Source organism: Oncorhynchus kisutch, linkage group LG1 (assembly GCF_002021735.2).
Source record: "Oncorhynchus kisutch isolate 150728-3 linkage group LG1, Okis_V2, whole genome shotgun sequence".
Classification (NCBI taxonomy): Eukaryota; Metazoa; Chordata; class Actinopteri; order Salmoniformes; family Salmonidae; genus Oncorhynchus; species Oncorhynchus kisutch.
The window spans coordinates 12,850,493-12,912,397 of NC_034174.2; the positions used below are offsets into that span (position 1 = coordinate 12,850,493).

At 40.0% G+C, this 61,905-nt stretch overlaps 2 protein-coding genes across 8 annotated transcripts; both read left to right on the plus strand.

Moving 5' to 3' along the window:
• The first annotated feature begins 3,484 nt into the window (after nucleotides 1–3,484).
• igfn1.1 (immunoglobulin like and fibronectin type III domain containing 1, tandem duplicate 1) lies at nucleotides 3,485–35,737 on the plus strand. Of its 6 annotated transcripts, none has more exons than XM_020494518.2 (26): nucleotides 3,485–3,637; nucleotides 11,744–11,821; nucleotides 13,609–13,653; nucleotides 15,195–15,314; nucleotides 16,329–16,468; nucleotides 16,838–16,937; nucleotides 17,084–17,174; nucleotides 18,685–18,862; nucleotides 19,016–19,129; nucleotides 20,293–20,461; nucleotides 20,729–21,001; nucleotides 21,148–21,819; nucleotides 25,618–25,704; nucleotides 27,149–27,391; nucleotides 28,998–29,122; nucleotides 29,352–29,493; nucleotides 29,607–29,900; nucleotides 30,409–30,705; nucleotides 30,902–31,081; nucleotides 31,227–31,355; nucleotides 31,453–31,761; nucleotides 31,905–31,990; nucleotides 32,135–32,327; nucleotides 32,437–32,733; nucleotides 33,990–34,316; nucleotides 34,483–35,737. In XM_020494518.2, exons 2-26 carry the CDS (start codon nucleotides 11,770–11,772, stop codon nucleotides 34,485–34,487), a joined length of 4,668 nt encoding a protein of 1,555 aa, XP_020350107.1. In that variant the 5' UTR covers nucleotides 3,485–3,637; nucleotides 11,744–11,769; the 3' UTR covers nucleotides 34,488–35,737. The 6 variants fall into 6 exon arrangements, with proteins under 6 accessions (XP_020350107.1, XP_020350098.1, XP_020350112.1 ...); XM_020494509.2 differs by having other exon boundaries at nucleotides 3,486–3,637; nucleotides 18,682–18,862; XM_020494523.2 differs by lacking the exon at nucleotides 13,609–13,653 and having other exon boundaries at nucleotides 3,486–3,637; nucleotides 18,682–18,862.
• A 123-nt stretch (nucleotides 35,738–35,860) lies between these two features.
• On the plus strand, nucleotides 35,861–53,309 carry igfn1.3 (immunoglobulin like and fibronectin type III domain containing 1, tandem duplicate 3). 2 transcript variants are annotated; one of them, XM_020494572.2, is made up of 24 exons: nucleotides 35,861–36,616; nucleotides 39,909–40,008; nucleotides 40,430–40,552; nucleotides 40,689–40,831; nucleotides 41,233–41,332; nucleotides 41,555–41,596; nucleotides 41,681–41,726; nucleotides 41,836–42,022; nucleotides 42,414–42,527; nucleotides 42,682–42,844; nucleotides 43,053–43,325; nucleotides 43,534–43,944; nucleotides 44,106–44,230; nucleotides 44,505–44,646; nucleotides 44,841–45,134; nucleotides 45,327–45,623; nucleotides 45,742–45,921; nucleotides 46,116–46,244; nucleotides 46,437–46,745; nucleotides 46,931–47,016; nucleotides 47,581–47,773; nucleotides 49,974–50,270; nucleotides 51,525–51,851; nucleotides 51,962–53,309. In XM_020494572.2, the coding sequence occupies exons 2-24, from the start codon at nucleotides 39,957–39,959 to the stop codon at nucleotides 51,964–51,966; spliced, it is 4,038 nt and encodes a 1,345-aa protein (XP_020350161.1). In that variant the 5' UTR covers nucleotides 35,861–36,616; nucleotides 39,909–39,956; the 3' UTR covers nucleotides 51,967–53,309. The 2 variants fall into 2 exon arrangements, with proteins under 2 accessions (XP_020350161.1, XP_020350169.1); XM_020494580.2 differs by having other exon boundaries at nucleotides 39,912–40,008.
• Nucleotides 53,310–61,905: the final 8,596 nt, after the last annotated feature.

The window sequence follows — 61,905 nt, forward strand, 5'->3', positions numbered from 1 at the left end:
CACAACGAGAGAATTAGCAATATGCGAGATGATGTTTTCGAGAGGACGGAAAAGTGAGGTTTATGACACCTCTTGCCTTTAATGGCAAAGTGCAATAGTTTTACTGCAAGGGCAAAGCAGGGTGAGCACAGGAAGATTGTCTTGAAACGATCAGCTCAGGGAAGGAAACAAGCTTGGGCATTTCAAGGTCTGCTCCTCAGGGTCTAATTTTGCTCTCCAATTGCATGATCTGACCAAGCTCTCTGTTGCTAAGTGTGTTGGTAGGTTTCGCCAATGGTAATAAAATATATAAGGTCACTTAATATTACAGCCAATGCAGGTGCGTTCTCTGCAAGTAGGCAGTTATTAATACGAACTCATAAACCAAGTCCATAACATTGGCCACTACTACTAAGCCTTATGGGGCAAGACATTGAATTTGTAAAACCGCAAAATGTGTAAAACGATAAACCTATTTATCAAGTAACTTAGCTTAAAAAGGATAATATAACTTAACTTTTCATTACACATACAGTGTATTGTATAATTGCTTGGAAAGGTATGAAATTTGAGATATAAGTAAATGAATAAATAAATAAAGAGTGTTTGCTTTGGGTGTGGTGTTGTGGTGGTTGTGGTCATGGCATTGATTTGTAATGGGACACGAACAGCTTTATGTCCTGCTTGATACCGACAGGATGAGACCACCTTTCAGACATCTTGCTGTGAATTCCCTATGTCAGGGATCAAGGGCAATAGTTAACTTTTATTTATGTTCTAAATATATAGATACCCTAATAACTTAAACAACTCACAGTTGGCATGAGTGTGAGCCTCTTTTAAAGTACTATGCCAAATGTCAACCAGCGCCTAAATAAACATGTTCTATTCATACTCAGTATAGGCACATGCTGAAATAAACAAAATAAAAATGTACTCATAAGATCATATTTCTTTAAATAATTGTAACAGATGCATTTCACATCCTCCCTCTGAATTATATACTGTACCACTGTGACAAAAAATGGAAAGAATGTTTTTTACAAAGGCTGTGATAAAATGTACATTAATATCCATTATCTTTTCAGGTCCATCTAATGGATAATTTATTGGATACCGGAATAACATGGCCCTTGGAGAAAAGCTTCAGCCGTAAAGTGCTACAGTACATTACCAAACATTTACATTGCATTCATCTTAAGATAGCTAGGTGAGACAGCTACATATCACAGTTGTATTAAAGCCAGATTCAGTAAGTCCCAAATCAAATATAAAATGTTAGTTTCTTGTTTAACATATGTCAAAATGGATAAATGAAAGCTTAAATTGTCCATTTGGCTCACTTCAAAGCCATACAAAATGGATAAATGAAAGCTTAAATTGTCCATTTGGCTCACTTCAAAGCCATACAAAATACAGTTGTACGAGTTATTAAAAGTACAGCAGCTTGGTTTACAAATTGAAGGTCAGATTTCTCAAGGTAATTATGATGCGTAGGCCTATTGACCATTTTGTCACGCGCGTTCTGTTGCTCTGATGTTGCTAGCTTGATTTTCTGAGTAAAACTGGAAACTGAATTGTGGCCGATTTTTATTCAGCAAGGCAGGCATTCCTCACCCATGAGTGCTAGTATCACACTGCTGTGGACAGTGCCAATGATAATCACAATGTAATGAATACTCAGGGAGAAAAAGGTGTAGATTCACACGCAGAGCACAGCAGGTGTTTGTTTTCCCTAGGACTGAAGGCTTTAACAGGTTCTCACAAATGAGCTAGGAAAAGGCTTAGTAGAGTCAAAGAGAACAATACCTCACAAAGGCACAAACAGAAGGAACTGAACTAATAAGGAGCTGTTGAGACCAGGTGAGTAACTAACACAGGTGAAATCAATTAACAAAAATGAAAGACAGGGCTACGTTCATGAACACAAAGAAAGTGCTACGCTCAAGAAACAACGAAACAGAACACAAGGTTGACTAAAAAACAAATTACAGAACCTTACACAGAAAAATCTGAGTTAGTTGTCTTCTGGTAAATGAAACTATATGACATTAGTTACACAGATAGCTAGAGAGCTAATTTAGCTGGCTAGCAAACAGCTGTCAATATATTATTCAATCATTGCTAAATGTGCAAACCGGTGGTGTAGCCTACTATAGTAAAACAAATTTTTTACAGTACTTGCAAACATTTCACGTCTTACGTTCATAGAAAATCCAGCAGGCTACATGTTTGTTGTAACTAGAAGAGGCCTACTGGTTGATCTGGATCAAAGGGTGGTTGGCCCAGCAGCTGCTTGACAACTCTCAGGTAGCCTAGACTCTAGAGCATGTTATGACGTCTTACCTGGGTTTCTTTTGTTGGCCTGACAAAACCAAATACAACATGGAAACAAAATCACGAAACTGACACTTACTGAGTCTGGCTTTAAGTACATTTTCTTAAATAAAGAAGTTATCAGCAAAGGCAGTGCTAGTACAGTAAAAAAAGACAAGTGCACGTTTATTTTCTTTCTTTCTTTATATTTTTTTTAATGGGGGGGTAACATTTTTTAAAAAAGAACATTGACCATTATGGTTACTGTAACCATAGAAATCACAGTGAAATGAATTACAGTAATTGAGACAGTAATCAATACTACCATACCCCTCAGACTTGACAGGAAAATAACAGCCAAGTTACGTTCCACACTAAATTTAATGGGACAAATTCAAGTCTTGTGATTTACGCTTCATAAGAACCTTTCCAACACCACAGAAGAACTTACAAATATTAACCACTGAGTCAAATAGCAATCACTGGTCATTTTCAATAATAAACGTTGGTATTTAAAAATATATACACAATCATGCATTTATTTCCCTTTTTCTTTCTCAGGTGCCCTGACCTGTGTGGTTTACAGTCAACATAAAAGTGCTTCTTATTGCCAAATTGGTTTGAGGATGGCAAGATGTAACTAAGAAGGTAACGAAAGCTTAGGTAGCCTATCGAGTTGTTATTTCTTAATGTCAAACATTAGCAGTCTTTCTGATACAATAATTAATCTTTGAAATTATACAAAAAAACATTAACCACTGTATTTTCATTTACATTTTGTTGACTGATTTATTGAAATGAACAATTTACATCTTACTACAATTTATTCACACACACAATAATACATTTATTAGTCAAAAGCAACTGTAATAAACACAGACCTTATTACTTCTAGTAATGAATGACACTCAAATGTATAATTGAAAATAACCATCATAGGTCTAGACATACTTGCAGTGTTGTATTCACTGGATATACACCATGAAGAACATATCATATTTTTTCTCTTTCAGGATTTTAAGTGAAAGTGTGGTTAAGGGAACCAGTTAATAAACATTACTGTATGAGGAGTGCCACTGTAAAGGAAGTGTTAGTTAGACCCACCCTTAGTGGAGCCCCCCTCTTCATTGCCCACCCAACCAAACGTCTTTGGTGCAACTCCTCAACACAAATACAAAAAAGACAACTCGTTTTGGCAGTCGCTTAGTCTTCAGGCAGAGACACACACGTTGCTCTTTAGGATTTATTACCGAGCACAACTTGGAACAGGCACTCAAATATCAGAGTAGCCACAGTGTTGCTTGAAAGGAGCACAGCTGAGAGCACTGAGGACTGTGAGCAGGTAGGTCGTTCTTCCCTCCTCTCTGGCAGAATGGGGGGGTCGGACGAGATGGACCAGCATGGAGAGAAATACAAACTGGCCTTTTTTAATTGTGCCAGTATTGTTATTCTGTTATGTGACTTGAGGAAAGGACAACATTCCATAATGTACATAAAGTAGTAGTAATAGTGTTTTAGTTGATCTGGGAAACATAGTGATAATGCTATTCTGCATATGAGTATGTAAGCAGATGTTGTATGACCACAGGGATTTTCAGTTGATATCGGAAGATTAGGGTGTAAAATAACTTCAGCAGGGCCGAATACCTTTAAAAGGTACATAAAAGACTTAAGGGTAGAGGGTATTAAATGTCGCAACTGTTTGCTTTCTGGTCTTTAAGTTTTTAATGCCCTCTTATTTCAGTTACTCAAGTTACTGAATACCTCATTAAGTTAGTTACAGACATTCACTTGCTTATGTGTCTGACATACTGTACTGTACATTGGAATGGGATTCCATATGAAGAGGTACAGCTGACTTGGTGGTAATGCATAAAATCTTTTTAGTTGGGCATGTGTGTTCTACAGTTTGAATTTCACTGTTGTGGAATTTGTAGAGCTGGATCATAGACGTGAGGTCATAGCCGTGAGGTCATAGTTGTGAGGTTTGAGGGTGACGGCTAACTATAGATGGAGGTGTCAAATAAAAATGCAGCCCAAACATATATGATATGCCATAGTGGGCTGGTTTTATAGCCAAACCGCAAAAAGCTGTTCTGTATTCAATACAATTTAGACTATACATATATATATTTTATATTTATTTTACTAGGCAAGTCAGTTAAGAACAAATTCTTATTTTCAATGACGGCTTAGGAACAGTGGGTTAACTGCCTGTTCAGGGGCAGAACGACAGATTCGTACCTTGTCAGCTCGGGGATTAGAACTTGCAACCTTTCGGTTACTAGTCCAACGCTCTAACCACTAGGCTACCCTGCCGCCCCATATATATACTTGTCAGGTTCGAAATAACGGTAAAAATGAACAAGAGTAGGGGTGTGGGAAAAAATATATACACTACATACTTCAAACTTATACTCAAGAAAACACTTCCAATCTGCTTTTGTTAAGTGTACTTGTATAATTATTTGCATTCATAAGGGAATTTTAGAGAGGATTTTAACTCATCATGAGGTTTGGTGGCAAAAGAGTTAGCCTATGGATATTTCCTTTGCTAAATAATCTTATAGTATGACGACGATTATGACATTGTTAACAATTATTCCAGTTTAAGGTACAGATTTGATTTACTGGGGGGTAGGGTTGGTCCAAAATAAAGGAGGATTGTCCAACTTTTTTTTGTTGCTTTGGGGAGGGTTGTTTGTTTGCTTCTACTAACAGTATTAGTCATTAGTTCAGAATATAAATCTAAGTATTAATCTACTGTTTCTAATCTAATTTTATATGGCGACATTGTTTACGTTTGGTAGTCTTTCCTTGTCGTGTCTTGTTTGATTTAAGTTGCTTATATCAAAGATGGCAGTAATACCATTCATCCTCTGAATGGCACACATTCATATATATATATATGAATGTGTGCCATTCAGAGGATGAATGGGCAAGATACAATTATGAAGTGCCTTTGAACAGAGTATTATAGTAGGTGCACTGGTTTGTGTCAAGAACTGCAACACTTCTGGGTTTTTCACACTTCCTGTGTGTATCAAGAATGGTCCACCACCCAAAGGACATCCAGCCAACTTGAAACAAATGTGGGAAGTATTGGAGTCAAAATGGGCCAGCATCCCTGCGGAATGCTTTCGAGACCTTGTAGAGTCTATGCCCCGACGAATTGACACTGTTCTGAGGGCAAAAGGGGTGGGGGAGGTGACTACCTAATGAAGCTGGTCGATAGAATGCCACGAGTGTGCAAAGCTGTCATCAAGGCAAAAGGGTGGCTATTTTGATGAATCTCAAATATAAATTATATTTTGGTTTGTTTAACACATGCTCCTGTTTAACACACTTAAATATTTTGGCTTGCCCATTCACCCTCTGAATGGCACACATGCGCAATCCATATCTCAATTGTCTCAGGGCTTTTTACCCGTTTCCTCCCCTTCATCTACACTAATTGAAGTGAATTTAACAAGTGACATCAAAAAGGCATTATAGCTTTCATCTGGATTCACCTAGGCAGTCTATGTCACTCAGTGTGTACTGCATGTGTGTGAGAGTGCAAACATTTTTCTATGTCGGACTAACGATAAGAAGATACTTGTATCTAAATGAACTATTGTTGTGTCATTTTACAGAAGCAGAAACAAAATAGAAGATACATGATTGCATTTGGAAACAATGCAGTAGAACAAAAGGAACATAACATTAACAAAATGTCCTGTGTGTTATAATGGCGAAGCATGTGCAAAAACTACCTTGAGTCTCTATTGTGGTATTTATGCATGAATTTGGCAGCTCCCTTAATTGAAAATAATTCAGAAAACCATTTGGAAATTCAAGTACTACCCTTGAAATACAGCACCCGTCTGTCACCAAAACCCCTTGTCATCAAGGAACTGTTTTTTGTGATTTATACAGCTGTGGTTAGTGTACGTGTGAAAAATCGCCGGGAGGGACACTTGAGAACCTCTCAGATGCCATTTCAAGTGTGAGGTCAACAGTGCAGTCAATGGTGGAAGACAGAGTTACTCAGACTTGTCTAGCACCATTTTAGCAATAAGTACGCGGGTCATTCCACGAAATGGGTGTATTTTAACTAGGCCTTTACAATGATGGTGAAACTTGGAGACATTTTTGGATTAAGCTTTCTGCCCATATCAGATATGTCTATGTCCTTGGAAATATTCAAGTTACTTACAACCTCATGCTAATCACATTATCCTTTTAGCTTAACCGTCCCGTGGGGAGGACACCAATCCTTAAGTATTCTTCATTTTCACCTAAAATGACAAATTATATGTTTAAGTTCATTTCTTAAAAGTGTACATGTCCAAAAGGCACGCATTTTGTGGAATGAGCCACATGTGTTCGTTTGCTGTTCAGCCCTTGATGAGATCATTCTCACGGCTCACTGTAGGTTCAGCACACTGTCAAGCTGGTTGATTCATAGTGTAGCTTTATCCTGCCCCTAAATGAATGGCCTTGCTGCTGTAGTGTTACATAGCAAAAACGCACAGGTCTTTGTCAATCTTCCCTCAGAGGTGAAATTGACACAAGTTTACCTGCACACTATTACAACACTTCATGGTGTTAGGACAGTGTGTGAATGTTTGCTACTAAGTGGATAAAGTTAAACATCACATTTACCAGTTAACAGGACATGTTAAATGGAGTCACGAAGATCATGAGGTTGAGTGCACTCCATCAAACCTGGACACTTTATTTAGAGTGTTGTTAATTAATTCAGTTTCATAACTGCACATTGGAAGTCAGGGCAGGGCTGCATCTGTTTTGTCTATCACTCTGTAATACAACACCTTTATGAGTTCATGTGAAACACCATGTGGAAACACCATTTCAAATATTTGCAAGAGGAAGGAGCTACAAGACAAAATTGCATCACTGATCCAGTATCAACACTATTTTATATAATTTAGTTATCAAGTAGTCTAAGTAAGCACTTGTGTGACAATTCTATAACAAAGTACAAAACTAGTAACAAACATACGCCACAACAGGAGTAATACTGCATGTAAACACATACATAGAAATAGACATACATTATCAAAAAAGAGGACTCTTCTTTCCATCAACTACAGCAACACATTTCAAGACAGCCTGGCACCAGTGTGGTGAATTACTTATGCTGCCAGTCGTGGAATCTTACCCCACATACTGGTTATAAAGCATGCCTCCTATTTCTCACTGCAACATAAGTGTTACCTTTTATACAGCCACGTATCAGAGAAACAAGTGCTTTTTGTGATAGCACACATGAATCCCCGAGCTGACAAGGTAAAAAATATGTTGTTCTGCCCCTGAACAAGGTAGTTAACCCACTGTCCCTAGGTTGTCATTGAAAATAAGATTTTGTTCTTTAACTCACTTGCCTAGTTAAATGAAGGTAAAATAAGCTCTGCAGAAGGATGCATATACTTTGGTGTCATATCAAAGGCGTTGGAGTTCATTTTTATGTCCCCGGCAAGAGTCAAGACCACTGCTGGAGTCCAGCTCTGCTTCGGACAGTCTTATTGGGAGTGTGTAATGAACTAAAAATAAAGCTCTCAATTTGAGTAATGGCACAGCTTGTGTGTTTATTAAGATAGCCTGAGGTTCAGGGATGGAGATGAATCTAGCCCTCGAGCCTGAAGTAACATGTTTCAGACCAGCCTAATAGAAATTGTGCCCAAGTAGCCAAGTAGTAGATTTTGTATCCTGTCTAGTTAAAATTGTTGTCTACTAGCCCGGCTGTTCAGTGCCGAAAATCCTTAAGTTCCATCCCTGCTGAGGCTGCTTGATGACTTAAGGAAAGATTCTATCAAACATGTTCTGCACATTTATTATACAGATAGAACACTTTAAATAAAAAATACATCTGCTCTAGCTTATTATTTACACCTAGAATCTACCTACGAACTAGTAGCTTGTAACAATGGATACAAACTGGAGCTTAATTAGTTACTACAGTGTATTGTACCAAATGGTACACATTGTTCATAATTCAATTAATTCCTACAAAATCAAAAGTACACTACCGTTCAGAAGTTTGAGGTCATTTAGAAAAGCACATTTTTTTACCATTAAAATAACATAAAATTGATCAGAATTACCATGTAGACATTGTTAATGTTGTGAATTACGAATGTAGCTGAAAACGGCAGATTTTTTAAAATGGAATATCTACATAGGCGTACAGAGGCCCATTGTCAGCAACCATCTCTCCTGTGTTCCAATGGCAAGTAGTGTTAGTTAATCCAAGTTTGTAATTTTAAAAGGCTATTTGTAACGGCCGTTGGTAGAAGAAGGTGAGGACCAAGGTGCGGCGTGGTAAGTGTTCATCATTTTAATGGTAAAACTGAACACTATCAAACAAGCAAAAAAAGGACAACCGAAACAGCTCCGTCAGGTGCAAAACACACTAAACAGAAAATAACTACCCACACCCATAGTGGGAAAACAGGCTGCCTAAGTATGGTTCTCAATCAGAGACAATCATTGCCAGCTGCCTCTGATTGGGAACCATACCAGGAAAAACACATAGCAATAGAAAACATAGAACACAAAACATAGAATGCCCACCCCAACTCACTCCCTGACCAAACTAAAATAGAGACATAAAAAAGGAACTAAGGTCAGGACGTGACACTAATTGATCATTAGAAAACCCTTTTGCAATTATGTTAGCACAGTTGAAAATTGTTCTGATTAAAGAAGCAATGAAACTGACCTTCATTTCTTTCAAGTCTATTCTTATTCTGAGAAATGAAGGCTATTCCTTGCGAGGAATTGCCAAGAAACTGAAGATCTGGTACAACGCTCTGTACTACTCCCGTCACAGAACAGCACAAACTGTCTCTAACCAGAATAGAAGGAGGAGTGGGAGGCCCCAGTGCACAACTAAGCAAGATGACAAGTACATTAGAGTGTCTAGTTTGAGAAACAGATGCCTCACAAATCCTCAACTGGTAGATTCATTAAATAATACCCGCAAAACACCAGTCTCAATGTCAACAGTGAAGACGCGACTCCGGGATGCTGGCCTTCTAGGGAAGCTGTTCTCCATATCACCAACAAACTAACATGGTCCAAGCACACAAAGACAGTTGTGAAGAGGGCACGACAAAACCTATCCCCCCTCAGGAGACTGAAAAGATTTGGCATTGGTCCTCAGATCCTCAAAATGTTCTACAGCTGCACAATCGAGAGCACTGGTTGCATCACTGCCTGGTATGGCAGCTGCTCTGCCTCCGACCGCAAGGCACTACAGAGGGTAGTGCGAATGGCCCAGTACATCACTGGGGCCAAGCTTCCTGCCATCCAGGACCTCTAAACCAGGTGGTGTCAGAGGAAGGTCCATAAAATTGTCAAAGACTGTTCTCTCTGCTACCACACAGAAAGCAGTACCGGAGCGCCAAGTCTAGGTCCAAGAGGCTTCTAAAAAGCTTCTACCCCCAAGCCATTTGACTCCTGAACACCAAATCAAATGGCTACCCAGACTACTTGCCCCCCCCCTCTCTTATACACCGCTGCTACTCTGTTGTTATCATCTATGCATAGTTACTTTAATAACTCTACCTTCATGTACACATTACCTCAACTAACAGGTACCCCCGCACATTGACTCTGTACCGGTAGCCCCCTGTATATGGCCTTGCTATTGTTATTTTGCTGCTGCTCTTTAATTACTCGTTACTTTCATTTCTTATACGTATTTTTTTAAACTGCATTGTTGGATATAGGCTCGTAAGTAAGCATTTCACTGTAAGGTCTACACCTGTTGTATTCGGCGCATTTGACTAATACAATTTGATTTGTACAACTAAAACATCCGTTTTTTTTTTTACATTAAACAAATGTCCCCAAAATGAATTATTCACATCTGATCCTTATAGTGTACTGCATACGTGAACACACATACTGTATGCTGCTCTGTGCCTAATATGTTGTTGATGCATTTTAAACATCCAACAGATGGGCGGGATTATGGCATCATTCAAATCATGCGAACACATAATGTTCAGGGTTTCAAATGTAAAACTGAGTCATCTGCACCACATGCTAAATCATATAGAACTTATATAATATCTGAATATAATGATTAAAAAATGCATGCTACCAGTCCTAGTTTAGAAACAAAATATAGTCATTACGTTATTTCAAGGTAATTCAGTTGTAATGCTGTTCTTTCAATAAATAACGTATCTTGTCATACGTTAACTCAAGATATCCTTATGTATCACTTCAATGGTACGGAAATATGAAACCAAATTGTTAATAATTATAAAGGCCTGAAGCGGTAGCACTCACCTTACCGTATTTTCTAAGAATCTATGACGAGATGTAAAAATACGAGTTAACTTACCCTTAATAACTCCCCCCTCTTCAACCCCTAACCAATGAGCATTTTAAGGCTTGATAGGCAGAACAGCCGTTAGGTGAAATTTTACTACTACAACAAAAAAAGGAAGGATATAAAGAGTTGTGTGACCTATTACATTCGTAGACCAATGATACTGCTATGTCTCCAAAAGTGCTGTCAGTCGGTATCTTGAAATCCCTAGCATTTCTGTCTTTACAATCTGTGTCAGAGGACACCTGATGTACATTATAAATCAAATCCTAATTTATATTTGACATTTGACAAGCCAAACAACATATGCTATAAACCCAGGCAGGCAAGGATAGTATTGGGTGATTAAGGTATTGCGTGAACACAATTCAATATTAAATTGTCAACATAAAATTGTTAGAAGCAATTCTCAAAACGTAGGATCAAAACTTAATCCTGTAGAACCATATAGACAAGTGATCTATAATCTGCAGAGAGCAGAGATCTTTGTTAGCTATGTTCCCTATTAACCATCTACAAATACCTCGATAATCTATAGCGCCCTCGGTGCCTCTGTTGCAACCCACCCCCTCCGAATATCCTCCCACAGTTTGGTTTAGTAGAGATTTCAACAACTGCAGGGCTCAATCAAAACATGTCAGCATCACATTCCTAGGATAGACATCGATCCAGTGGTTCGACACAAGTCCAATAGATAGATGTGTGTTGCTTGCTGCCTCTTACTGACTGGGTAGAGTAACAGCACCACTTCCATTGCTAGCAGCTGCTTGATACTGTATCGTCTGGGAGGAGGATACACTACCCCGATGATGTCATTTTAGGGTTTCTTTGATACGCAACCTTATAATGAGATTAGAAATAGTGCAAACTAACACTAAACCCAAGTCTCAAGTGCCACCTGCTGGTTATTAGCTGAAGAGGAGAGAATGTCACTCATGTAAATGATCTCTTTTGAAACCCCTGTTTTTTCTTGTGTCTTTTTTATTTTGTCTCGTAACTAGTAGGCATCTCAATGACTGTAATCAGTGGTAGTGATGTTCCATTCAATTTGACAGTTTTAACTCACATTCCTTTTCTCTGTGTGAATGTCTGTTACAGAGCCTTCTGATCCAAAATATTCCAAGATGAAGGTGATGAAGTCGAAAGTGACAGATCAATCTGCCGAAGGGCAGAAGGGTAAGTGCAATGTGATGGATTTCTCCTCTTAACAGTCGAATCAAGACAGACATCCACCCAATGCAGTCACACACAGGCAAATGGTAAATAACAAAAAAGGCAGGAATCATAGACTGTTATTGATTGCCAAGATACAGTTGCAGGCATAAAAATGTTAGGTTTTGCTGTATTGACAGAACAATTGTTGCAATGCGTGTGCAACACTGTGCTCCAGTGTCTTCTACCGATAGTTTGCCAGTAAATCGAGGTATCTAAAGAGTATCAATTAGACCATCCAATACACAACTAAGTGTAGAGAAGATATGAGATCATTTTCAGTACAGATGACATTTAGATAGTCATAAATGACAAGCTTCGTCAAGAACATCACCTAATAATGTCTTCTGCTCTTGTGCTATCCAGAAGAAGTTGAAGAGATGCTTCAATCCCAAAATTTGTGCACAATCATCTGGGCTTCCAAAATCATACAGGAGCACCCTGATTAAATATTAACAACACCTACTACAGTGTCAATTACACTAGGAATTAAGATGTTGCCGAAAAGGACCATTCTCCAGACAAGCACATGAAGAAATACAAGCTGCTTGCTATTGCTTCAATCAGCTTAAAAGGTGAAGTAGCAGTCAAATCACCATGTCAACACCTCTAGTGAACCAATCATGTCAAACACTTCTCTGTCAACGCCATCATAAGGCAATATCACCAGCCAGTCATTGGGTGACATTGGAAAAAGAATGGGCATGAATATATTTCTGATTCAGCAGAAGAATGAAAAAGAAGATGTTTATCGCGATTATGAAGAGTGAAGAATGAAAAGTGCTGTCAATTGTTTTATTTACTTGCAGTTTACAAAAAATACATCAAAAAACTGTAAGACAACATGCTTATGCTAGAAAAACTAAACTGAAGAACTGATTCAACATCAAGAGAAATCTGTCAAACCTGTGCTGAATGCTTGACAACATATCTACTTTGTCAACAAATCTAAACAGAAGATTAAGTTTGAGATCATATTTGACCAGTAAACTGAAACTTTTAAAGAATTTTCACTGTGGGGTTGATTGAAATGGGAAGACTGGACTCAAAATATGGATGTCTGGCAATAAACTGTTTGGTAGAAGACATAATCGGATATCTCATCTTCCTCAGCTGTTTTCAAAATCAATTTACAGACAACTATTAATATGCACTGTAACTGGCACAGAAAAGGACTCTCAACAGCCCAACCCTATGGACAACCACAACACATTAAATGGGACCTTATTGGATGCCAATGAGGACTGGCATATCTGATATCTGATACACCAAAGTTGGTCAGCAGATTTAGTATAATTTAACACCACTAGTTCTTAGTTAGTATTAATAGGCCATCGTCATAGAAGAAACATACCTTGTATGCTAAATATTCAAATATATAAATAAGACTGAGACAAGCAGCATAATGACTTAGGGAACAATATAATTGCTGTTAACTCCATGATTTGATGTACTCAGAAATTCATAATGGTTACAAATGTATATATACAATTAATCTTTCATAATTTTTCTTTCAAACATTTGTTCCATAAAATAATCTTCTGAAAAACCTTAGGAGGTTGGTTCTCTCCAAGTTGTGTGTGTTGGATGTTTCCTTTGTCCTTGTGTTTAATGTTAATCGTATGTATCTATGTACTGTATGTGTGGATTCATAATCCTGTCGAAGTTCCCAAGACTCTCTCAGGTGCTTTTGTCAGGATTAATGTTTCCTGTGCTATTTCCTTTCTCTTGCTGTCATGTTGCTTGTAAAGTGGAAGGTGCTGGGGGTGCTATGGAAAAGCCCCACCACAAAAAAGGTATGGAAGAGAAAAGGAAACTCCAGCAACTTGAATTTCCATTAATGTGTCTTTCTCTTTGTACAATCTTAGAAAAAAATGAGGGGAAAAAAACAGTGGAAAAAATATATTTAAAAAAAAGTCCACTGTGGAAAGGGTTCTACACTGAACTCAAAAGGCCTCTACATGGAAACCAAAAAGGGTTCTTCTAATGGTTATCCTCTGGGGAAAGCTGAAGAACCCTTTAAGGTTTTAGATAGCATGTTTTTTTCTAAGAGAGTATACCTTGAACTTTTGGTCTGGGTGTTTTACTGTACCAAAGCATGGTGGATGAAAGTAATGACTGTGTTGCATGTAGGCTACTCTATACATCATCATATGGGTGGTGTAATTCGTGTTCGTGTTTGACTCCAATTTTCAGCGTCCCAACAGACGCACTTCATTGTAGAATTCTAAACAAATGACAAATCCATTAATACTGACCAACTATCCTTATTAAAGGGATGATTGCTATGAGGTCCTTATATTGTCTTGCAACCTGTACCTTGTGCAAGAGAATACAAGTTGAGTATGTGGGAGGACAGATTGGGCCCTTCATGACCTAGGTTTTAGGTTATGGGGTTTCGAGAAAATGTTCTTACAGACAATTAACATCTGCATCAAACAATTCTTTGCTCATGATTACTCATCAGTGCTGTGGAATTATATTTATGTTCAGTTACAGTAGTCAAGTAAAACAGAGAAATATGAATGGAAAGAGGATGGATGACCAAACATAATTTGAAACAGTTGGGGTCAGATTGACTAAGTCTCTGCAGCGGTGCTACGTTTGCAGCTGTTATAATAAAAAGAGACATCACATTAAAGCTGAAATCCGTAAAGGGGGCAACAGCACCACTGTTCACCCCAGCACCTTAGTTATTGTTTTCTTTTGTTGATGAAACAGAGGAGGGGAGCATCCAGCATCGTGACATTGTTTGAAGTAACTTATTTGTTGATGCAATATCTCTAACAGGACATGGTAGTTTCACCAACTACAGATTTCAGCTTTAAAAGAAAAATGTACTGTACCATAAATATTAAGAGAACAATGATGCATTGATCTAAAGTGAAAATAATAATCACATCATGTTTTTTGCTTAGTTGGCTTCATTTTGGTATGAAAATGACACGTGCAGACTTTGCATATTGGTGTATTTTCTTGCTAGATGTGGCATGAGATTTAGGGCAGTATTCCCAACCTGATACTACTAGTCTACTCCATGTTTTGGTGTATCAGCCATTGCTTTAACAAGACTGTTATCAGTTGTACTATGACTACTTCTACAGTAATATTAGGTCCGAATATGGCCCTCAATCCCTTCCATTCAAAAAGTCAAATATTACATGATATTGACGCATGTAATAATTCAGTGATTATAACTGTATTAGACATTATGCGTGTTAGATTTGGTCATCCATTAATGCAAATCTCAATTGTTTTAAACAGTAAGTGCTAACAATGTTATCAAATTATTGCGCCATTTTCTAATGATGTATTTTTGGTGTGTGTGTGTGATCAGTCAAGAAATTCAGATCAAAAGTCCCCGGAGTTATGATCACGCAGTATGTGGAGGAAATACCAGAGGGGAAAAGCCACCCTGACTTCACACGCAAGCCCATCGCGTTGACCATTCAGGAGGGTAAGGAACAGTTAATCATGTAATATTCTGCATTAACAGGCATAGCTGTCCTATTATACTGCAATAAATGTTGTGTGTTCTGCTATTGCCTTATAAACAAAGGGGGTGGGGGGGAGCAAATGTATTATTCCAAGCTGCAGCACATAGGAATTGGGTCAACCAAAATGGGAACAGTGACCCACTGCAATGGGTGTGCTGATGGGATTAACACATGTGGTCCTCTGTAAGCTCAGTTGGTAGAGCATGGCACCTGCAATGTCAGGAGAGTAGGATTCATTCCCAGGACCTCCCATAAGTCAAAAAAAAATATATATATAAAATGCACACATGACTGTAAGGTGCTTTGGATCAAGGTGTCTGCTAAATGGCATATATTATATTATGTCCTGACTAAGACAAGCAGCATAAGGACATTTAGGGATAGGCCCGATTGCATTACTTTACATCTCAGTTGAGACATTTATATCATTTGGAGTAGGTTCCACAGGCTTCAGGCCCTGACATGTGACAGTGGTCAAAAGGCATGTGATGTATGGTGAAGTCCACAAAATGCAATCCTTACAGACGGCTCATATGAACTTCATTTGCAACAGAAATGAAATGTAGACTCTACATAATTTATGATTATGATGACCTTCTATGCCCTACCCACTCACATACCAAATCCTTATTTAACCTTGCACACTTAGATTGGTGACACAACCTTTAATAGAGGCAGTCTGTAAAGCTCCTTATTAAAGCATATGCCATAATTAACGCCTAGCTCTTTCATCATTGGGGGTAGTTGTATTACAAATGTTACACATCATATTTGGTGAAAATGCAATGTATTAAATAAAATACCAAACAAATACAGTCCGACCTATCTCACTAATCCTTATATAAAATTGTATCACCAAAAGGATGGACTAATTAGACACCCAAATACGGACAAATATTGGACATCAGAAGAAAAACACAATGGTTCAAATTACTACTATTTACAAGTATTCTATGACTCTAATCACAAATCAGGCAAGTTCGGGGTGTTCAAAGCCATTGTGTATGGTGAACCTACACCCACCGTGACATGGAACCGAGCAAATGGAAAGATAGACGATCCAGTGAAGTTCCAGAGCAAGTATGACGAGGCGTCTGGTGAACACACCCTAGAGGTAAGCATGTTTATCACCATTCAGCACCAACTGGTTCTTATACTCAACAATAAAGGGGACATTTTGTCAATTTCAGTTCCATCAAATGCTGCCCAATCTCTTGACTTCTACATGTCCCCTCCTTTTTACTCCAACCTTTATATTTCAACCCTTTAACATGAAAAAATGTATTATAATAATTATTGGTTAAATTCCTGGATTTTAAAATAAATAAAGCAATTACAGTATGGTAATTGTATATTGAAGTATATTGAAGTATATTGAAGTATATTGAAGTATATTGAAGTATATTTCAATTGATTTGTTTTATGGACCTTAACAGCAGTCAATGGGAAGTAAATAGTTAATACATTATCAGTTTGCTTACAGATCCCCAAAGTATGTGCAGAAGATGCCGACACCTACAAATGCTTTGCAACAAATGAGTATGGAAAGGCTGTTTGCACTATCCAGCTGAATGTCATTGAAGGTAGGACACACAAAAAGAGAATTCTAACACATCTAATCTAAACCTCTCTTAAGCAATATTTATCTTGTCATGCAAGTGCATTCTAATGATTTAAAAAGAATGATCAACAATTTAAGACATAAACATTACGAATCGTTTCTGTCCAGTTGGATTCAAAAAGACGAAGGAATTAGCCAAGTCCAAAGAAGAACAAGAAGCAGTCAAACCTGGGTCTTTTAGAACAATGTTGAAGAAGCGGTAAGAGAATGCATTACATTGTACTCATTGAACAGGTATTTTAGTGGTTGAAATGCAGTTCCCTAACTCCTAAACCTTTCAAACAGAAGACCTAATTCTCTAAAAAGAAGGTAACAATAAGTTAAAGCTCTCTGATTGAAAAGGGTTCAGGTCTGGAAAACACGCCCTAAGTGACAGAGGGAAACACAATGCTGAATAGATTTGTATAACAGGAGACAATTAATTTAAAAAGCAGACTAAATACAGGCTGCAACTCTGCAATAGCAATTCAAATGAATGCATGCATGGTAAATGATCATCCTGTGTGACTAAACACCTCCCTCTGCAATTGGATCCTGGACTTCCTGACGGGCCACCCCCATGTGGTAAGAGTAGGTAACAACACATCCACCACGCTGATCCTTAACACAGGGGCCTCTCAGGGGTGTTTGCTCAGTCCCGTCCTGTACTCCCTGTTCACTCATGACTGCATGGCCAGGCATGACTCCAACACCATCATCAAGTTTGTTGATGATTACCAACAACGATGGTTGTTCCTCTATTGGGAGGTCAGAGACCTGGCCATGTGGTGCCAAGACAACAACCTGTCCCTCAAAGTGATCAAGACAAAGGAGATTATTGTGGACTAGAGTAAAAGGAGGACCAAGTACGCCCCCATTCTCATCGACGGGGCTGCAGTGCAGCAGGTTGAGACCTTCAAGTTCCTTGGTGTCTACATCACCAACAAACTATCATGGTCCAAACACACTAAGACAGCCGTGAAGAGGGCACGACAAAGTCTTTTCCCCCTCAAGTGACTGAAAAAATTTGGCAATGGTCCTCAGTTCCTCAAAAGGTTCTACAGCTGCACCATCGAGAGCATCCTGACTGGTTGCATCACTGCCTGGTATGGCAACTGCTCGGCCTCCGACTGCAAGGCACTACAGAGAGTAGTGCGTACAGCCCAGTACATCACGGGGACCAAGCTTCCTGTCATCCAGGACCTCAATACCAGGTGGTGTCAGAGGAAGGCCCCAAAAATTTTCAAAGACTCCAGAAACCCTAGTCATGGACTGTTCTCTCTGCTACCGCACAGCAAGCAGTACCGGAGAACCAAGTCTAGGTCCAAAAGGCTTCATAACAGCTTCTACCACCAAGCCATAAGACTCCTGAACAGCTAATCAAAGGGCTACCCAGACCCCTCTTTTACGCTGCTGCTACTCTCTGTTTATTATCTACGCATAGTCACTTTTGTACTCTACCTACATGTACATATTACCTCAATACCTCAACTAACATTGACTTTGTACCGTTACCCCCTGTATATAGCCTCGCTATTGTTATTTTACCGCTGCTGTTTAATTATTTGTTACTTTTATTTTATATTTTTTACTTGTTTTTTTACTTGACACTTTTATTTCTTAACTTTTTAAAACATTGTAGGTTATGCACTTTTAATTAAGCATTTCACTGTACACCTGTTGTATTCGGCACATGTGACAAATAACATTTGATTTGATTTGATCAGCAGGGGAGATGTACATGAGCAAAAGCCACTCGAATCTGAAGAGAAAGTTTGGGAGATCCTGATGAGTGCCGACAAGAAAGATTATGAACAAATCTGTGCTGAGTACGGCATCACTAATTTTCGTGGGATGCTGACAAAACTGGCTGAAATGAAAAAGGAGAGAGAGGTTGAACAGGCACAGGTATAGTACTATGGAATATCTTTTTACTGGTGTTATTTTGAAGAAAACGCCAATAAAGTAAACAGGGAAATGTGTCAGTTACCTGTTTGATTTTTCAAAGATCTTATGGTTTCTCAGTCATTTTACCGTACCTTTTATATTTGTCTGTTTCAGTTTATTGAACATATCAGTTCGCTCAAACACATCGAAGTCAATGCTGATGAAAATGCAACGTTTGAAATTGACATGGATCTTAAAGATGCCAGCAGCAGAATTTTCCTCTACAAGGTATGAAAGCTCATACCAAACTGTTCAATAGCTCTCCTGTTTATTTCATTTAAATAAGTATTCAGACCCTTTATTTAGTACTTTTCTTGAAGCACCTTTAACAGCAATTACAGCCTCTAGTATTCTTGGGTATTCTTGGGCTTCAGTCTCGCCACTCTACCATAAAGACGTGATTGGTGTTGACAAGATGGTTGTCCTTCTGGAAGTTTCTCCCCTCCACAGAGCAAGGGGAGCTCTGGAGCTCTGTCAGATTTACCGTCGGGTTCTTGGTCACCTCCCTGACCAAGGCCTTTCTCCCCAGATTGCTCAGTTTGGCCGGGCAGCCAGCTCAAGGAAGAGTCTTGGTGATTCCAAACGTTTTCCATTTAAGAATGATGGAGGCCACTGTGTTTTTGGGGACTTTTATGCTGCAGACATGTTTTGGTACCCTTCCACAGATCTGTTCCTCGACACAATCATGTTCTGGGAACTCTACGGACATTTCCTTCGACCTCATGGCTTGGTTTATGCTCTGACATGCACTGTCAACTGTGGGACTTTATATAGACAGGTGTGTGCCCTTCCAAGTCATGTCCAATCAATTTAATTTACCACAGGTTGACGCCAATCAAGTTGTCGAAACATATCATGGATGATCAATGGAAACATGATGTACCTGAACTAAATTCATAGTCTCATAGCAAAGGGTCCGAATACTTATAAAATACGTTTTAAAAAACTGTTTTTGTTTTGGCATTATGGGGTATTGTCTGCAGATTGATGAGAAAAATGTTTCATTTAATCAATTTTAGAATAAGGCTGTAACAAAATGTGGAAAAAGGCAAGGAGTCTGAATACTTTCCGAATGACCTGTATCTACTTCCCCAGACTCAGATGAACTTTTGGATACTATTTTTATGTCTCTGTGTGCAGTTTAAAGGAAGTTGCCAACTAAATTTAGCGCAAATGCTAAGTAGAGTTAGCGCAGTGACAGGAAGTCTATGGGAACAGCTGTCGACTTCCAGTCACTGTGCTAACGATAGTTAGCATTGGCTCACAAAACTACCTCCAACTTCCTTCATAATGGACGCAGAGATATAAAACCGGTTTCAACGAGTTCATCTGACTCTCGGAAACTGCATAAAAAAAACGATAAAAAAGTAAAAGATATATACACTCTGCAGGATGGTGTTATGGTTCCTTACACCGTTGAGATGGAAGAAGAAATGAAGCACCAACTGAAACGAGTTGGCAAAAAATTCATTTTCACAATCAAAAATCTAGACCCGGAAGATGCTGGTCTCTATTCAGTGGATGTAGAGGGAGTTAACATCTTCTCTACGGATTTCAAAAGTGAGTACAAATGCAAATCGCAGTCTAAATAGAGACTAGAATTTTACAATAATATGATTATTATAAAATAGTTAATGATACTATGTGGAATTAAAGTTAAACAAGAGCAAATACATCACACTATACATTTCGGGAACTACAGCATTCTAGGACTAGAACTGCAGTATTTGTAAAATTGGTGTTTGAAGAATTTGAGAAGCATGACATGATTGTGTGAACTAGATTGGCTTCGTATGTATTATTCCCAACTCTCTATCCATCTTTCAGTTCCACCTGTAAATTTCGCCGTCAAAATTCAGGAGGTGAAGGCAGAAGAAAGACAAGATGCCATCTTTCAGTGTGTCTTAACGGCACCTATGGCTGAGATTAATTGGATGGGCAAGAGTGCCCCGATAGAAAATGATGACAAATTTGAAATCACAGTGTCTGAAGACAAGCTCATCCACAAGTTGTTAGTGAAGGATTGTCAGCCTTTGGACGCTGGTATCTACGCAGCTGTGGCAGGTATCCATTCCTGCAATGCCTGGCTTGTGGTGGAAGGTGAGGTTATTCAATTTTCTCATGGAATGTTTTTGAACAATCTTTCAGCATATCAGTTGCATTCATAACCATATAAATGAACGGTGAATCACACACACATCACTGGCTACCATTATATTAAATAACTCGCAAATTCTCTGATTTAGTTGACAAGAACCCTGCGAACAAAGGCAAGAAGATAGCTCGCAAAACAACCCAGGCTGGAGGAGGTGATTTGGATCTGGAGAAAATAGCAAAGGAGCAGGCGGAAAAACACAAGAAAGACATGGAAGAGAGGTTGGCGGAAGCAAAGATAAAGGCTGCCGAGAGAGGCGTCACTGACGCAGCCACCCAGGCTGAGAAAGAGGCCGCTGATGCAGCCTCAAAAGCCGCCAGAGAGGCAGCAAGGGCTGCGGAAGCTAAGGCTAAGGCTAAGGCAGAGAAAAAAGCTGCTAAATTAAAAGATGCTAAGGAGAAAGCAAAGGCAAAGAAGAAAGCCTCAGGTGGTGGAGCTGCAGGTGGTGGGGCTGCAGGTGCTGGGGCTGCAGGTGCTGGTGCTGCAGGTGCTGGGGCTGCAGGTGTTGGATCTGCAGGTGTTGGGGCTGCAGGTGTTGGGGCTGCAGGTGGTGGGGCTGCAGGTGGTGGTGCTGCAGGTGGTGGGGCTGCAGGTGGTGGTGCTGCAGGTGGTGGGGCTGCAGGTGGTGGGGCTGAGGGAGATGCTGGATCTGGATCGGAATACGATGACATAGTAGTAAGCACAGATGAGTCTGATGAGGAAGATGGAGCCAAAAAAACAAAGCGCGTGAGAAGTGGCCAAGTTGTTCCAGACACGTTCATAGGTAAGAAACTATTTCTTCCACTGATAAGATTTTGAAGTAATTTAAATGGAAGACATTGTGGCCAGTTTCCCGGACACAGATTTCGACAAATAAAACGTTCAATGGAGATTCTCCATTAAGCATGCTTTTTAGTTCTGGGAAACTGACCCATAGAGTGTATCTACTACACTAAATATAGTTCACCCAGATGTCATATTTCTATGACTGGGATGACTGTCTCAAGGTCATTAACATCATATTGTAATTGAAGTCACTGATTGACCATAGACGATTAATTTAGGTAAGGTAACCCCTAAAAGCACTACTTAAATGAATACTTCTGGATTTTGGATATTAGGCACTTGATCTATTTCACCTGAGAGAGGAATTTGTGGATACCACGTTTCTGTCTCTGTGTCCAGTAGGAAGGAAGTTAGAGCTTATGCAAGCCTTTCCCGAGTGGCGCAGCGGTGTAAGGCGCTGCATCTCAGTGCTACAGGGGTCACTACAGTCACCTAGTTCAAATCCAGGCTGTATCAAAACCGGCTGTGATTGGGAGTCCCATAGAAAGGTGCATAATTGGCCCAGCGTTGTCCTGGTTTGCCCGGTGTAGGCTGTCATTGTAAAATAAGAATTTGTTCTTAATTAACTGACTTGCTTAGTTAAATAAAGGTTCAATGTAAAAAAAGAATAATGTTAAAAAAATATCCATTGTGCTAGCGTTAGTTAGCAACTTCCTTCAAACTGCATGCAGAGACATAAAAATGGTATCCAAGAGTTTATCTGCGGAAGTTGATACAGGGCCTCATTGCCAAAATCCCCAAGTATCCCTTTAAGAAGTACCTGCATCCATTTTAAAATAGTTTTTTTGTTATCACTTTTTTTTAATCGCTTTTTCTCTTTTTCTCCCTTCTGTTTTTGCGTAATCATGCTGACAACAACTGACATACATTACCAGTCAGAAGTTTGAACACACCTACTCATTCAAGGGTTTTTCTTTAGTTTTACTATTTTCTACATTGTAGGATTATGCTGAGCATCAAAAAAATGTTAAACAAATCAAAATATATTTTATATTTGAGATTCTTCAAAGTAGCCACCCTTTGCCTTGATGACAGCTTTGCACACTCTTGGCATTCTAACTGGGTATTCCTTGCCTGTGGCGGTCCTTATGAGCGCCAGTTCCATCATAGAGCTTCACCTGGAATGCTTTTCCAACAGTCTTGAAAGAATTCCCACATATGCTGTGCACTTGTTGGCTGCTTTTCCTTCACTCTGTGGTCCAACTCATCCCAAACCATCTCAATTGGGTTGAGGTCAGGTAATTGTGGAGGACAGGTCATCCGATGCAGCCCTCCATCATTCTCCTTCTTGGTAAAATAGCCCTTACACAGCCTGTAAGTGTGTTGGGTCATTGTCCTGTTGAAAAACAAATGATAGTCCCACTAAGCGCAAATCAGATGGGATGGCATATCACTGAAGAATAATGTGGTAGCCATGCTGGTTAAGTGTGCCTTGAATTCAAAATAAATCACAGACAGTGTCACCAGCAAAGCACCCCGAGACCATCAAACCTCCTCCTCCATGCTTCATGGTGGGAAACACACATGCAGAGATCATCCGTTCACCTACTCTGCGTCTCACAAAGACATGGTGGTTGTAATCAAAAATCTTACATTTTGACTAATCAGACAGATTTCCACCGCAGATTTCCACCGCAAGCATGCCCATTGCTTGTGTTTCTTGGTCCAAGCAAGTCTCTTCTTTCTATTGGTGTCCTTTAGTAGTGGTTTCTTTGCAGCAATTTGACCATGAAGGCTTGATTCACGCATTCTCCTCTGAACAGTTGATGTTGAGATGTGTCTGTTACTTGACTCTGTGAAGCATTTATTTGGGCGGCAATTTCTGAGGCTGGGAACTTATCCTCTGCAGCAGAGGTAACTGGGTATTCCTTGCCTGTAGCGGTCCTCATGAGAGCCAGTTTCATCATAGAGCTTGATGGTTTTTGTGACTGTACTTTCAAAGTTCTTGAAATTGTCCAGATTAAGACATAAAGTTCAGTCAAAGTAATGATAGACTGTCGCTTCTCTTTACTTATTTCAGCTGTTCTTGCCATGATATGGACTTTTGCCAAATAGGGCTATCTTCTGTATACCACCCTTACCTTGTCACAACATAACTGATTGGTCAAATGCATTAAGAAGGAAATAAATTCCACAAACAAGGCACACCTGTTAATTGAAATGCATTCCAGGTGACAAACTCATAACGCAGGCTAAGAGAATTCCAAGAGTGTGCAAAGCTGTCATCAAGGCAAATCAAATCAAATCAAATCAAATGTATTTATATAGCCCTTCGTACATCAGCTGATATCTCAAAGTGCTGTACAGAAACCCAGCCTAAAACCCCAAACAGCAAGCAATGCAGGTGTAGAAGCACGGTGGCTAGGAAAAACTACCTAGAAAGGCCAAAACCTAGGAAGAAACCTAGAGAGGAACCAGGCTATGTGGGGTGGCCAGTCCTCTTCTGGCTGTGCCGCGTGGAGATTATAACAGAACATGGCCAAGATGTTCAAATGTTCATAAATGACCAGCATGGTCGTATAATAATAAGGCAGAACAGTTGAAACTGGAGCAGCAGCACGGTCAGATGGACTGGGGACAGCAAGGAGTCATCATGTCAGGTAGTCCTGGGGCATGGTCCTAGGTGCTCAGGTCCTCCGAGAGAGAGAAAAAAAGAGAGAATTAGAGAGAGCATATGTGGGGTGGCCAGTCCTCTTCTGGCTGTGCCTTGGTGGAGATTATAACAGAACATGGCCAAGATGTTCAAATGTTCATAAATGACCAGCATGGTCGTATAATAATAAGGCAGAACAGTTGAAACTGGAGCAGCAGCACAGCCAGATGGACTGGGGACAGCAAGGAGTCATCATGTCAGGTAATCCTGGGGCATGGTCCAAGGGGTCAGGTCCTCCGAGGGAGAGAAAGAAAGAGAGAAGGAGAGAATTAGAGAACGCACACTTAGATTCACACAGGACACCGAATAGGACAGGAGAAGTACTCCAGATATAACAAACTGACCCTAGCCCCCCGACACATAAACTACTGCAGCATAAATACTGGAGGCTGAGACAGCAGGGGTCAGGAGACACTGTGGACCCATCCGAGGACACCCCCGGACAGGGCCAAACAGGAAGGATATAACCCCACCCACTTTGCCAAAGCACAGCCCCCACACCACTAGAGGGATATCTTCAACCACCAACTTACCATCCTGAGACAGGGCCGAGTATAGCCCAAAAAGATCTCCGCCATGGCACAACCCAAGGGGGGGCGCCAACCCAGACAGGATGACCACATCAGTGAATCAACAAAGGGTGGCTACTCTGAATAATATAAAATATAAAATACATTTAATTTGTTTAACTCTTTTTTTGGTTGCTACATGATTCCATAGAGTGTTATTTCACAGTTTTGATGTCTCCACTATTATTCCACAATGTAGAAAATAGTACAAATAAAGAAAAACCCTTGAATGAGTAGGTGTGTCCAAACGTTTAACTGGTATTGTATATTATTGTCAAAGGAGACGCAACATCTAATTATATGATTAGCTTGCACATTTTGCCATTTTGTAGTTTAAATGATTATAAATCAACATCAGTATATGGAACATGGTCTGATTTGATCATATTAATGTGCTAGCAAACCAACTTCATTACAAATACGTTTGCCTTTAAAGTAAATACAAAAATTCACAAGCTAAATACATACAATTGAAATTGTTTGACATCAACTTGAAATTGATGATCACCAATAGATGATGATGAGGAAGCTTCAAGTGAGCAATCGGGGAAACGTGGGAAACGCACAAGGCAAGGCCCACTGCTCAAGGAAGAGATTGTTGGTAAGATGTTGTGAAGGTTGATGAACATGCATGGAAACAGGTTGGTTTAATATCAAAGTCATTTGTCGGAAATGACTTTGGCACGCCGGCCTGATAAATGAAGGAAATCTTTGTTTACTCAAAGAAATCCTAAACCTAATATTTACACTGACATTTAGGACTAATATTAACCCTCAAATGTATGATGCGTTTGTTATTGAAGTTTATATACATTATATCAAGGGAGATGAAAAACAAAACAATTTTACGCCATAACTGTCAACCAAAATAGATCCCACACTCTATGACTTCATATGTAGTCAGAAATAATTGACTAAAACTGTGGCACTGTAGTTAAACATAACATCTGCCACATTATGATGTACTAATTATCATAATTTGAAATACATTTTCATAAATTCATAGGCCTATTTGTTTACTTTAGAGTGGACTGTTCTACAGAATATATTGACAAACTTGATGAAGTGGTTTGAAAAATGCATACACAGGTCACCAACCATGTCAAAATAATGTCCAAACTAACAATTACTGTCCCTAGTAGGAGCATCCATCACTTTGTGTCTGAACCTCAGATAAATACTTAGTAGGGAAAGATTGAATTTCCAACCAAGTCGAGCTCGAGTACCTTTCTCTGGAAGTGCTGAGTTGGTTGTGTTATCTTTTTTCTTTTGATTATTAACTGCCTTCTTATTTTAACAAATAATAACAAGCACAGTTTAACATACCTCTTACTAATCTTTATGTAAAATGCAACATGTACATAATTACCGTTGACTCTTTGAAATACAAATATGACCTAATGTTTGTGTTTTATACGCCACGTGTGTGTGCTTCGATGTTTCATCTGTATGTTATTTGTGTGTTGTGTTGACCAGTTGTGAATGTTTGCTTTTGAAAAAGGGACTCTTTATTTATTTCTCAAACCAACAAACTTGTTCAGGGGCAGAACGACAGGTTTTTACCTTGACAGCTCGGGGATTCGATCTTGCAACCTTTCGATTACTTGTCCAATGCTCTAACCACTAGGCAAGGAGCACTCTTTTCATTACATAGACTGGTGAAGGAATTTGCCAGGTTACTTATTCAAGTACAACAAAAATAAGTTATAGGTAAAAGGATATTGTCTTCATATTTCCTCAAAATGTTTTTTATTTTGAGGAAAATGTCAATTACATCCAGCTACTAACCAGAGTAGTTATGGATACGTAAGGTTTGTCAGTTTCTGGAACTCTATTGGATAAGGAATTGGAACCCAATTCTTCACCACCCCTTCTGTGTTAAAGTTATAGTTTTTGTGCAATTGTTAATGTTGTTATTGTTGCTTTTGTTATCGTGGATGTGGTTGTTACTGCTGTTGTTACTGTTAAAATGCCTTACCCAACAATAGTCGACAAATAATCAAGTGATTCGAGTGATTGACAGTGATTATAATAATCATTACTAGGAAAGACAAATAGTAATGGCACAGCCAAAGATGCCAAAGTCCAAAAAAGAAAGACAAAGAGCGGAGGTGGTGCTGGTGCTGCCGGGCCAGCAAACGGTGGTGCGTCTGCCAACAATGGTGAGGCTGCAAGTGGCGATGAGGCTTCAAGTGCTGATGAGGCCAACGAGCCAGCAGAAGCTGCTAAGCGTGGCAAGCGCACAGGCCGCACAAGGCCAGGCCCAATTCTTCAGGAGACGATCATTGGTAAGATCATGGATACTGCATTGACTACTGCATGGGAGGCACCCTTCAAGGATCAAAGTCATTTGATAAAACAAATGACTTTTCCGGTTTGAGGCTGGGCTTACAGAACACACGTGTGATCATTTAGAATAATGCTGGGTTTTAATCCTTACTTATTACATCCCTGACCCTTTGGGATGATGGTGTTCTTGAATAAGGGTGGCTTTAACAATGGTTAACAATCCATACTTCACATAGACATTGATTATCATACAGCACATTTACATGTATTCTAGATTTTTCATAATTGATAGGAACTTATTAATTATATTAAACCATGTAGTTTACAAGTCATTTCTAGCAGAGCATATTAATGATGGATGACAAAATTGCATCCATGTCGCCGCCTTAGTGTTTGTGTGTGCTACAGTATGTTTAAAAAGCATCTGTGTTCGTAGTTTGTTTGTCTTAACAAACATTCTTGCCTGTGTAACCTAGTACGGAAATAAATCCCAGAAATGTGGTTTCATTACTAAAACACAATCACGTCAGAAGATCACAGAAGACTCAAACCATATTTCAAGAAGATAAAAATTAACATGGAACGTCAGCAACTCATGAAAATATACGAAGATTGAAGTGTGAATACATAAGAATGGAGTTGATGGTTTGGAAGGTGATGTGAACATATAAGAAGAAAATATTTCAATCATTATTTGAATATGTTGGTAACCCATTGTATAAAAGGGATATTGCCCTCGACTTCATCTCAGGCCTAACAGCACACGTACCAATATATCTTCCAAACGCGGGCTTCTCGGACATTATCACTTAAATAAGAAGAGCTCAAGCTTTAGAAAGAGAAATAAAGATATATGAAGACTTCTTGCTTTGGAAGCCACCTGGAAGATAAAACCTAATGTTTTAGAAAGTGATATGAAAAAAACCTGCACCTCTTACACATAACAATTGTCATAGCCAAGAATGAATGGCTTCATTTATTTCACACAGTACACTGAAGATGTGAATATCTCTTGTCAATTATCACCTTGACCAAAGAGCTATGGCAGCAAACAAGAATGAAGGCCAAGAGTGAAGAATAATACTCATGCCATACCCAGGCTAACAGAAAGAGAATATAACGGAAAATAAAAACATATCAACAAATTCCTGAAATAACAATATGGAAAAACTCAATCTTCAACATTTTGCTTAAACAATCAAAGTAGAAGTGACATTTTGCAATCTTCAACTACGCTGAAGTTCAACGTTGTCTGTTTTTAATCCATCACACCTCTTAAATCATTTATGTTTAAACATCACAATTTACATTTGAACATGTATTTTATAGATAAACTGCTTAATAAAATACATGTAATTTAATAAATGTAAACAGTAATGTATGATTCAGGATTCTGAGGACTCGGAGCTTAAGGTAAGTCAGTACACTAAGATGACTGTATTGTGTGCCAGGAATACATGCATGAACTGTATAACAAAGACAGATTGCAACGAATTTAATTATTTTACTTAATATGATTTCCAACACTCACCCTGCAGGTAATTACATAAGGGTGAGCTGCAATTTAAGAACGGCCACTAATTGTAAATCTGGTAAATCCTCCAGACCCTGGCGTTCACTTCAACCTTGGGCTTTCTGACGTCACCGCCATACTGGGAGACCCAGCCGAACTTGTCTGTAAGCTGAGCAAGGAAAATGTCGATGGGGTATGGTACCTGAATGGAGATGAGGTGAGCATCTATGTTGCAGTATAATTTAGCCAATCACCACTTCAATACATATTATTATGCTGGCCATAGAAAAACACCAATACGTTATTATTTGTATTAATATAGTTTAGTCCTTATATAGCGTTTTAGTGTTTGTGTTATGGGCTATTATTAGTTGTTTTAATGGCCTTTGCAAAACAGACGAGATTTAAGAGATATATCAGTCTAAATATTGTGTTTTCCTGTTCAGATTCAACCCGATGATGTTCTTACCATGTCTAAAGATGGATTCTTCCAATCCCTGAAAATCAGCAAAATCTCAGAGGACTATGCTGGAAAATACAAATTTGAGGCAGATGGGCGTAAAACAGAGGCCATGATTGTTGTTGAAGGTCTAAATCTATTTAACTTTTTTAAAATCTTGCATGTAATCTTAGCACAACATTCATTATATTTAATAACATCCTTAAATTCACTCATTATATTATTGTACCTTTCTTTGTAGATCCACCTAGATTCGACACAGAGGAATTGAAAAAGTTTACTGTCCCAATCATTACTAAAAAAGGTCAAAAAGCCACTTTCAAGATACCATTTGTGGGTCGGGATCCAATGAAGATCCAATGGTACCATGACGGCGAGGAGCTATCAGACGACACAAACATCAAGATAGAGCATGGAGAGGGTTATAGTCAACTAACTCTTAACAAGTTACAGCGCAAAGACACTGGAGAAATCAAGTTCAAACTCAAAAATGAGTTTGGAACTGTTGAAGCCTTTGCGAAGATCATTGTAACTGGTACATTTATTTTCTCTGGGTCCAAGCAAGAACTTCTCTTTGATTTGGTGTGAATACCTGATTGTTATAAGTCAGTTAGGCCAATTTTATTTTTCAAACTATGCAAGATAAAATCTAATAAAAAAATAAAATAGTTACAATATTTAAGTGATAAATTAAAGGGATAGTGCAAGATTAAGCCCTTTATCTCCTTACCCAGAGTTAAAAGAGCTCATGGATACCATTTTTACTTCTCTGCATCCAGTAGGAATGAAGTAGGTGGTAGCATGTTAGCTGTTCCGGTAGACTTCCAGTCATTGCGTTAAAGCTAGTTCGTATTGGCTCGCAAAATCTAACTCTTAACTTCATACTGCATGCAGAGACATACACATGGTATCCATCAGTTCATCTGACTCTGGGTAAGTAGATAAATTGCCTCAATATTGCACTGTCCCCTTAAGTTCAGGAAGAAATTGTATGACTCTAAGAGAAATAGCACAGAGTAAAAGCTGCATCTGTTTCTTCACAGACAAGCCCACCCCTCCCTTGGGACCTCTGGAGATTATTGAAGCCTCTCAAAATGCTATTGAGGTGAAGTGGAGGTCCCCAAAGGATGATGGTGGCTGTAAGATACTAAACTACATCCTGGAACGTCAACAGATAGGCCGCAACACCTGGAAGAAGCTGGGTCCGATCGGTCCAGAGGCCCACTACAAGGACAGTGATGTGGACCATGGCAGGAGGTACTGTTACAAAATCAGGGCCGACACTGAGATGGGCAGCAGTGAGTTGATGGAGACAGAGGATGTCCAGGCTGGCACAAAAGGTGGGCGCATAGATATTTGAGGTCCATTTAGGGTGATTCAGGATACTATGTGTTATTTTGTAAATCTCAATGTGCATTGTCTAGTACAGAATAACAATACCACATTGTTTAATGCTGAAATGAAGTGATTTATTTTGTATATATATTAATACCGAACCAGACGACAGTTGTCGCTAAACCATATTTCTGTACTTAGCATACGCTGGACCCCCTTCTGCACCCAAAGTGGTCAGTGCCTTCAAGGACTGTATCACTCTGACATGGAATCCCCCTTCCAACACTGGAGGAACCAACATTCTGGGATATAACATGGAGAAACGCAAGAAGGGAAGCAATCTTTGGAGCCCTGTCAATCCTGCAGATGATAAGATTAAAGGTTTCACCATTTCAACTTCTGTTTTAATGTATTGTTCTTTTCTTGTTCATCTCCAAATACCAGGAAACATGTTTTTCCATACATGAAGTATTAAAGTTTCACCCATAACTTGCGCTATTGTTTTGTATGTATGCTTGTGCCACAGAGAAGGAGTTTGGTGTGAAGGACGTGATAGAGGGTATGGAATACGAATTCCGTGTGGCAGCTATCAACAACTCTGGAGCTGGTGAATTTGGCACTCCGTCTGAGTTTGTGTTTGCCAGGGATCCAAAAAGTAGGTCATACTCAATGGTACTTTGTGTACGTAGATATTCTTTCAAATTAATCCATAGCTTTAAGAGACCTATTACTATGTCATTGTGTAATTTCAGAGCCCCCCGGTAAAGTAATTGACCTGAAGGTGACAGACTCCACCTACACCACCTTGTCCCTGGGTTGGACTAAACCAAAGGAGAAAGCGGGGGTTGAGGATGAAGCCAAGGGATTCTTCGTGGAGATTAGACCAGCAGAAAGTCCAGAGTGGGACCGCTGTAACAATAACCCCAGCACCATGACCTCCTTCACAGTGAAAGGCATGAAGTCAATGGCAATGTACTGGGTGAGAGTGATCGCCACCAATGACGGGGGAGAAGGCAAGCCGCAAGAGCTGGACAACTACATCCTGGCTATGCCTCCCCCTGGTAAGACCTTGAATTTCTAACATCCCTGTTGGCATCAACATATTGAGATGATCCAGTTTGATTGCAAGCACCCCCCCCCCCCCAACTTTGACTGTGTAGTCACAAAAATGTGAATGTTGTTCTTATGCTTTTGCATCATCCAGTCAGGCCTAGATTCACTGATCAAAAAGTCAAGAGTTTCATGGTGGTACAAGCAGGGAATTCTGCACGATTCAACATGAACTTTGAGGTACAGTGTAAATCGTTTTTTTTTATTTCTATGTCTAAAAGAATATCCACTGTCATACAAATGGAGAGAACCCAAATTAATTATTCACCAGTTGTATAAATTTGTTATGTAGATGTAGTGATTACATTCTGTTATTCTTCACAGGCCTCCCCTTGGCCAGATGTTACCTGGATGAAGGATGGCATGCCTGTGTCCAAACGGGTTACCATCAGTAATGCTGAAGGGGCATCCCAACTTTTGATTCCTTCTTCAGAGCGCTCAGATACAGGAATCTATACCATTATGGTCAAGAATATCGTTGGCCAGGAGACATTCAGCATTGAGATCAGAGTTACAGGTGAGATGCTGATAACATGGCTGACTGTGGTTCTGTTAATAACCAAGTTGAAAGCAGTTGAGGTCCAGTGTTAATCATTCATCACATAATTATTTGTGGTCCGATCTAGACGAGCCCAAACCTCCAGGTCCTGTGGAGGTAGATGAGAACGTACCGGGCACAGTTACCATCTCCTGGTCACCATCTCCTGATGAGAAGAGGGATGACAGGCTGCACTACCTGGTGTCGAAACGTGACTCAAGCAAGAGAACGTGGCACACAGTGGCAGACCACATCTTTAACAACAAGTTCACAGCCTGCAACATCATGCCTGGCAGAGAGTACCAGTTTCGTGTCTATGCCAAGAATGACATGGGCTCTTCTCAACCCTCAGAATCACCAAAGTGGGAAATCACAGGCAAAAAAGGTTTGTAAAAGCTGTTGATTTTGGGCCAGTCTTTTTTAGTGTCCATGTGCTTTGAAATGCATCAGAGTGGTTTTACTGCTTAACATACAAAAAGGCTGGACATTTGTGGGGTCACTTGTTGGTAATCCAATACTCTACTCAGCAAACTGGGTGCAGTTTATCACACTGCCATCCGTTTTGTTACTAAAGCACCTTATACCACCCACCACTGCGACCTGTATGCTCTAGTCGGCTGGCCCTCGCTACATGTTCGACATGTTCGTCGCCAGACCCACTGGCTCCAAGTCATCTACAAGTCTATGCTAGGTAAAGCTCCGCCTTATCTCAGTTCACTGGTCACGATGGCAACACCCACCCGTAGCACGTGCTCCAGCAGGTGTATCTCACAGATCATCCCTATAGCCAAAACCTCATTTGGCCGCCTTTCCTTCCAGTTCTCTGCTGCCTGCGACTGGAACAAATTGCAAAAATCTCTGAAGTTGGAGACTTTTATCTCCCTCACCAACTTTAAACATCTGCTATCTGAGCAGCTAACCGATCGCTGCAGCTGTACATAGTCCATCGGTATATAGCCCACTCAATTGACCTACCTCATCCCCATACTGTTTTTATTTTATTTACCTTTCTGCTCTTTTGCACACCACACCACTACCTGCACATGTTCATCTGCTCATTTATCATAAATTGTAATTATTCACTCCTATGGCCTATTTATTGCCTACCTCCTCATGCCTTTTGCGCACAATGTATATAGATTCTCTTTTTTTCTACTATGTTATTGACTTGTTTATTGTTTATTGTTTACTCCATGTGTAACTCTGTGTTGTTGTCTGTTCACACTGCTATGCTTTATCTTGGCCAGGTCGCAGTTGCAAATGAGAACTTGTTCTCAACTAGCCTACCTGGTTAAATAAAGGTGAAATAAAATATTTAAAAAAATTCTAATCCCAATAACTGAGAGCTTGGGACCTGACTGGTCGAGTCTCCCCAGCTTGTCATTTGACCGTTAGATGAAGGGAAGTGTCCGTTCATGGTTTGCTCCTCCCAGAAGGAATCTTTATTCTTTATTCTTTATTTTAACATTATTCTATAATGCTAAAGCTTTATTAAAGATATGTTTTTTTGGTCAGCAACTGGTGAGCGGACATTTACCCTTTATCAGCTTTCATTTCTGTCCATGTGCCAAATTCGGATGTGTGTAATAACTACTATCATCTTCAACAAGGTATGTGTTGTCTCTGTGTTTGTGTTTTCAGAAAGGTTTGTGCTGGACAGGCCAGAGACTAAGACCTGCAACCTAGAGCGTCCTCCCAAGTTCCTTGTCCCATTGAAAATGCACACCGCACCACAAGGTTATGAGTGCTACATGAGCTGTGCTGTCAGAGGGGACCCAACACCCCATGTCACATGGTACCGTAATAATATCAGCCTCAACACCAACACCAACTACCTAATCTCCAACACCTGTGGGGTCTGCTCCATGCTCATACTGAGGGTTGGACCCAAGGACACTGGAGAGTACAAAATCATCGCAGAGAACAACCTGGGCAGGGCAGAGTGTTCCACTAAGCTCACTGTCTCAGGTATAAACACCTTTTTTTTGCTGTACTATATTGAAATGCAAATCTGAGAGATAAAACTAATTTCTTCTAGTTTTCTGAGAGCAAACAATGAATTTGAAATGGAAACCAATTCATTTAAAAACAGTTTGACTTATTTATAATCCCATTTTGTGTTCTTGTTTTTCAGATTAGATTGGCCTTAAAAAGAAGACAATCATGCCCTTATTTTTTTTTCAAATAGCCTAAAGGAAAACTCCACCCAAAAATGATTTGTTGGTATTTGTTTCATTAGCCCATTGTTGACATAGTCCCACATTATTTTGCTTATCAACAATCAGGTTTTCAAGATATTCAACTTTCAAAATACAGATATCATCCTCCGTATGATAAATTTTGTATCATATGATGCTGCTTTTTGTATCTCATGATGTAACATGCATCATACAGGGTTGATTTCTGTATTTTGAATGTGACATATCTTGAAAATTTGATTGCTGACAACAAAAATAGTTTAGGACTATGTAAACAATGGACAAATGAAACAAATGCCAAAACAGTTTTGGGGTGGAATTTTCCTTTCACAGAATTCCTCTGTTGTTTTCCAGTTCTGTGTAGAAATTACATTGTGTATATTTTTAAGTTCAGCCTTCCCTGTATCACATTTAACATAAGACTATTCTACATTCTGGGTGCTGCATATGTTTGAAGATCTCAGGTTGAGTACAATACAATGCATCACTCTTTGAATTAAGGCGAGACCATTATGTAATGTAAAAACAGTGTTCAATAATCAATAGCAGCCTAAAATCAAGTCCTGAATAGTTTCATGTTTTTTTCTTCTCAAAGTGCAATATTGGTATAGGAAAGATGATTGGAAATTGAAATGATGCATGTTGCTCTTGTTTTCAGTGGCTTTTGAGTAAATTTGATTTAGAAAATGAACAGTAAAAACAAGCAGAGAGAGAGAGATCAAGGTTTACTGGCGTAAACATTCAAATAAGAACTGAAAATGCGTGGCTGTGTTTCATTAACTTCAAAGGTACTTACTAATTTGTGAAATGTATTTTGCTGTGAAATGTGAAATGTGTAATGCTGAATTGCCCATTTTTTCTTTGAAAACTAGAATCAATATTTGTTGTCTATAGTGTTTGTTTTTGTTTTCCTCTTTCATTTCCATTAGGCTATTTTTAATTATTAAACTAAATGTAAAATGTTTAATATAATAGAACTTAATCAATCTACTAGCTTCAACTAATCACAATGTAGAAGTAAAACATATAATGGATCTGAATGGTGTGTTGTAAAAGAGATATTTTTATGTTGGCTACGCTATGTACAAGAGCTTGGTGTAAATACATATTTCAAGCTCATATGTTGTAGGAAGTTTGAATTCTAAATGTTTGAACAGGAGAGTCAATAAAAATCAGTGATTATTAGTTTAATTTGCGTCCATTTTTGTGATGCTTTTTAGACATACAGGAATGCTTAAGTGATTTGTGACTATTTGTTTTGTGGAGTTAGTCAGCAACGTAGCATTTTGATGGCTTTGAAATGTGTGGGACTCATTTATACCTACTGAATAGTACAGTATTACTTTTATAGAGCACTCAAAACCCAACTTTAATGCTATAAAATGTTGACAGGATAAAGCTCCCTTTTTCCACATTGACAATATCATTCTCTGGTTTAAATATCCTGCTCATAGAAGACAGTATTTTAAGTAGATTTTGATTAGTCATGTCCAATAGCAACCAACTCCAATAGAGTAAAACTACATGCTCAAATAAATCAAACATTGCTAATTTGCAACCAGATTAAAGATAAATCGGTCATCATAACATGCATACTATTTCCTGTAGCATGCAGTCCAACATCCATAGTCATCTTAAGTAGCACACTAACCAGTCGAGGTCCATCAACAGAAGTGGAAACGGACCTTTAAAATGCAGGATGTAGAGATGCCAGGACAGTGTTCAATGTTTGCTGCTGTGGAAGTTAATCTCATTATGACACTTCTATAACCTCTTTTTAAAAGCATACTCTATAATAACGAGCCCGGTCCAATGTCTAGCGGGTATCTTCGTTTTGAGGGAGGAGTCAGCTATCCCTCCACTCTTGGTACATCCTTTTTCCGGACCTGCAGCACTTGGGCCAAATAATGTATATGTCAGTAAGCCTATCCCCAGCAGTCACGGTGGAAGGACACGGCCAAGGCTTGCACTGAGCATCTCAAAAAGGGTTTATTGCCTCTCAAAACGAAGACACCATACTCAAGTATAAGAAGGACTGTGGGTAGAAGGAGCAGAGAGGAGAGAGAACAAGTAAGTCCATTCCCTGGGCACAGGGCGAGGGGCTAAATGTCAACATGTGGGCATGATAATAATTCAAGACATATTGATTTCATTATTGATAACATATGTTCTGTGTAACTATACTCAAATACACTATGTGTACTGTGGGTGTCTCTGCATGCAAATTGTAAATTGATCCTAAGCTTTTTAAAGGCTAATGGTATATGACGTCATTATGTCCTGTAAATAATTCATTAATGTAAGGTTGCTATGATGCAAGGTTGTACGAAGATGCAAGGAAGGGCATAAGTACATCTAATTGAATGCTGATGGAGAGGGAGGCACAGCATTCAATTCCCAAATAAAACATCCATTACTTAGTGATGAAAAACAAAGATCAAAATTCAATTAAACTTGAAAACACAATTTAAAGAAATATATATAACAGCGAAATGTATAGTTGCGAAATGTCCAATACTGATTGCATAGGAAAATGGCATCCATAAGCATGCAAATGGAATGTAATAAAAAAACGATATTGCTTACAAGTGTTAAAATGATCTGGAAGCAATTGGCAGATGATGATGGTCTATTTTCAGTAATACACAGCACTCAAGTAATGTAACTAAAAGCTGAGATGCATTTTGAGATGAAGATTAAATGAGCTTGAGATGAGCTTGAGCATTAGATGCCTTATGAGTTTAACTATGTAGTGGATGTGTGATCGGTGCTTAATGTTGATATTGTGATAACTAACCAAAATTGTGTGAATACTGATATGTTCCCAACATTTAACGGTTTGATACATCTTGTGACCGGTCTCCTCTCAAAAGATTGGGGCAACTAAGAGAGGCATCTTCTAACTGTCAAGATGATGCTGTGTAGACACAAACCCCCAATGGAACTGCCCAGGCAGTAAAAAGAGACTGATTGCCACTAGACGGAGCTCGGCGTCCTAGGACATAGACCTGCCACATACCCATCTTATTTATAAATCAATCCCACAGCACAGTTGCTAGGCAGGGCTATTTTTCATCCCATACAAATATGGAAGTACAGCACAGCGTAGACGATGACATTCAAACTTGCACGGCATCCTAATGGAAATCCACCTCCTGGCTTGATTACTTTACTTAGGTTGTCTCATTGACAATCCAAAAGCAAGCAAAAGTTGTTAATGGTATTCGTAAAATAAGTGCATTTGAACTGGGAACTGTACAGCTAGAGAAAGAAGAGTCATGGATTGTCTCCTAGCAACAATGAAAAAGTGAAGTGTAGCTTACGTGAAAAACATTTAATTCCTTGGAAAGTCTCGTAGCAAAAAGCAGAGGTGCCAGAGTAGTGAACAGGTGAAGAAGTCAGAATGAAGATGGTGAACAAGGAGAAGGTTCTTGCGTAGTAAAATGTTACCTGTGGATTTAGCCTGTAGCAATGGAACACTGACAGGCGAATATATAAAATATGTTTGTTCAAATAATATTTATACTAATTTCACATACGCAATAGCATTATATTTAGCATATATTCAAGCTCCAATGCCTTCTGTCAAAGTGGACAAGGACAAACCCAATACATATATTGGCTCATGACCTGATCCTTCTTCAGAATGACATTTTGCTTCTATTGACTTAAAATTGCATAAAAATTAAGTGGACATGAGTGAGGTAGTCTACAGCAGCCCGTTCCATTTTCAGCAAGTGACTTGCGTCACATGTTGGTCCATGATAGATAGTTTTATGAGCTATGTGACCTATTGCATGCAAAATGAAGCAGGTCACATGCCACAGCCTACTTTGGGCATGCTAAGTATTCTGTGATCACAGAAATTCTTTAATTTACTGTCCATCTTGAGTTACCACCTCTTGGAGCATATCATGATCCAACCACCTGCACTAGTACGTGCTAAAGTAAAAGTTGCGATATAAAAAAGAAATGTACACTGACTGCACTGTCAAGTGACTGCAGTGTCAAGTATTTTTATGAGAAAGTCAGATCGTTAAGATTTCTGTGCACAAATTATAAACTGTGCAAGTTGCTTCATACCAACAAATGTATGAAACATATTATTGTGTTTAAACAGAGAAAATATAGAGTACACAGTGTTGGTATGGGTATTAGTTAAGAGTGTCATTGGATCTTGAAATGTGAACGTATGCACTAGACAATGTAGAATGCCGGTATGACTGCACTCAAACCCCCAAAATAAAAACAATCCACTTGCAAGAGATTCTAAGGACTTTTTTTCAAGTGTCCTGCTTGTCCAAATGTTAAAGACAGCGACAAGAATGCTGTATCTTACAATCTGTCACACACTCTCCCTCCCATTCCCCCTTTTAATAGAGACCTCACCAAGAGCAAAGTTTACTCAAAATGTGTCAGCATCAGATTCCTAGGACAGAAATATTGCCTTAATCCAGCGGTAAATGGCACCCGGTGGAACCATCTGTGGAAGATAAATTGTGTGGGAGACAGATGGGGTTTCTTACTGTTACTAATAGCTGTCCAGTCCTGTGATCCCTACCATCCCACATGCTTAGCTCATATACTGAAGACATGTCCCGTTAGGAAGGTCTTCAGTTTATTTTTACCTTTATTTAACTAGGCAAGTCAGTTAAGAACAAATTCTTATTTTCAATGACGGCCTAGGAACAATGGGTTAACTGCCTGTTCAGGGGCAGAACGACAGATTTGTACCTTGTCAGCTCAGGATTTTAACTTGCAACCTTTCAGTTGCTAGTCCACCGCTCTAACCACTAGGCTACCCTGCCACTCCTTATCTCAGGGGACCACTGTGCATTCACAATGGTATTCATGCAATATGTATACAAAATCAACGCAGTTGATAGGTAGGTTAACCAGTTAGCCAACCATGGTACATTAGCCGGTTATGCTTATTGGTTAAATGGTTAATTTGTGTAATGTTATTTTAGCTTGCTGCTTCATATTTATTTAACCAAGCAAGTCAGTTAAGAACAAATTCTTATTGACAATGACAGCCTACCCCGTCCAAACCCTACCCTGGATAATGCTGGGTCAATTGTACGTCGCTCTATGGTCGCTCTCACTGGTTGTGATACAGCCTGGAATCAAACCATGGTCTGTAGTGACACCTCTAGCACTGAGATGCAGTGCCTTTAGAGCGCAGCACCACTCGGGAGCCCCCTGCATGTTGTATGTCATTCCAGGAGCACAGTAAGCTAGATGGTGTTTGTTAAGCGATTCAAAAATATCTTATTGGACATCCCTACCTGGTTCGCAACTTGTGCCAAACAAAAAACAGGATCTTGTTAACTTGATTTGAAATACATGTTCTCTATTTCAGTAGCAGAGAACCATCTGAAAATCTGGCAAAACTGCTATCCATAGCAAGATGAAATTCTTCAAGAAAACTAAAGACGAGGAGCCAACTGCTCCAGGGCAGGGTAAGTCCTATATTTTTTTTCTAAACTGATGTTTAATTTTTTATTTTTTTATTTAACTAGGCAAATCAATTTAGAACAAATTCGTATTTACAGTAACAGCCTACCAAGAGGCAAAAGGGACAGGGGCTGGGATAAAAAATGTATAATGTAGGACAAAACACACATCATGACAAGAGAGACACCACAAAACTACATGAAGAGAGACCGAAGACAACAACACAACATGGCAGCAGCACAAACATTACATGTTTTCTAAACATAATATACTTTTTTTAATCAAATCGTAACTAATCAATGTAAATGTTCATATAACAATGAATAAATCAAGTTTCTTTTCGGTTTCGGATTATTCCTGTAAGACTATTGTGATGTACTGTATATGTGTATGTTTAATCCTGCTCTTTGTCCTACATCCCTCTAGTGGCAATCAAAAAGAGATCCAGAGTCCCTGGGGTCATGATTACACAGTTTGTGGAGGAGCTTCCTGTGGGCATGACCACCCCTGATTTCACCCTCAAACCCATCGCTTTGACTATTCAGGAAGGTATGGTTCATATATCAAACCACAATGACAATGTGAGATTGTACTAAAGTCTTTAAATTGCAAATATTTTCTTGGTCCTTGCTTGAAATTATACTGAGTTGACATTAACTGTGTTTTATTGCATTATTTTATAAAGGGAAATGTGCTATTTTCAAAGCAATTGTGTCTGGTAATCCAACACCAAGTGTGCATTGGACAAGAAGTAATGGAGAAGTAACAGAACCAGAGAGATACAAAATTGTATCTGATCCAGCCACGCCTTTTGAGCACTACATAGAGGTGAGTCAACACACTAGTATTGGAGAGGAGCAACAATTTACAGTGACACCTTTTTGGTATTTCTAAACAACCTCAATGGATCTGAAACAACCTGATTTCCACCTTACGTAATAGCAACCAGAGGGTGAAAAAAAATGTTGGCTGCAATGAGGACTAAAAGAGAACCTCGACATCCACGTTAGCGAGCGATAAATCGCTGGCCAATGTTGACTGCAATTGAGATCAGCTGTGTTATTTTAGATAAGCTGGTTACAATTAGCCCAGCTCTTTTACAAACATACATTTTTTCACTGTGGCCGTTGTTTTTCTTCTTTGCCTTCGTCCCCAATCTGGGGTCACTTAACTGACGCTAACAAATTTTGTTCCAAATGGTAATACTCTTGCTTAATTTGTGTTCACAGATGCCAGAAGTATCTTCAGAACAAGCTGATACCTACAAATGCTTTGCCACCAATGAGTATGGAAAAGCTGTGGTCACCGCTAACCTCAATGTAATTGAAAGTGAGGACACAATTACTCCTGGGTTGATATACGGCGCTAAACCCGGTTACATCTCATAACTGAGTCTTGAACAAGAGAAACATCATGTTACGTTAAATACTGTAGATCCTTAACAAAACACTGGCAGACACATATCCTCAGGATCTAAGCCAGACAAACTATAATTGATCCGATTGATCTTAATGAACCAAATCATCTAATGAACCATCTCTTGCCTTTCAGTGGGATATAAGAAGGGCAAGGCTATGAAAGATGCACGAGCAGGTCAGTCACTGAAGTTCAATCACAAAACAAGGTTTTAGTGACATTAACTGTACAAAATAACGTAAAAGTTCAATCTCAATTTAGCTGCTGTGAAGCCACCTGAAGATTTCAAAAACCTCCTAACAAAAGCGTAAGACAATACTAGAAAAACAACCAATCATAGCTAGGTTCTAGATCCTAATTCTACCATAATAGTTTTGACGCGTGAATGAGATACAGTTGTATTCTTCTTGTTTAAGGGTTGTAGAATCAGACAAAGATGACAAAAAAGAGGGAGAAATCGATCCAAGGTTTTGGGATGTGTTGATGAGTGCCGACAAGAAAGACTATGAGAAAATCTGTGCTGAGTTTGGAGTCACTAACTTCCGCTGGATGCTGAAGACACTGAATGCGAAGAAGGTTGAGAGGGAGGAAGAACAAGCAAAGGTTTGCCTGAATCAGAGATAGTCAAAGATAATAAAAAATGCCTGTATATAATATAATAATAATAATAATAATATAATAATATAATAATAATAATATAATTTACAGTAGCAGATGCTCTTATCCAGATCGACTTACAGGAGCAATTAGGGTTAAGTGCCTTGCTCAATGGCACATCGACCGATTTTTCTCCTAGTCAGCTCGGGGATTCAAATCAGCAACCTTTCGGTTACTGGCCCAAACTCTTAACGGTTAGGCTACCTGCCGCCCAGCATTTACTAGTATGTGAAAGTGAGGTGTTTATTCCTCTTACATACACTGTTGTATTCCAAAATGAACAGTAACTGAATATCCCCAAAATCAATACCAGTGAATGTGTTTTTTGCTCCTACAGTATGTTGAAAAGCTCAGCAATCTGAAACACATTGAAGTAAAACCTGGTGGAGGTGCAGAGTTTGAATTTGAGATGTCGCTTAAAGACCCCAACGTCAAAATCTTCCTGTTCAAGGTGAGAATGGTGTGAAATACACACTGTTATATGCATTGTAACAACAACCAAGCGGAACATGTTTGATTTTATTTTAGAATGACTAATAGGTGTCTTTACATTAAATGTGTTTTTTGTATGCATTAATTAAGACTGACAATGTGTTTTTATACAGAATGGAGTAATGGTTCCGTTCAGTGTCGAAACAGAAGAGAAGCATTTTCTGAAGAAAACGGGAAGAAAATTTACATTTGGCATTAAGGATCTTGCTGGAGATGATGAAGGATTGTACCAAGTGATGGTGGAGGGGGTACTTATCTTCTCAACTGACTTCAAAGGTGGGATGACTTCAATTTATTCTCTGTTTAATCATTTCCCCCTCATTTCATATAGGCTAACAATTCCTAAGACCAACAAAATTCCCCCAGGTTAGCCGGTATGCAAAGATCAATGTCTATTCAATATCCACCAAAACAAAAAAGGAACATGTCATTTTGTCATTTTGTTCCAGATAAAGTATTTCTTCCAAATGTGTATTTTATTCAGTTCCAATGGTGGATTTCCTGGTCAAAATTAAGGAAGTGAAGGCCACGGAGAGAGAGGATGCCGTGTTTGAATGTGTCCTGTCATCACCCATGTCAAAGATTCAATGGACGGGGAGGAATCAACCGTGTGAACAAGGGGAGAAGTTTGACATTGAAGTGTCAGAGGACATGCTCATTCATAGCTTGGTTGTGAAGGACTGTGCGAAACTGGATGGTGGTATCTATTCAGTATGTGCAGGGATCAAGTCTTGCAATGCCTTTCTTGTTGTGGAGGGTAAGGAGATGACGTTTCAAACACAAAAAGTGTTGCTAAGTCATGTGACTCTTGTGTAAGGGCATATAATGTCAAATATATGCCACTTGTTAAGTAAATTCATCAATATTAATCAAACATTATCCATATCAGACAGTACAAATGCAAAACATTGACCATCTTTACTAACCTATAACTCTACCTATGTTCTTATTTGCCCACACTCCAGTTGATAACGATCCAGCCACCAAGGGGAAAAAGAAAGTCCGCAAAACAACTCGAGCTGGTGGGGGAGATGTAGACTTGGCTAAAATAGCTGCAGATCAGAAAGCAAAGCTGGACAAAGAGAGAGATGAGAGAATGGAGTTGGCGAAGCAGATTAAGGCAGACATGGACGCTAAGGCAGCAGGAGTGCCCAAGCCGGAGAACAAGGACAAGAAGGAAGAGCCTGAGCCTGTGGAAGAGATGAAGGAAGAGCTTGGAGACGAAGAGATACCAGTTGAAAAGAAGAAGAAAGAGCCTGGAGACGAAGAGATACCAGTTGAGGAGAAGAAGAAAGAGCCTGGAGACGAAGAGATACCAGTTGAAAAGAAGAAGAAAAGAGTGAGAACAGGTCCACTGATCCCAGACACCATCATAGGTAAGAGGTTGCAAGGTGTTCAATGAAAACACGTCCACTGATCCCAGACACCATCCCAGGAAAGAGGTTTCACGGTGTTCAATTATTTGTAATGTCCAGGCATCACATTCCCACTACATCATCTTCCTAACCAATTGACTACGACTTGATGTATCCTCTAGACCCAGGAGTGCACTTTACCAGTGGATTGTCAGACATCAGTGTTAATATGGGCAACAGAGGTGAACTGGAGTGTAAACTGAGCAGTGAAAACTGTGAAGGAATCTGGTACAAAGATGGAGAAGAGGTGAGTTAGAAAACCGGAAGTAACTATAAACATCAGTCCTCAGATTTGATTTGGAAATCATAAATGCAATACTCTTCAAAAATTGAATCTCAAATCCAACTTGTTTTTGCCGTCTTGTTTAGTCAACTACTACAGCAGGTACGTTCTGTTCAGTATGAAACTGCGAAATACAGAAATATTGCAGAGACTAAATGCAGGAAAAGTAATAATTGAGCTGCAACAGCGCATGCAGTTCTTTACAGGTCTAAACAGTACTTTGTTTGTTTCCTTCCAGATAGAAGCATCAGATGATATTGAGATGAAACATGATGGGGCCTTTCACAGGCTTATACTGAAGAACTGCAAGGAGGAAGATTCTGGCAAATACCGATTTGAAGCTGATGGACGTAAAACAGAATCCATGCTCATTGTAGAGGGTAAATGAATCCATCCATCTTTTTAAGTAATGAATGGAAACATTGAGGCAGTTGAACTGAAGTTCAATATCAGTATTGAGCGAAAGCAGCATTCTCTGAAGATGGACATGCAATACCAAGTCAACTAAGATATATTGTAGCTACTATATGTTCTGTATTTGTGCTATTAAATGTATGTGACATGTGTGTTCCAGATCCACCCAGAGTAAACCCAGATGACCTGGCTGATTTCTCAAAGCCCGTCATAATAAAGGCTGGCCAAAGCGCTACCTTCAAGCTGTCTATTATGGGTCGTGACCCAATGAAGATCTATTGGTACAACGAAGGTGAGGAGTTGGTGGAGGACAAACACATCAACATTGAGAAGTCGCTCACACACAGTCGCCTTCTCCTCAGCAAGTGCCAGCGGAAAGCCACAGGAGAAATCAAGATCAAGATAAAAAATGAATGTGGAACCATTGAGGGCATATCCAGGTTGATTGTGCTGGGTCAGTGGGATGATTTTAATCTATTTGCAATGTTGCTATGACAATCCTTTGAGCTTGCCTGAATGAAACATCAGGGTGTCTCCACATTTGACACAATATTGGCAATACAGCTTCTAGCTTCATGCACAACATTATCTAGGATAACATAAGGCTAACTGGAGTATTATTATGCTCCCCTATATCTATTCACAGACAGACCAAGCCCTGCCCTAGGACCTGTGGAGATCATTGAAGCTTCTTCGGCTGTACTTGACTTTAAATGGAGGCCTCCCAAAGACAATGGTGGCTCTCCTGTGATCAACTACATCCTGGAACGACAGCAGCTGGGCCGTAACTCCTGGATGAAGCTGGGTCAGATCCCTGGAGAGCCCAAATACAGGGACACCGATGTAGACCATGGAAGGAAGTACTGCTACCATATCAGGGCTGTGACTGAGCAGGGCATAAGTGAAATGATGGAGACAGATGACATCCAGGCCGGTACAAGAGGTAATGCATAATATGTCACCAGAATGCAAAATTTAGCTGTTGAATTAGGGTTCTCTCTTTCTCCCAATGGAGGATGCAATCAGACCTCCAAAATGTACTTTTTTCCCTTGTTACCTAGCATATCCCGGACAACCTTCCTCACCCAAAGTGATCAGTGCCTTTGCAAACTGCATCAATCTGGAATGGGTTCCCCCTTCCAACACTGGAGGAACTAATATTCTAGGTTACCACCTGGAGAAACGCAAGAAGGGCAGCAATCTATGGGGTTCAATCAACAATGTGAAAGAGCCAATCAAAGGTGTGGCCATTTCAATACTTGGTTCATCATCCAAGTGTCTTTCCGTATTTGTTTTGTTCTAATTGCATTCCATACCAGTACACAACCTGATTTCTACATTGCTGTAAATACAACCATACTGTCAAAGTGCTGAAACAACAAAGAAATATTTTGATCCCTTCATCATCTATTTTTTGTCACACACATACTTTCAGGTCAAGGGATTGCAGTGAAAGACGTTATTGAGGGAATAGAGTATGAGTTCCGTGTTGCAGCTATCAACATATCTGGTGCTGGAGAGCCAAGTACCCCCTCTGAATTTGTTATTGCAAGAGACCCAAAGAGTAAGTAATCTGATCTGTTTCATTCTGAGATAGCGAGGACAAACTCTGAAAATCAGTCATCATTTGATAATACAACACGTCATTTGACTGGTAAATAAGGCATAACATTACAGTTCAAATATAAAGTCTGTTAATGAGCAGCTGTCGCAAACAGCATATTCTACTCACCCCTGAAATCATTTGTCCTTTCAGAGCCCCCCGGTCAAATCAATGACCTGAAGGTGACAGACTCCACCTACACCACCTTGTCCCTGGGTTGGACTAAACCCATAGAGGAGGAAGGGGTCCAAGATGAAGCCAAGGGATACTTTGTGGAGATCAGACCAGCAGCAAACCCAGAGTGGGACCGCTGTAACAATAACCCCATCATCATTACCTCCTATAACATTTTGGGTCTTAAGTCAATGGCCATGTACTGGGTGAGAGTGATTGCCACCAATGACGGGGGAGAAGGGGAGCCCAAAGGCTTGGACAACTACATCATTGCAATGCCCCCCCCAGGTGAGTGACACCAATTTGTCAACATTGTTTTTGTCAAGTTTGTGTTTACAGTATCATGATAGTAGTTCTAAGACTGAAACAGAACTAAAACCTGGAGTGATTATACACATATTATTATATTCACATTCTTATCTTATTTCAAGCTTTATACGTTTAAAAAAATATAATTTCCTCGTTTTTCATAGTGAGACCACATTTCACTGATCGCAAAATGAAGAGCTTCATGGTTGTGAGAGCCGGGAATTCTGCTCGAATCAACATCAACTTTGTGGTCAGCAAAATCTTGTGCATGTAAACAATGCCTTATTGGGTCTTACATCGGAATGACCAGTTTCTAAGGCAAATTACAGAACTCAGTCTGCTATTCCATGTAAGTGTGATACTCTGTGACCTAGAATGTGTTGCGATGGTGTAGAAATACAAAATCAGAGCAACAAATTCTGTAATGAAATGTGATGGATGTTAACAGAGATTCTTAAAAAAGTGGACTGCTCATTGTAGAAACATTCACTTATCCTTTTATTGCCGTGGGCTAAATCCCGGCCACAGAGTGATTCTTGGTAGTCTTAAACAAATCTACTTTGAAACAAAGGTATACGCCTCACACACATGATTATGTGTTAAAATAAAGATATACAGTATGCATTAAGTTTTAAGTTTGTATCCCAATATTACACTTTAAATACAGTATATCACAGAAGACTGAAATATTTGTCAGGTTTTTTGGAATATTCTATCCATGAGGCCAAGAATTTAGCTTTTGGTCATTGTCTACAGGAAAGGGCTACACTACCAAACAAACTCATCTGTCTATTTCTACGTTGTCTTTTGGTAGGCTTCTCCTATGCCAAACATAACGTGGCTAAAGGATGGGATGCCAGTATCAAAACTTGTAACCATTAGCAACTCCGATAATACATCCCAGCTCCTAATCTCCACATCTGAGCGTCCCGACACAGGAATCTACACCATCATCGTCAAGAACATGGTTGGTCAGGAGACCTTCAGTATCGAAATCAGAGTCACAGGTATAATCATACAAGCAAGACATTCCACTAAATATTGACAGTGAGTGGTAGAAAGTGAGTGTTACTGACAGTGAATGGTATTGACAGTGATGGTATTGACAGTGAGTGGTACTGACAGTGATGGTATTGACAGTGAGTGGTATTGACAGTGAGTGGTACTGACAGTGAGTGGTACTGACAGTGAATGGTATTGACAGTGAGTGTTACTGACAGTGAGTGGTATTGACAGTGAGTGGTATTGACAGTGATGGTATTGACAGTGTGTGTTACTGACAGTGCGTGTTACTGACAGTGAGTGTTACTGACAGTGAGTGTTACTGACAGTGAGTGTTGCTGACAGTGAGTGTTGCTGACAGTGAATGTTACTGACAGTGAGTGTTACTGACAGTGAGTGGTGTTGACAGTGAGTGGTGTTGACAGTGAGTGGTGTTGACAGTGAGCGGTGGAAAGTGAGTGTTACTGACAGTGAGTGTTACTGACAGTGAGTGTTACTGACAGTGAGTGGTGGAAAGTGAGTGTTACTGACAGTGAGTGTTACTGACAGTGAGTGTTACTGACAGTGAGTGATGGAAAGTGAGTATTACTGAGAGTGAGTGTTACTGACAGTGAGTGTTACTGACAGTGAGTGTTACTGACAGTGAGTGTTACTGACAGTGAGTAGTATTGACAGTGAGTGGTGTTGACAGTGGGTGGTGGAAAGTGAGTGTTACTGACAGTGAGTGTTACTGACAGTGAGTGGTGGAAAGTGAGTGTTACTGACAGTGAGTGTTACTGACAGTGAGTGTTACTGACAGTGAGTGGTAATGACAGTGAGTGTTACTGACAGTGAGTGGTAATGACAGTGAGTGGTAATGACAGTGAGTGGTGTTGACAGTGAGTGGTGGAAAGTGAGTGTTACTGACAGTGAGTGTTACTGACAGTGAGTGGTGGAAAGTGAGTGTTACTGACAGTGAGTGTTACTGACAGTGAGTGTTACTGACAGTGAGTGGTAATGACAGTGAGTGGTAATGACAGTGAGTGGTAATGACAGTGAGTGGTATTGACAGTGAGTGGTAATGACAGTGAGTGTTACTGACAGTGAGTGGTAATGACAGTGAGTGGTAACGACAGTGAGTGGTAATGACAGTGAGTGGTAATGACAGTGAGTGGTATTGACAGTGAGTGGTATTGACAGTCTGTGGTATTGACAGTCAGTGGTGTAACTCTGTAAAAGATCACTACTGTGTTTATTATCTGCCGTTTGTGGCATGAGGGGTTGTGAGGGAGGGGTGCTTTAAGATACTATTTGAAGAAGTAGGGTAACACATATTTTTGGAAGTTGGGCATTGACTCTGCTGTCCTAGCTTCAGGGGGAAGCTGGTTCAACCATTGGGGTGCCAGGACAGAGGAGAGCTTGGACTGGGCTAAGCAGGAGCTGCCCTAGGGCCAAAAGACCAGAGGTGTCAGGACGGAGTGCTCGGGTTGGGGTGTAGGGTTTGAGCATAGCGTGAAGTTAAGGAGGGGAATTTCCTCTTGCTGCTCCATAGGCAAGTACCATGGTCTTGTAGTGGATGCGAGCTTCGACTGGAAGCCAGTAGAGTGTGTGAAGGAGCGGGGTGACATGGGAGAAATTGGGAATGATGAACACCAAGCGGGCTGCAGCATTCTGGATAAGTTACAAGGGTTTGATGGCACAAGCAGGGAGCCTAGCCAACAGCAAGTTGCAGTAATCCAGATGGGAGAGGACAAGTGCCTGGATTAGGACATGCACCGCTTCCTGTGTGAGGTGCGGTCATACTCTACGGATGTTGTAGAGCATGAACCTGCAGGAACGAGTACTGCTTTTAAGTTTGCAGAGAACACCAAAGTTCTTTGCATTCGTGGAGGGGGACACCGTGGAGTCAACCATGATGGAGTGGGCAGTCCTTCCCTGTGAGGAAGAGAAGCTTGAGCTTGAGGTGGTGGGCCGACATGGAAGCTGAGATATCTGCAGAGATGGGTTTCGCCAACTGGGTGTCAGAAGGGGGGGAAGGAGAAAAGTAGTTGAATGTCATCAGCACAGCAATGATAGGAGAGACCACGTGAGGATATGACGTGCTGAAGAGTGGTGTGTTCTGTAGAGTCTACTTTACAATAACAAATAAATGTATTACACTGTATGTGTAATATTACATGTACTGTACATTCAAATGACGACCATGTCTCTTTTACCTGGTTCCAGATGATCCCAAGCCTCCCGGCCCAGCGGAGTTGGAACAGAATGTTCCTGGAACAGTGACTGTGACCTGGACTCCCTCCCCAGATGAGAGGAGGGACGACAGGCTGCACTACATAGTGTCCAGACGTGACTCCGTCAAGCGAATGTGGCAAACTGTAGCCGACCACCTCTTCAACAACAAGTTCACAGCCCTCAACATCATGGCTGGACGAGAGTACTACTTCCGTGTCTATGCCAAAAATGACATGGGTCTCTCTGAGCCTTCTGAGTCGCCAACCTGGGGAGTGACCAAGAAAAAAGGCACGTTAAGATTGTCATGTGTCATTGTTGATTATCCAGAGAGAGAATCATAAGTCACCCTCAAGAGGAAACCAAAACAGATGTTGTTGATTGGTAGTTACTTAAAACCTCACTAGGGTACGTGGGAACGCTAGCGTCCCACCTGTCGCCAAATTCAAAAACAGAAATACTCATTATAAAAATTCATAAAACGTACAAGTTTTATACACCGGTTTAAAGATTAACTTCTTGTTAATCCAAATACGGTGTCAGATTTCAAAAAGGCGTTATGGCGAAAGCATACCATGGGATTATCTGAGAACAGCGCCCAGCAGATAAATCATTACAAACAGTTACCAACCAAGTAGAGGAGTTACACAAGTCAGAAATAGAGTTAAAATTAATCACTTACCTTTTATGACCTTCATATGATTGCACTCACAAGACTCCCATTTACTCAATAAAAGTTAGTTTTGTTCAATAAAGTCCATTTTTATATCCAAAAAGCTCAGTTTTGTTCGCGCGTTTTGTTCAGTAATCCACAGGCTCAAATGCAGTCACAACAGGCGTCGTCAATATAAAAGGTAAACAAGAAAGGAGCACTCTTGGTCATGTGCATGAAAAATCTCTGGGACACTGTAGGGTCCACTCATTCAGAGTGGTATTACGCCCTCATTTTTCAGAATACAAGCCTGAAACAATTTCTAAAGACTATTGACATCGAGTGGAAGCCATAGGGAGTGCAATTTGAGTCCTAAGTCAATGGATACAGTAATGGTATTCAATAGAAAACTACAAACATAAAATAATCCCACATCCTGGATGGATCTTTCTCAGGTTTTCGCCTGCCAAATCAGTTATGTTATACTCACAGACATTATGTTAACAGTTTTGGAACCTTTAGAGTGTTTTCTGTCCAAATCTACCAATTATATGCATACCCTATCTTCTGGGCCTGAGTAGCAGGCAGTTTACTTTGGGCACACTTTTCATCCGGAGGTAAAAATAGTGCCCCCTACCCTAGTGAAGTTAACACGTTTGTCATTTAAAGGGGAGAAGATACAGCACACTGTGGTCTGTGACACTGTTCTGAAAAAGGTCTCAGACCAAAACCTTGTGGTCGCAGAAGTATGATACCGTAATTTGAACAACATTTCAATGAGTTTCAACAGTTTCACATTTCTCATGAATAGGCCTAAACAGAACTAAATGAAGTCATAAAAGCAATTTGAACCACTAACTGAGACTTTCCCATATTATTTGTGTTTCATCCAGATAAGTTCTCAATGGCTTTCAGCTCATTCAAGAGCCTCAACTTTGAGTCAGCGCCATCATTCTTAGTTCCACTGAAAATGCACAGCACCCCTGAGAGCTACGAGTGCTACATGAGCTGTGCTGTCAGAGGGGACCCAACACCTCATGTCACATGGTACCGCAACAATATCAGCCTCAACACCAACACCAACTATCTTATCACCAACACCTGTGGGGTCTGCTCCATGCTTATACTGAGGGTTGGAACCAAGGACACTGGAGAGTACAAAGTCATCGCAGACAATGCCTTGGGCAGGGCAGAGTGCTCCACCAAACTCACAGTCAACGGTATAAAAAAAAAATGAAAGTCTTACTGTGCTACATTGAAATATAGCATGTTAACATGATGTTTAAAACAATGTTGTTAAACTATAATCTGTCTTTTCATTATCTTTCAGAGTGAAGTGGTTCCACAGTCCTCCAGTTCTGCTTCGCAAAGACTGTCAGATTGCCCAGAGCAACCAGAAACACTGCAGAGAGCTGAAATGGATGTGTGTTGATTATATCCTTAGAGAGTAGGCATGTTCTTTAGTCATCTGGTAAAAGAAGAATATCAATAGTGGTTTGAGATACAGTAGTGTGTGTTGAAAGAGATTATGTAATGACTTATTCATACTGTAAATAGGCCTGCAATGAGTTTTTCCAACTTTTGTTTGACAGAAACTTGACAATCCAATCCCAGATGTGTTCTCTTGTTGACTCTCAAAACTTAAGAGAGACAGAGGCAACAGAAAAGATACCCATAATTTAAGAAGGATGCAATTTGAAATCAATATTCCATAGGCCACTCACATTGTGTCCATTGCCTAGGCTGTCCACTGTGAACCCCCGCCCCCCCCTCCATAAAATCGTCCATGGGTGTACACACCCTGGTAATGTTTTGCCAACTGTTACACGGCTTCACATACCTCTTTTACTGCTAGCATGCAGTCGTGTTCTTTCGGGGGATATTGAGAGTTTATAATGGAAGGTAATAAATTAGAAGAATTCATAGGCATGACTGAGTTTGACCTTATGTACATTTGGTACTGGGCTGGTTTAAAGTTTCAGGAAGTGTAAACTTTCTACATGACAATGCATGGTTCTGTAGTGATTAAGTGGACAATAATAATTTTATAGCATAACAATGTAACAGGCTTTGACATTTACAAGCATACAAACTGGTGGACAAGAATAAGTTCACTGTATTTACACTGTATTTTACAGTTGTTTTAAATACAGTAAATACAGTAATACAGTAATACACCATTATTAAAAGTTAAGGTGATTCCTGGAAATGTAAGTCAAATTCCTAATAGTGAAAGCAAGTTTTCCTAACTGTCGGCTATTTGAGATTCAGTGTACTGTCAATCTGATTTTGAACCTAATAAATTAAAATATTTTTGCCTGCATTTAAGTAAGTAGCAACAACTGGTTATAGGCTTCCTCCCTTTCCTTTATGTGTTTGGTAAAAATATGTAAACAACTGGATGGAAAAAGCAATGGACAGGAAATGTGGGGTGTGAGTTGATGCATAATTGTTTTGTGAAGGAATACTTATTAGCCCTTGACCCTGTGTGGCCCCTGAAGTAAATGCCTTCTGGAATGTCAACCTTCTCAGCTCAGCTTCCCATGCCTGTGTCCGGTCAACCTTCCTGTGTCAAACACCAACTTTTATTTTGTCCACAACACACAGTCAATCGTGCTTGGACCCAGCTTAACTGTGTCATTGCTAAGAATACAATAAAGACACAAGAATGACTCCTAGTGGTTTTAAGTTCCAACCAGTTCCTGTGTCCTTTGTTCTATTCCAACCAGTTCTTGTGGTCTAAGTTTCAATCCAGTTCCTGTGTTCTAAGTTCAAATCATGCATACACATATTTAGCAGATGTTAAGCATTCTTGTGTTTCTAGCTCGAAAAGTGTGGTAGTATCTAACAATTCATAACAATACACACAAATCTAAAAGTAAAATAATGTAATTAAGAAAAAATATAAATATTAGGACGAGCAATGTCGTAGTGGCATTGACTAGAATACACTAGAATACAATATATACATATTAAATTAGTATTACAGCATGTAAACATTAAAGTGACCAGTGTTCCATTATTAAATTGACCAGTGATTCCATGAATATGAACATAGTGCAGCAGCCTCTAAGGTGCAGGGTTGAATAACCGGGTTGTAGCTGGCTAGTGACAGTGACTAAGTTCAGAGCAGGGTACTTGGTGGAGGCCGGGCTAGTGATGGCTATTTAAAAGTCTGATGGCCTTGAGATAGAATGGCTATTTAAAAGTCTTGTGGCCTTGAGATAGAAGCTGGTTTTCAGTCTCTCGTCCCAGCTTTGATGCACCTGTTCTGAGCTCTACTTCTAGATGATAGCAGGATGAACAGGCAGTGGCTTGGGTGGTTGATGTCCTTGATTATCTTTTTGGCCTGTCTTCCTGTGATATCGGGGGGTGTAGATGTCCTGGAGGGCAGGCAGTGTTTCTGCCAGTAATGCGTTTGGCAGACCGCACCACCCTCGGGAGAGCCCTGCGGTTACGGGCGGTGCAGTTGTCATACCAGGTGGTGATACAGCCCGACAGAATGCTCTCAATGCATCTATAACAGTTTGTGAGGGTCTTAGGGGTCGAATATAATTTCTTCAGCCTCCTGAGGTTGAAGAGGCTCTATCGTACCTTCTTTACCATACTGTCTGTGTGGTTGGACCATTTCAGATTGTCAGTGATGTGTACACAGAGGAACTTGAAGCTTATCCCTTTCTCCATTGTGGTCCCATCGATGTGGATAGGGGTGTGCTCCCTGTGCTGTTTCCTGAAGTCCAGGATCAGCTCCTTCGTTTTGTTGACGTTGAGGGAGAGGTTATTTTCCTGGCACCACTCCACCAGGGTACTCAACTCCTCCCTGTAGGTTGTCTAGTCATTGTTGGTAATTAGGCCTACTACTGTTGTGTCGTCTGCAAACTTGATGATTGAGTTGGAGGCGTGCATTGCAACGCAGTCATGGGTGAACAGGGAGTACAGGAGGGGGCTGAGCACACACCCTTGTGGGCCCCTGTGCTGATGATCAGCGAAGTGGAATTGTTTCCTACCTTCACCACCTGGAGGCGGTCTGTCAGGAAGTCCAGGACGCAGTTACACAAGGAGGGGTTCAGACCCAGGGCTCTGATCTTGATAATGAGCTTGGAGGGTATTACTTAACCTCTCTTGGGTAGAGGGCAGTATATTCACATTCGGATGAAAAGCGTGCCCAAAGTAAACTTCCTGTTACTCGCATATAATTGGTAGATTTGGATAGAAAACACACTAAAGTTTCTAAAACGGTTAAAATTATGTCTGTGAACATAACAGAACTTATATGGCAGGCAAAACTCAGAGGACAAACCACCCCCCCCAAAAAAAAAATGTTCAGCCTACCACTGTTTTCAATGGCTGTCACTTTTATTATAAGGCGATATCCTCCCAGATTGCAGTTCCTAGGGCTTCGACTAGATGTCAACAGTTTTTAGAAAGAGTTTGAAAAAATGAGCCAGAAATTGTAGTTTTTTTAGGTGGCTCCCATTTTGGCTGTAGTGTTTCCAAGCATGTGGAAGAGAGCGCGTTCTTTGGTATTTTTCTCCGGTTAACACAATAACGATTCTCCGTCTTAAATGTTATCGTTTATTTACGTATTAGGGTACCTAAGGTTTGATTATAAACGTTGTTTGACTTGTTTGGAAAAGTTTATTAGTAACGTTTGGGATTCATTTTGAATGCATTTTGATGGAGGGAAACTGGGTTGATTATTGACGGAAGCGGGCCAGCTAAACTGAGTTTTTATGGATATAAAGAAGGACATTATCGAACAAGAGGACCATTTGTGATGTATCTGGAACCTTTTGGAGTGCCAACAGAATAATATCAAAGGTAAGGCATTTATTATATTGCTATTTCTGACTTTCGTGGCACACCTGCCTGGTCGAATTTTTTTTTCATGCTTATGTTGCGGGGCGCTGTCCTCAGATAATCGCATGGTGTGCTTTCGCCTTATAGCCTTTTTGAAATCTGACACAGCGGCTGGATTAACAGGAAGTTATGCTTTATCTGGATGTATTACACTTGTGATTTTATGAATGTTAAATATTTATAATTCTGTAGTTTGAATTTCACGCTCTGTAATTTCACCGGATGTTGGCCAAGTGGGATTCTACAGTTCCACCTGCCCACAAGAAGTTAATAGTGTTTAAGGCTGAGCTGTAGTCAATGAACAGCATTCTTACATAGGTATTCCTCTTGTCCAGATACCAGTGTACAGTGCGATGGCGATTGCAGCGTCGGTGGATCTATTGGGGCGGTATGCAACTTGAAGTGGGTCTAGGGTGTCAGGTAAGGTGAAGGGGATATGATCCTTAACTAGCCTCTCAAAGCACTTCATGACAACAGAAGGGAGTGCTACGGGGCAATAGTCATCTAGTTCAGTTACCTTCTTGGGTACAGGAACAATGCTGGACATCTTCAAGCAAGTGGGGACAGCAGACTGGGATAGGGAAATATTTAATATGTCCGAAACACACCAGATACCTAGTCTGCGTATGCTCTGAGGACGCGACTGGGGATGTAGTCTGAGCCGGCAGCCTTGCGAAGGTTATCACGCTTAAATGTCTTACTCATGTTGGCCATCGAGAACGAGAGCCCACAGTCCTTGAGAGCAGGCCACGTCGGTGGTTATCCTCAAAGGGGGCGAAGGTGTTTGGCTTGTCCGGGAGTAAGACAGTGTCCACGGTGTGGCTGGTTTGTAATCTGCGATTGTCTGGAGTATCTGCCACACACAGTTGAAGTCGGAAGTTTACATACACCTTTGCCAAATACATTTAAACTCAGCTTCTCACAATTCCTGACATTTAATCGTAGTACAAATTTCCTGTCTTGGGTCAGTTAGGATCACCACTTTATTTTAAGAATATGAAGAGTGAATTTTTTTCAGCTTTTATTTCTTTCATCACATTCCCATACAATCAATTAGTATTTGGTAGCATTGCCTTTAAAATGTTTAACTTGGGTCAAACATTTTGGGTAGCCTTCCATAAGCTTCCCACAATAAGTTTTGTGAATTTTGGCCGATTCCTCTTGACAGAGCTGGTTTAACTGAGTCAGGCTTGTAGGCCTCCTTGCTCGCAAATGCTTTTTCAGTTCTGCCCACACATTTTCTATAGGATAGGGTCAGGGCTTTGTGATGGCCACTCCAATACCTTGAATTTGATGTCCTTAAGCCATTTTTCCACAACTTTGGAAGTATGCTTTGGGTCATTGTCCATTTGGATGAAGCATTTGTGACCAAGCTTTAAGTTCCTGATTGATGTCTTGAGATGTTGCTTCAATATATCCACATCCTTTTCCATCCTCATCATGCCATCTATTTGGTGAAGTGCACCAGTCCCTCCTGCAGCAAATCACCCCCACAACATGATGCTGCCACCCACATGCTTCATGGTGTTCTTCGGGCTTGCAAGTCTCCCTCTTTTTCCTCCAAACATAACAATGGTCATTATGGCCAAACAGTTCTATTTTTATTTCATTAGACCTAAGGAAATTTCTACAAAAAGTACGATCTTGCGTCTATGTGCAGTTGCAAACCGTAGTCTGGCTTTTTTATGGCGGTTTTTGAGCAGTGGCTTCTTCCTTGCTGAGTGGCCTTTCAGGTTATGTCGATATAGGACTCATTTTACTGTGGATATAGATACTTTTGTACCTGTTTCCTCCAGCATCTTCACAAGGGCCTTTGCGGTTGTTCTGGGATTGATTTGCACTTTTCGCACCAATGCAGATTCATCTCTAGGAGACAGAACGCATCTCCTTTCTGAGCAGTATGACGTCTGCCTGGACCCATGGTGTTTATACTTGCGTACTATTGTTTGTACAGATGAGCGTGGTATCTTCAGGCATTTGGAAATTGCGCCCAAGGATGAACCAGACTTACGGAGGTCTACACATTTTTTTCTGAGGTCTTGGCTGAATTCTTTTGACTTTCCCATGATGTCAAGCAAAGAGGCACTGAGTTTGAAGGTGGGGCTTGAAATACATCCACAGGTACCCCTCCAATTCACTTAAATGATGTCAATTAGCCTATCAGAAGCTTCTAAAGCCATGACATCATTTTCTGGAATTGTCCCAGTTGTTTAAAGGCACAGTCAACTTAGTGTATGTATGGTGTGTGCTCAGCCCCCTCCTGTACTCCCTGTTCACCCATGACTGCGTTGCAATGCACGCCTCCAACTCAATCATCAAGTTTGCAGACGACACAACAGTAGTAGGCCTAATTACCAACAATGACTAGACAGCCTACAGGGTTTAAAGGCACAGTCAACTTAGTGTATGTAAACCTCTGACCCACTGGAATTGTGATACAGTGAATTATAAGTGAAATAATCTGTCTGTAAACAATTGTTGGAAAAAATTACTTTAATGACTCCAACCTAAGTGTATGTAAACTTCCGACATCAACTTTACATCTTGTGTCTGAGCTGTTGAATTGTGACTCCACTGTCTCTGTACTGAAATTTTGCCTGTTTGATTACCTTACAGAGGGAATACTGCACCGTTTGTATTCAACCATATTCCCAGTCACCTTGCCTTGGTTAAATGTGGTTGTTCAAATTTTAGCAAATTTTCTGCCATTTTTCTACGGTTTTTGGTTTGGGTAGGTTTTAATAGTCTCAGTGGGAAAAACATCCCCTCTATAGTTCCTGATGAATTCAGTCACCTTGTCAGTGTAAACGTCAATGTTATTTTAAAAGGCAACCCGGAACGTATCCCGGTCCGCGTGATCAAAACAATCTTGAAACATGGATTCTGATTGGTCAGACTAGCATTGAAGAGAACTTAGCATGGATACTTCCTGTTTGTGTTTCTGCCTATAGGAAGCAGAATGGAGTCATGATATGATATGCTGATGGGAGGGAAGGACCTTGTAGTCATCCCGGAAGGTAGAGTAACAGTGGTCGAGAGTTTTTGAAGGGAGAGTAACAGTGGTCTAAAGTTTTTGAAGGGGGAGTACTGCAGGTAATGTGTTGATAGAACTTCGGTAGCATTTTCCTCTAAGTTGATTTGTTAAAGTCCCCAGCTACAATAAATACGACAGGATATGTGGTTTCCAGTTTGCACAAAGTCCAGTGTAGTTCCTTGAGGGCCGCCGTGGTATCGACTTGAGGGGGGGGGGGGGGGGGGGTATACACGGATGTAACTATAACCGAAGAGAGTTCTCTTTAGAGGTAATACGGTCGGCATTTGATTGTGAGACATGCTAGGTTGGGTGAGCAAAAGTACTTGAGTTCCTGTACGTTATCACAATCACACCATGAGTAGTTAATCTAGAAACATACACCTCAACATTTCTTCTTCCGGATAGTTCTTAATTTGGGGCAGCAGATAGCCTAGTGTTTAGAGTGTTGGACTAGTAACCGAAAGGTTGCAAGATCAAATCCCTGAGCAGACAAGGTACAAATCTGTTGTTCTGCCCCTGAACAAGGCAGTTAACCCACTGTTCCTAGGCCGTCATTGAAAATAAGAATTTGTTCTTAACTGACTTGCCTAGTTAAATATATATTTTTAAATCCTGCCTGTGCGATGCACTGAGAACCCAGCTGTATGGATGGGGACAGTATATCTGGAGAGAGCTATGATTCTGTGAAAGAGACTATGTAAGAGTCCCTGATGTCTGGAAGGAGATCCTCACCCTGAGCTTGTCTACATTATTGTCCAGGGACTGAATATTAACGAGTATGGTGGATGGTGTGCACGCCTCCTGAATTGGACTAGAAGTCCACTCATAAATACCTCTTCTCCAACTAGTTCCAGCTTTCTAAATTCCAACCAGTGCCTGAATTCGATGTAACAACCAGTTCCTGCGTTCCTTCATTATACTGTAAGATCCAACCAGTTCTTGATTGCATGATTGGGATTGTGTCCAGCACACTTCAGATGTTGAAAGTTGCTTGCAGTCCATGTTGTGTCATCTACAAAGATATGTATTAAGAAATAAAGCCATTTCCCCTATACAGCTGTGCAGGCCGGGTTTGTCAGTATACCTCCAACCTGCACTAAAACAATTGTATATCATGTTGTGGATGAAGTTCTGAATGACATAATTTCATGTGTACAACATCAAAAGACCTACATCACTGTACTGAGGGCGTATCCATTTAAAAAATGGTGTTTTGGGGAGCTTTTGTAAATGTTTGATTTTGGCATCCATACTGCAGAACAGGGATCAGGAAGTCAAAATCAGTGGTTGAGGTACGTTTCACGAAAACAAGTCAAATCAGGCCTCCCGAGTGGCGCAGTGGTCTAAGGAAGCTGCTTTACTACAGATCATGGTTTGATACTGCAGCCGGCTGCAACCGGGAGGCCCATGAGGCGATGCATAATTGGCCCAGCGTCGTCCAGGTTAGTGGAGGTTTTGGCCGACCGCAATGTCTGTTAAAGGAATTAAATTCCTATATGATTATCAACCAATTCAGTTATTACAATATGCCTATTTCTAAGAATTTGTAAGATACTTATCCGCATGAAATAGACAGAGACCAATCAATAGCGTTTATTCTCAAGAGTACTGATCATGGTACAATTTACAACACGTTATAAACTAAAAATGACGTCATAGGTTTTAAACTGTCCCTCCTCCACTCCGATACAATGGCAGTAAAATAATTGTTAAATATAAAATAATAATTGACTACTAGCCCAAGGTCTCTCCTCTCCCTGTGTAGAGATAAGATGTCCTATAAGGAACACAGCATTCTAGCCAGTCTGATGATAACTCCATTAGTTTCTAACAAGGAACAGACAGTCCTTCTAGACGAAAACTACACACATTACATTCAGTATTATGATTATAATAAGATTCATACATCCATACATGCACACTGACACGGTCGCCAGGTGTATGGTTTTTCATTCGAAACATTGGTGCGGCTGGCTTCCGGGTTAAGCATGTGTTGTGTCAAGAACCACTGCGGCTGCGACCTTTGCCTCTCCTGATTCGGTACGTGAGTTGCACAATGGGACAAGACTGTAACTACCAATTGGATATGATAAAAAAGGGTTTGAAAATAAAATGTTAAAAAAAGTCAAATCTAAAAAAAATGTCTGGACATTTCTATAACATATTTTGCATACGATATACAGATGAGGTTGTTCATAAAGTAAATTCATCCTTTAATTTCTTCAGGATTGGTGGGTCCCTTCCACAGGACAGTTGAGCTAATGTAGGCTAATGCGATTAGCATGAGGTTGAAAGTAACAAGAACATTTCACAGGACATAGACATATCTGATATTGGCAGAAATCTTAAATTCTTGTTCGTCTTACTGCACTGTCCAATTTACAGTAGCTATTACAGTGAAATAATACCATCCATCCTATTGTTTGAGGAGAGTGCACAGTTTAGAACATGAAAAGTTATTAATAAACAAATTAGGCACATTTGGGCAGTCTTGATACAACATTTTTAACAGACATGCAATGGTTCATTGGATCAGTCTGAAACTTTGCACATACACTGCTGCCACCTAGTGGCCAACATCTAAATTTGAATAATACATTATGGCCTTTCTCTTGCATTTCAAAGATGATGGTACAAAAAATGTTTTTAAAAAAGGTTGGTTTTTTCTTTGTATTATCTTGTACCAGATCTATTGTGTTATATTCTCCTATATTCCTTTCACCTTTCCACACACGTCAAAGTGTTTCCTTTCCAATGGTACCAAGAATGTGCATATCCTTGCTTCAGGGCCAGAGCTAAAGGCAGTTAGATTTGGGTATATCATTTTAGGAGAAAATTGAAAAAAAGGGGGGCGGTCATTAAAAGGTTTTCAAGGTTGTTTTCTTGAGTCTGTAGAGGCTCTAATTCAGTCAGTCTATATTTTCCAATGATGGCTCCTCTATTTCACCTGACTTCTTCAGTCTAGCCTATGACCTTTTGCAGTAGTGTGGACCTGTTATCATCCCAGATCTTAAAAGTGAACATGATGCAACATACTCTCAGGCTTTAGGGTAACCTTTGGCTAGATTACTACCTCATAAAACAAGCCCAGAAAAGACATGACTTCTCTGCTAACAACATGTTAAGCCAGGTCCTCTCCTGACAGTGTGCCCATTTTATAAGATTAGAATTATGATTAGCATGTCCATTGAACTTTCCTCTTTACTGGAGACCATCCTCACTCACAGGTCAATAAATAGCACAATAGGTTGTAATGTGGTTGTTAAATCCCAAATTAAATTCCAACTCACTGGCAACCTTGGGTTTTACTACATTAACCTCTCTGGCACCTGCAGTCAATCACCTCACAAACTGTACTACATTAGGGCACCACAGAGGTA

What these genes read in the sequence shown, in the direction of transcription:
- igfn1.3 (XM_020494572.2), top strand. Translation starts at nt 39,957, where the DNA reads ATGAAATTCTTCAAGAAAACTAAAGACGAGGAGCCAACTGCTCCAGGG. An exon ending in ATCCAGGTTGATTGTGCTGG is followed by an intron (nt 45,135 to 45,326) that starts GTCAGTGGGATG and finishes ATCTATTCACAG; the next exon opens with ACAGACCAAGCCCTGCCCTA. An exon ending in TATCGAAATCAGAGTCACAG is followed by an intron (nt 47,774 to 49,973) that starts GTATAATCATAC and finishes ACCTGGTTCCAG; the next exon opens with ATGATCCCAAGCCTCCCGGC.
- igfn1.1 (XM_020494509.2), top strand. Translation starts at nt 11,770, where the DNA reads ATGAAGGTGATGAAGTCGAAAGTGACAGATCAATCTGCCGAAGGGCAG. An exon ending in TGTTCCAGACACGTTCATAG is followed by an intron (nt 21,820 to 25,617) that starts GTAAGAAACTAT and finishes GATCACCAATAG; the next exon opens with ATGATGATGAGGAAGCTTCA. An exon ending in CATTGAGATCAGAGTTACAG is followed by an intron (nt 32,328 to 32,436) that starts GTGAGATGCTGA and finishes GGTCCGATCTAG; the next exon opens with ACGAGCCCAAACCTCCAGGT.